This window comes from Cyprinodon tularosa, unplaced genomic scaffold (assembly GCF_016077235.1).
Source record: "Cyprinodon tularosa strain WSP-4 unplaced genomic scaffold, ASM1607723v1 ctg222, whole genome shotgun sequence".
Taxonomy (NCBI): domain Eukaryota; kingdom Metazoa; phylum Chordata; class Actinopteri; order Cyprinodontiformes; family Cyprinodontidae; genus Cyprinodon; species Cyprinodon tularosa.
The window spans coordinates 1256566-1307218 of NW_024038830.1; the positions used below are offsets into that span (position 1 = coordinate 1256566).

The 50653-nt window shown below is 38.2% G+C and overlaps 2 protein-coding genes, 1 long non-coding RNA gene, 2 other non-coding genes and 1 pseudogene across 5 annotated transcripts; 5 read left to right on the forward strand and 1 right to left on the reverse strand.

Moving 5' to 3' along the window:
* The first annotated feature begins 710 nt into the window (after nucleotides 1-710).
* Nucleotides 711-963, forward strand: LOC119784242. Its single transcript, XR_005280911.1, has 2 exons — nucleotides 711-748; nucleotides 836-963. It is a non-coding gene; the product is annotated as an uncharacterized LOC119784242 (long non-coding RNA).
* Nucleotides 964-3120: 2157 nt separating this feature from the next.
* On the forward strand, nucleotides 3121-3234 carry LOC119784295 (annotated as a pseudogene).
* A 944-nt stretch (nucleotides 3235-4178) lies between these two features.
* LOC119784266 lies at nucleotides 4179-6451 on the reverse strand. Its single transcript, XM_038286236.1, has 5 exons — nucleotides 6180-6451; nucleotides 5450-5593; nucleotides 5201-5365; nucleotides 4821-5109; nucleotides 4179-4714 (listed from the first exon to the last, which is right to left on the reverse strand). The coding sequence occupies exons 2-5, from the start codon at nucleotides 5453-5455 to the stop codon at nucleotides 4179-4181; spliced, it is 996 nt and encodes a 331-aa protein (XP_038142164.1). The 5' UTR covers nucleotides 5456-5593; nucleotides 6180-6451.
* A 4367-nt stretch (nucleotides 6452-10818) lies between these two features.
* Nucleotides 10819-10937, forward strand: LOC119784293. The gene has a single exon (XR_005280913.1). It is a non-coding gene; the product is annotated as a 5S ribosomal RNA (ribosomal RNA).
* A 3380-nt stretch (nucleotides 10938-14317) lies between these two features.
* Nucleotides 14318-14436, forward strand: LOC119784294. The gene has a single exon (XR_005280914.1). It is a non-coding gene; the product is annotated as a 5S ribosomal RNA (ribosomal RNA).
* Nucleotides 14437-22273: 7837 nt separating this feature from the next.
* Nucleotides 22274-40938, forward strand: LOC119784291 (sodium-dependent lysophosphatidylcholine symporter 1-B-like). The gene is made up of 14 exons (XM_038286268.1): nucleotides 22274-22512; nucleotides 24582-24713; nucleotides 24918-25042; nucleotides 28277-28400; nucleotides 28481-28559; nucleotides 28662-28810; nucleotides 32270-32360; nucleotides 32597-32718; nucleotides 32833-32916; nucleotides 35162-35245; nucleotides 35323-35435; nucleotides 35515-35658; nucleotides 39290-39466; nucleotides 39592-40938. The coding sequence occupies exons 1-14, from the start codon at nucleotides 22423-22425 to the stop codon at nucleotides 39632-39634; spliced, it is 1557 nt and encodes a 518-aa protein (XP_038142196.1). The 5' UTR covers nucleotides 22274-22422; the 3' UTR covers nucleotides 39635-40938.
* Nucleotides 40939-50653: the final 9715 nt, after the last annotated feature.

The window sequence follows — 50653 nt, forward strand, 5'->3', positions numbered from 1 at the left end:
TTTTAATTGTATTTTTCATTTAGCAGTTCAAGATAATGATAATTCCATAGATATAATAGCGACCTTTAAGCTATACCATCTCAGTGACGGAGATGAAAACACAAGGAGAAACAAGCAAGCACGAAAATTATTGCACTTTTTTTAATTAATCAAGTGATTAGAATTTTTTGTGCGGTTGATTGATTATTGCAACAGGCCTTCTCAAGACTTGAGACTTGACTTGGACTTGAGCTCTCAAGACTTGAGACTTGACTTGGACTTGCAAAAAATGACTTGTGAACATGTCTGGCTGCTTTACTCGCCAACAAAGCATGCACATCAACGTCCCCCTACAAGCCAGAGTTCATAACTCAAAACACATTACCTGAGAGCTGGTCTCCAATCCGGATTCAAACTGATAAGCCCCCATTTGTCACGCCCCACTCATAGGAACTGACAAAAATGGGATACAGACTAGTGATGGGTCGGGCAACACCGATGGGTCGGCGCATGTGTCTGTCTCATAGAGCGAAACCTGTGTCGACGTGTGTATCGCTACGGAAAAGTCACGTGACCGAAACAGTTCCTGTATCGGTCACGTGACCGATGTTTCGAACTGATTGACAAGCCTTTATAAGGATGCGCATCTGCCAAAACAATCTTGCGTGTTTTGCGAATATAAAATTCATCAAAAATGATGGAGCTTCCTCAAGCAAAAAGAAAGGTTTCTCCCGTGTGGGACCACTTTGATGTCATTTCGGAAAATAAGGTATTTGTTTTAATGTCCTTGTTTCATCCTGTTCCTCTCAGAGTTTCCACTTGATTCATGTACTAAAATACTATTTTTTTTTTTAAGATGACCTTTGGGAACATTTTGATCTCGAAGTGGGGAGGCAGACCAAAAGTGCCACAGCTGATGCCATCCTTGAGGTGCAGAGATACATGGCAGAGGGCAATATTGCGAGGTCCCAGGATCCTCTTGTATATTGGAAAAACTAAAGGACGGTTTATCCAAACCTCTTCCGCCTGGCCTTAAAATTGTTGTGCACTCCAGCTTCATCTGTGCCGTGTGAGCGGGTGTTTTCCACAGCTGGAGAACTAATATCAAAAAAGCGCAACAGACTGAATTTCAAAACTTATTTTTTTTTTTAATAAAAATTTGTAAAAAAAAAAAAAAAAAAAATACCAGTGAACAAGCATCTTCATTTACTACATGTTTACTTAGACCTAGACTTAGACTTGACTTTATTAATCCCTTGGGATTACTCCCTTCGGGAAATTGTATTTCCAGTAGCAGGAAAAATTGCACATACAAGAAAATAGAGGATGTTTAGACACAGTATATACAATAGAAAAATAAAATCAATTAAATAAGGTGTAGGAAGATGTATTGGGGGATGAGGATAGACAAATACAGATTAGAGATTATTAAATTATGATGCAGGTTCTCATTATTCATTGACTGTGTCTAAAATATCAAATATGTTTTAATAATAATACAATGCATCATACAATGAATTGCATCATATTAGTGAATATAATAGGTCATCAAATCAGTGTCAGTTAACTCTGTCAACTAGGTTGCCTGTAGGGATTTTTAATGTCCAGCAGGTGTCAGTATTCAGTGACACAGTATCGACACAGTATCAATACAGTTTGGTAATGTGTCGAAACGTTTCATGACGCCTCATCAACCCATCACTAATACAGACGAGCGGATTCCAATAAACAGTAATTGATATTCTCCCAATTATGTAATTGAAGAGCTGCTCAGCCAGTCAAAGAGAAATGTGGATCAAAGCTGCCTGATCTGGTCTGGTCTGGAGGCCAAATCAAGCAGGGACAGTGGCTAACTGGATATCAGCATTTAACAGCCATCAGGTGCTTTCAATTAGCAGCCCCTCTACCTGCTTCCTGAAAAGAACAAAACCAAACAGTGAGATGGCAACACCTACTGGACAGCAGGGGATCGTCACAATACAAGCACCAACATCCCACAAGAAATGGCTGCAAATGTTTTCAAACAAAATAGTTGAACAGATCTGGTCAAACCTACCTGACAAGTTCAATTCAAAACAAGCAAACAATACGGATTTTCTATTAAGACACAGGAGGGTTTTTACGGGCGTCATCCTGCACCAAATCAACAAAGAAAAGTTCGGCAGAGATTGCACCGTTTGTCTCTCAGACCCCGAGATGCTTGAACACCTGTTCCTCCGCTGCCCTGGCTGCAGCATCTTTTGGGAGAAGGTTGGTGAATTCATGGAAAGTTTGGAACCAGGCATCAGCAAAGGAAACAAAGAGTGAGAATGGATAAGACTATTTGGAACAGGGGATGGAAGACAACATTCTTTTCATCTGCACATCTTAAGCAATATGATCCTTTCCCTTGCAAGACACTCAATATACATTTGCAGAAACTATAAACTTTTTGAAAATATCTCTGGACTGCTGGAAACTGTGTTTAGGACTTTTTCAAAACCACAGCAAAACTCTCAAAAGCTTTGATAATGTACTTTCTCAGGACATATTTGGACTGCTCAGAAAATGCAAAGATTTTCAAGACTGGACAACTTGATGGATTGGAGTGCATAAACATACATTTTTTCTCTGTAAATAATTGAGAGGGAAAGTATCTTTGTTGAAATGGTTTTGTAATACGTTTTTGTGGTTTTTGTCTGGCTTTCCTGTAAATGAATGACAATGTTTTATTGTCCTTTTTGCTCACTGTATACATTTGCACCTATTCTTTTAAATTGATTTTTTTCTAATAAAAAAAAAACAAAAAAAACAAAACAAAAAACAAATTAAGGAGTCTATTTTTAGAATGCAAGGATTAGAAAGTAAAGATAATAAATAAAAACATTTCAAGAGTAGAAGCAAAAAGTGGTCCTGTAATAGCCCAACTTTCTACATAAGAAAGGTAAAAAAAAGTATTTGTACTTCGATACTTGACACCTGTGCAAGCGTGCAGGGATGAGTGCAAATGCAGCAAGAAAATGTCAAGCACTCAGTTTAGGCAAGAACGGCTCAGGCTTTGTCCCACAGCACAAGTCCATCTCCAGAATCAAGAGATGTGTTCCAAAGCAGCAGGTGAAAACAACCAGCTGTACAAGTAGGCTGGCTGACTGAACCCAAGCAGCTTACGGCCATACCACCCTGAACACGCCCGATCTCGTCTGATCTCGGAAGCTAAGCAGGGTCGGGCCTGGTTAGTACTTGGATGGGAGATCGCCTGGGAATGGCTCATGACCCCCCCAAGTACTTATTCTTGATCCTGGAGTTGAGCAAAAACCTGGGTCTGATCATTTCACACCTCTGCCACCTGCTGGCCAGGTCGAGGAACAGTGCTTTTTCATTTGAAAGAATTTTGCTCCTTTTTTCTTAGGTCAACACTGTTTTCTGATTACTTCTTTATGTATTTCACTAAGAGGAGACACTTTAAAACATAAAGATTTGTATTATTAATTGCAAATATCAATGTGAAAAGGTTACATACATCTGTTACAATATTTATTTACTATAAATATTCATATAGAATTTAATATATATAAAACTTAGATAATCTGAAGACTAAAAAAAAACTGTTTGCTTGGAAAATATTATACAACTTGCATAAAAAATACAAATACAAAACATTGAAACATTGAACAAATATTTATTAATATACGGATAGAACAATATACATAAATTATTTACACATAGCAAATTATTTAAATACAAACATACGAAACATCTAATAAATATCTAATAATATGTAGACTAAAACATTACAATGAGATATTACATATGCAAAATATTATAAATACAAAGCTATAAATATAATAAATAAAAATATTGAGGGAAAAAACTTTAGACAAATATGACAAATGTGTTCATCTAAATGACAAACAATTTACATCTAGCAAATATAAATACTAAGTTATTAGACATCTAAAAAACTTAAATAATAAAGAGGAAAACAAATGAAAAATAATTTACATGTAGTTAAATATTATAAATAAGAAGCTATAAAACATTTGTAGAAAAAATGGATAGGATACTTATATGACAAATTATAAATACATAGCTAAAAACATCTAAGAAATATTAAATATAGAGTAAAATAAATAAAAAATTATTTACATATTGCAATTATAATGAAAACAAAGCTGTAAAACAACAAAGAGTCAATATTTTAGTCTATCAGATGGAGCATCTTAACGAGCAGGTAGAGCAGACGGCTGTCCTGTCACCTGTGCAGCCTGCGGGTGCCTCATCCAGCCAAACTTTGTCTTTTGAGCGGCGGAGTTCTCGGGGGTCTCCGGCCCCAGGCATCGGCCAAAGAGGGTGTAGCCCCACCTGGACTCGTACTTCTTCACAAAGTTGGTGGCAGTCTTGTCATGCTCGTGGAGAGAGCCAGCGGTGACAATCTTCTGCCGGAGGGCGACCGGCATGAGGTGGTGGTGGTCGCTGTCATCCGTCAGCTCCAGCAGCAGCACGGCCAGGGCCTCCACCTCCACGATGCCAGGAAGGTGCAGATGCCGCTGGCTCATGAGCACGTCCTGCAGAGCTGGGCTGTCCTCCTCCTTCACCTCCACTGCCTGGGTGAGGACGGCGTGCTGCTTGCAGACGCCGTCTATGGGGTCCTCCTCCTCCATGGCCACACCCTCATCCAGCAGCTCCTCCTCCTCCATCCTCTCATTAGCTGCTGCAGAGTCCTCTTCCTCCTCCTGATGGGACTGCTCGTCTTCCGCTGCAAACATAGCATTACTGTGATGATGAGTCCCACGTGCCGAAGCAGTTAGGAGAGGTGAGATTGCTTCCTTGTGTGTGTGTGTGTGTGATTAAATATGCCTTACCTTTCTGGGCGTAGTACTGCCTTGCAGTGAAGGCAGTGGACTGGCACAGGGCGTACTCCACCCCAAGCAGCTCCTCCTCCTCTGGGTCCTGGTACTGCTCAGGGTATGGAAGGAGAGCAGCAAAGTTGGGCTCCGGCACGTGCTCCTTGCCAAAGAGAACCTCAGCCTGCTGGTTCATGCGCTGGATCTGCCGGGGGTCCATGCACGTCGTCTGCCGTCCCTGACTACCAGCAACCCGGAGGGCCTCCATGCGGGTGTTCCACTGCACGGTAAATGCAATGAGGTACACCTGAAACACAAACATGTTTGATGAGTTGCTGCATGTGATAAATGGTTTTAAAAAACACTGAACATTTGCTTGTTTCCTTTTTTAAACTCACTTGGAATGGCATGATCCCGCATCTCTTGGAGGGGATGGCGTTGTACAGGTGTGCATGCAGCCCCTCCAGACAGTTGCTGCCACGCCGGCACCTGTACTTGTTCAGCTGCACGCCATTCAGCACCACCGTCTTCACAGCCACACACAGCTGGATGCCAGGGGGATCCTGGAAAACACATAGCATGGCTCTTAGCCTGGCGTGGTCAGCATGTTGGTCTGGACACATGATGAATGTTAGACACCAACCCACCTGCATGCATCCAAGATGTTTGCTCGCTGTCGCAGAGTGCGAATCCACGGCCTCTGCAGACTTGAAGAGGGGGATGCTGTCTATGTCTAGACCTGCTGGCCCCTTGAAGTCAGCGAGGATGGACTCGATGACAGAGGCGGTCTCCTGGAAGACACAGTGGAGAGCACGGTCACTTCTCCTGATTCTGCACAGATTTCTGAGCTAAATTTATACAATATGGAAAAACTCAGACATGTATGATTACAAATAAAATTGCAATAGATTAGATTAGATAAGTGGAATATTCACATGCTCTGTCAGTGCTGATAGTAAAAAAGAAGCAAAAATGATGAGCTGATGTAATAAAAAGTGCTTTAAATAAAACATTTAGAAATTAACAGGGGCGGATCTAGAAAAATATTTATGGGATGGTGAGAGGGAGGCAGGAATTTCTGAGGTGTGGCAACATATGACATTTGTTTACACTGAATTTAATCACAGTTATCACAGTTTGGTGAGAATAGTAAGTATAGTAAGTGTTTCATGTGAAACAGTTCATATTAGAAATACATCGTACAATGAGATTTCACTTAATAGGAGATAGAAGAATGATAACACTACTTCTAGAGGGGCATTATCACAGGAAAGGTATTAAGACACAGGTGCTGAGTCGCAGATGTGTGAGATTGATTGTCAGAGAGGCAGCTTTGCAGCATTTGCACAAGAAGAAACTATAGAAAGAAAAACGTACCCATCAGAGATCCAGCAGGATGCCGGCAGAGGCAGAGGGAAGCTGTTGGGACGCCGCCGCCGGCTGGCTGCTGGATGGAGCCAGCTCTCCCACGGTGGTGAGCTGGGTGGAGACCGACACCTCCGACTCATCCAGGAGACTTTCTGCAAAACACAAGACACAGACAGAAAAGGCATGACATTAAGTAGATTGCTTGAAATGTGATGTGATAATAAATTCAGCATATCACAAAGATACAACACAGCATGTCTCATGTTCACATCAGCATGAAATATTACCGGCAGCAGCCAACAGCTCTGCATCACTGGCGTAGTAAGGGTCATGCTGGAGCTGGGAGGTGGAGGCAGATGGAGCTGCTATGTTTTTATGGGGAAAATACTTAGAGTAAGATGGTGCACGATGCTCACACACAACTTAGCTATGAACGACACCTGTGTGGACTAAAAACATGAGCATACCTTCATCTTCCTGTCCAGGTGGCAGGTGACAGAAGGGAAGTCTTGCACATACTCCAGCATGCGCTCCTTTTGCCACTTCAGCTGCTCGCTCCTCTCACCCTTCTGGCGATACTCGGCCAGCAGCCACACAACCCAGCCAACATCGTTCTCCAGCAGCCATCGGAAAGATTGTCCGGCGTATTAACCGAAGCTGATGACCAGCTGGCCTCTCCACAGCTCCCCGCTGGTCTTCTTTGCAGCTGCCTCTGCCTGTTGGGGATCCAGCCAGGTCCGGTCCACCACCTTGCTTGATGCCTGTGCCACAGCCGTGGCTGCATCGCTGCACTGCAGCCGTGCCTGGCCCTGCTTGTACAGAGGGATGCTGAGGTACTGGTGGGTCTTCATGTGGCTGCACAACAGGGGCTTGGTGCTGAAGACCTTCCCACACACGCTGCAGTTGTGCTCCTTCGGACCGTGAAGCTTCATGTGCCGCGTCAGGTTCGACTTCTCAGTGAACCTTTTGTGGCACACATCGCATTCATGGATTTTCCTGTCCATCGCTGTCGTCGTAACCTAGAACAAAACATGGAAAATATAGATTAGGATTTAAGACTGGCAGCCATTTACTACACAACACACACACACACAGATCTCTACGGGTGAGCGGTGCAGTCAGGTGATTCAACTTCATAGTTTTAATATTGTCATATGGATATCTTTGCAGAATAACCACTGTCACATGTGTTTAGATGTGCAGCGATCCATTATAAGAAACTAGACAGGCTTCAGGACAGGAAACATACATGTTGTACAGATATCACAGCAGTCTGAAGACCAATAGTCGCTCATCTTTTACCTTAAACTGTCCTCTGTTAGTTACAGTTGGTTTATGACATTTATGCACTATTTTTGCACACCACGTAACCCTTTATTTGGATTTATCACTTTAGTTGGATATTCACTTTATTCGGATTTAGTTTTTACATATGCATAGATATACATACATATTTGATCTCTTTCTATTCTTATTTTTTATCTTTATTTTATTGTGTAGTTGGATGCGTGTATATATATATATAAAACTGTAACTGATGCGTGTAACAAAAGTAATTTCCCTCTGGGATTATTAAAGTATTTCTGATTCTGATTTTCAGTTTGTAAATAATCCATCATGAGAGGATTTGGGGCAGGAACATCTCACACACAGCTGGTAGCCGTCTAGTTTCAGGAAGAACACTCCTATTCAACCGGTGAACAGGTTGTGCATGTGGAGTCGATTTGAGATGTTATGAACTAATACTTGGTAACTTTTTACTTTATTAGTTCATTTACAAGTACTCTAAATATTAAAATATTATGTAATACACACAAATCATAGTTAATACATAAATGTACAATAATAATGAATATGAAATGATGAATTTAAAAATAGTTGGTTTTGAAAAGGATTAAAATGAATGTACTTATTGCTAATATCATAAATACAAAGCCATAATACATGTAACAAATATTTGCATTTGTCATATTTGCACCATGTAATTTATTTTAAAAGTATATTTTCCCTAGTTGTATATTTTCAAAGATATATTTCATAATATATAGGCAGTACATAAAGCCACGGAACAAATGAAGAGACCACTGCTGTCATGAAGAATGATGGTTATATATTGTAATGGCAGATATCAGTCTTTAAATTAAAAACTTATGAGCTATTACTGTTGTTATCATGATATTTGTACAGAAAAATGAACTTTTAATTCTACCAGGCATTAAAACAACCAATCCAGGGCTGCTCTCTTCATTTTTCCCATACTGTATATTAATAGTTCAGTCGGGCAGCTGTTCTCCATCACTGGAGAGGGGGAGTGTCGCCACATTGCAAGATCACAACGTATTACCCTTGTTTAGAAATATCCCGTCATGTTATGAACTAATACTTCATGACAGCTTCGGGACAAATGTCAGAAAATGATGGAAAGTTTGTTTGACTTCATCGAGACGGCAGAAAGAAAAAAAAAAAAGAAGGAAAAAGGCTTCATATTAACTGAAGCCTTGTTTGTCAAAATCGGGAAATATTTGTGAAACTTAAAAGCTCGGTTTAGAAAAAGAATGAATTATAAATTAATTACTTTAGATCTGTAAGGGTATATCGCTAGATTAAACGGAAGAAAGAAGAAGAGAAAAGCATCTTACCTCCATAGTAGTTTATCTCTGGCATGAATGAACGGCCCGGCGAAGGAGGCTGCTGATTGGTCCGTTGAGCAGGATCCTCGCTCAGTGATTGGTCTGTTGAGCGCTGAACGCTGCTCAACCATTGGTCTGTTGAGCAGCGGATAGCTACTTGGGAGAACAGTCGCCTGGGAATACCAGGTGCTGTAAGCTTTTTGGCCAGCAGGAGCTGCTCTCGTTGCAGCACCCTGTCGCCTTTCAGCAAGCGTCTACTTTTGCCTTTCAGTCCTCTTTAAGGCCACAACAAAGCCAACGTTTCGCTGGAAACCAGCAGGCAAAGAGGCACACACAAAACTTGACATTTTATTAAGTCCATTTTACAGTTTTTCTTCTTTTTCCCCCTTGGTCGACTCTGTCTCCACTGAAATATTCCACAAAACAAGCAAACAGCAAGCAGCAAAACAGTCTTGTTGGAATGGATAGGCAGGATCTGAGTAGTTCACTGGGAGAGCATCAGGTCAGAGTAGCTGAATGTACTTGACATTCATTTGAGTTTCTTCCTTGTCTTTTTGGCTGTTATAATTTTACTCCCATCACTAGCATGCAGAGGTGTGAAAAGTGCCAATGTTTATTACTGTCGAGTTAAAAAAATATGAGCGCTGAGAGTTGATATATAGGAAGAAAAGGTTTTATTTTACTCTGCAGAGGAGAACCCACGACCAGCCTAAATGCAGTTCAGTGATGTTCTGAGGCTGCAACATTTTCACCCCTACATGAAAAGGGGACTACACACACACATTTAGCTCTTCAAAGGACAGAGATAACATTTGTTTCCCATTAACACCAGGACGAGAGAATCCTGACTTCCTTTCAAACCTCCTTCCACTTACAAACAGGCCAAACAAAATACCATTCCACATTACTCAAGCAGAAATACAAATCCTACTGTTTAAAAATACTCTTCTAGGAGTAGGGATGGGAATCGAAAACCGGTTCCTGGTCAGAACCGGTTCCGTGTGTTCCAATTCCATGGCACCGTTGGGCAGCTCACTTAACGGTTCTTTGAACGGTTCCAGGCAGCACCAGTCTAGCGCTGGGCAGCATGACCTATGTCACCTTTTCTACGTAAGTTAAGTCAGGGTTTTTAAGCAACTTACGCACACGGCATTCAGTAAGCAAGTACGTAGGCGTTATTCTAGAAAAGCAAAACAAAAAAAATACCGTCCCATCGGGTAAAGCGATCAAAAGATTGGTTGTAAAGTGGCATACATTTTAACGAAGGCCGTGTTTTTGATGCTTCCGGACAGAAGCTAAAGTTACGACCAGCATGGAAGGCAACTCTGGTGCTAAGTAGCTAGTTTTATATCACTGGCTGTGCTTAATGTGGTTCCTGGTTAATCATATGCCATTTCTGGAAATAAACCAATTTCCTACCTCTCTTTGGGGTTATTAAACATGCTACGAAGTTGCTTCGCAGTTCAGGGAGCGAGAGAAAGGTGACGCTCATTTATTTAAATCAGGGAAAGAAGTGTTTATTTCCCAAAATTGTACAGTGATGTTTTTTCATTAAACGGATGCCTTCTCCATTAGATTTAGTTGACTGTGATGAGAAGGGTATCCTGGCTGGCTCAGAGGCTGGCAGCTCCCGTTCACTGCCTTCCGTTTTCGCTGAGGCAGGGAGAATTAGAATGTGGAGATGCAGGCCCCAGGGGAACCAGATCTCCAGAACCATCAAGGATAGGTCAGAACCTTTTAGAACCAAACTGCTGCAAAACAGACTTTTTGCAACACATTTCTCTTGAGTTTCAGAACTTACAGGGCCAGACTGGAGAAAAGGCCTACCCTGTCTTGATGAATGACTGAGACAAAGAGGACCCATGCTGTGTGCCACTGAGACAAAGAACCCCTGCTGTGCCCTGACTGTAGAGCTTGTCCCACAGCACAAGTCCATCTCCAGAATCAAGAGATGTGCTCCAAAGCAGCAGGTGAAAACAACCAGCTGTACAATTAGGCTGGCTGACTGATCTCAAGCGGCTTACGGCCATACCACCCTGAACACGCCCGATCTCGTCTGATCTCGGAAGCTAAGCAGGGTCGGGCCTGGTTAGTACTTGGATGGGAGACCGCCTGGGAATACCAGGTGCTGTAAGCTTTTTGGCCAGCAGGAGCTGCTCTTGCTGCAGCACCCTGTCACCTTTCAGCAAGCGTTTACTTTTGCCTTTCAATCCTCTTTAAGGCCACAACAAAGCCAATGTTTGGCTGGAAACCAGCAGGCAAAGAGGCACACACAAAAGTTGCAATTTTATTAGGTCCATTTTACAGTTTTTCTTCTTTTTCCCCCTTGGTCGACTCTGTCTCCACTGAAATATTCCACAAAACAAGCAAACAGCAAGCAGCAAAACAGTCTTGTTGGAATGGATAGGCAGGATCTGAGTAGTTCACTGGGAGAGCATCAGGTCAGAGTAGCTGAATGTACTTGACATTCATTTGAGTTTCTTCCTTGTCTTTTTGGCTGTTATAATTTTACTCCCATCACTAGCATGCAGAGTAGTGAAAAGTGCCAATGTTTATTACTGTCGAGTTAAAAAAATATGAGCGCTGAGAGTTGATATATAGGAAGAAAAGGTTTTATTTTACTCTGCAGAGGAGAACCCACGACCAGCCTAAATGCAGTTCAGTGATGTACTGAGGCTTCAACATTTTCACCCCTACATGAAAAGGGGACTACACACACACATTTAGCTCTTCAAAGGACAGAGATCACAATTCTTTCCCGTTCACACCAGGACGAGAGAATCCTGACTTCCTTTCAAACCTCCTTCCACTTACAAACAGGCAAAACAAAATATCATTCCACATTACTCAAGCAGAAATACAAATCCTACTGTTTAAAAATACTCTTGTAGGAGTAGGGATGGGAATCGAAAACCTGTTCCTGGTCAGAACCGGTTCCGTGTGTTCCAATTCCATGGCACCGTTGGGCAGCTCACTTAACGGTTCTTTGAACGGTTCCAGGCAGCACCAGTCTAGCGCTGGGCAGCATGACCTATGTCACCTTTTCTACGTAAGTTAAGTCAGGGTTTTTAAGCAACTTACGCACACGGCATTCAGTAAGCAAGTACGTAGGCGTTATTCTAGAAAAGCAAAACAAAAAAAATGCCGCCCCATCGGGTAAAGCGATCAAAAGATTGGTTGTAAAGTGGCATACATTTTAACGAAGGCCGTGTTTTTGATGCTTCCGGACAGAAGCTAAAGTTACGACCAGCATGGAAGGCAACTCTGGTGCTAAGTAGCTAGTTTTATATCACTGGCTGTGCTTAATGTGGTTCCTGGTTAATCATATGCCATTTCTGGAAATAAACCAATTTCCTACCTCTCTTTGGGGTTATTAAACATGCTACGAAGTTGCTTCGCAGTTCAGGGAGCGAGAGAAAGGTGACGCTCATTTATTTAAATCAGGGAAAGAAGTGTTTATTTCCCAAAATTGTACAGTGATGTTTTTTCATTAAACGGATGCCTTCTCCATTAGATTTAGTTGACTGTGATGAGAAGGGTATCCTGGCTGGCTCAGAGGCTGGCAGCTCCCGTTCACTGCCTTCCGTTTTCGCTGAGGCAGGGAGAATTAGAATGTCCCAGGCGAAGGTAGACGAATGTCACCGTGCACTTACCAAGTTCATTGTTTCACAGAATCGATAAGAGAATCGATCAGGAATCGTATCGTTGCACAGAATCGATAGGGGAATCGGAATCGTGAAAAGCTTATCAATTCCCAACCCTATGCAGGAGTGTTGCACCATATGCCATGATGATACTTTTTGGACATTGGGAACCAGTGTCCATATTTAATCATGAAACGATGATGTGGAATCAGCTGTGGAATCTCTGCAACACCCCTGTTTCAGCCAAGGCCTCCACAGGCAAGTCACATGGCAAGTCACGGAGGTGTGACCAACCACAGACCCCCCTCCCTCTGTGTGAGGACAGACAAAACAGCAGAGCACACGGGATTCTTTCTCTTTTTGCTCTTGATCTCTTCTGCTCCTGCGCTCAAAGCTAGGGTCCGAACCTTTTAGAACCAAACTGCTGCAAAACTTTTTGCAACACATTTCTCTTGAGTTTCAGAACTTAAAGAGCCAGACTTGAGAAAAGGCCTACCCTGTCTTGATGAATGACTGAGACAAAAGAGGACCCATGCTGTGTGCCACTGAGACAAAGAATCCCTGCTGTGCCCTGACTGTAGAGCTGCAAATGGATGATACTCAAGCTTTCCAAATGGACAGGGAAAAAGGTTTGCAGGTCTTGCATGATTAGGGACAGAACAAACAATATGTCTTTTGATGATGCTAATCATATAAAGACAACGCTAATTGATGCTAAAGAATGGACTGCATGCTACGCTATGCTACAGGAATATGTGTTGAGCGGTTGCGTAAGCTTGGACAAGCTTTATTCATTTAGGGTTAAACACTGATATAACATCAGTGTTCATGTGTTCCTCATCTGCTCATTACATTTCCATTGGCAAGTATGACCAAGAGTCATTTAGCGGAATCCTCATGTCTATTCGCTGCTAGCTATTTCAAAGAGGGTAAAGAATCATTTAACTAAAGGTTTTTGGTTCTTGATCAAGCAAATCATTCAATTAAACATTAATTGGCCAAATAATGTTTTATTCACCTCATGGATTTGCATTGTGAATTGGCCTGAAAACATTCCAATTTCTTTAAAATTAGTGAAAAGCTAATTTGATCACATCCAAAATTCTTCCAGATAAACTTTGGTTTCAAACACAAGATCCATCTTAAACTGTAATATGGTTTTCAACCATGCTTCCCCTTCCTCTTTATACATACTAGTTTAGTTTAGTTTAGTTGAGTTTTACTAGTCTCAGTTAAGAGTGTTAAACTGGAATATGTGTGACTTGGAGATGAATGATTTTTGTTAATAAACTCTTATAAATTGAACAGAAGTTATACTGAATTTATTCCATGTATGTGCAGAATTAACTGTTTGACCATGATTTGTGCTCAAATCACTCTTTCATCTATTGTTCTAACACAGCTAGTAGGGCTGTGTGTCATAAACAGTATAACAGCCGAAACAATAACTGATTAAATAAGACATTTTACCCCCCCTACCGGGTAGGGCAATAAGCATCTTAAAGTATCAGAAATATAAATTCCCAGCTGGCTGGTGTTAAGGATAGATGCTTTAAACCTTATACTGAGTATTACCCTATTAAAGGAAATTTTTTTTTCCTACAATATTGCATGAAAGCTTCCTTATACTTAAAAGTTTCTTAGTTTAACAACTAATGGTAACAGTTAGCCTGATAAACCAGACTAAATGTGAGATTAAATGTGTAATTTAGTCCAGCCCCTATGAATGAGACATCGGAAGATTGTTGTGGAGAACAACCCATTGTCTTTAAAACCATTTCTGTGCCTACTGGCCAGAATCAAGAGATGTGCTCCAAAGCAGCAGGTGAAAACAGCCAGCTGTACAAGTAGGCTGGCTGACTGAACTCAAGCGGCTTACGGCCATACCACCCTGAACACGCCCGATCTCGTCTGATCTCGGAAGCTAAGCAGGGTCGGGCCTGGTTAGTACTTGGATGGGAGACCGCCTGGGAATACCAGGTGCTGTAAGCTTTTTGGCTGGCAGGAGCTGCTCTCGCTGCAGCACCCTGTCGCCTTTCAGCACACAACAAAGCCAACGTTTTGCTGGTAACCAGCAGGCAAAGAGGCACACACAATATTCCAGTGGAGACAGTCTTGTTGGAATGGATAGGCAGGATCTGAGTAGTTCACTTGGAGAGCATCAGGTCAGAGTAGCTGAATGTAATTGACATTCATTTGAGTTTCTTTCTTAACTTTTTGTCTGTTATAATTTTCCTCCCATCACTAGCATGCAGAGGTGTGAAAAGTGTCAATGTGTATTACTCAAGCAGAAATACAAATCCTACTGTTTAAAAATATTCTTGTAGTCCCGGTCGTTTTCGTCTCTGATGAGGCCCAACACCTTGGCGTTGTCTGTGAACTTCACAATGTCATTGGTGGTGAACTTGGAGACGCAGTCGTGTGTCATCAGGTTGAACTGCAGGGGGCTCAGGACGCAGCCCTGAGGGGAGCCTGTGCTAAGACTGATGACAATCAGAGGTGTTCTGTCCAACCTGGACTGATTGAGGTCTGTTTGTGAAAAAAGTCTTACAGCCAATTGCAGAGGGGTGTATTGAAGCTGAACTGTTCCAGTTTTCCTATCAGATCCTGTGGGATGATGGTGCTGAAAGCTGAACTTAAGTCCAGGAACAGCATCCGCACAGGGGTGTTCTTCTCCTCCAGGTGTGCCAGGCTCAGGTGAAGAGCAGAGGAGATAGCGTCTTCAATGGAGAGGTTTCTAAATTACCTTATCCTTCCAACCAATTCATATGCTCCAAATTTAATTTGATATTATTGCCCAGAATGAATAAAGAGAATTTATATTAATAATTAAATTATCATGGTCAAAATTTTCATACACAAGTTTCATCTTACACAATCTCTACATACAATCATAGCATTTAGAAATAAACTAAATATACTTACTTTGTCTACCACCAATGCTATAAGACTGTGCTATTCTGTCCAAATATCATTCTTAATTAACCCTTATATCCTATATTCTTTATCTTTTTCAGTTTAGTGATTGTTCTTCAACTCTTCTTCAGTTCTTCAATGTTTATACCCTTATTTAGTTATCTAATTTGCTATTGAATAGGTATTTTTGTTTTTTTTATTATTTTAAAAAAACATCAATTTCTTTTTTTTTTTTTTTGATAATTTGCTTAACTAAGTATTTTTTGTTGTTGAATATAAGATATGTTGCAGATATATTTTTTATACATTGTTCTGGGATTAAAGAATAAAACTATTCACTCCAGTTGAATAAATGGAGATTGATGGATTTTACTCAGTCTGCATTTGATTTCATCTTTGCAAAGAGAGAACAAGACATCTTACAGTCCTTATTGCATGGTAATCAGCCCATTTCTGATCTGGTTAGAGTTTGTTCCCCTTACTTACAATAATGGAAAGCAGTAAAAAAAAAAAAATACAGACACTTTGATTAAACAGTAATATGTTAGGAGGTTAAAAAAAGGTAATGAAATAGGTGGATGTTAATCTTCAATCAGGACAGTGAACCTAAACATACAGCCAAAGCCTCAATGGAAAGGATTAGGTCTGGAGATTCTCATGTCTTGGAATGGCTGAAATAAATTTCAGACTGATATTCAACTGAAATCTGCTTCAACACTTAAAAGAGTTCAGCTTTGCAGATGTTCTCCATCCAAGAATAATGAGTTTGAGCTATTTTAAAAGGTAAAAAGTGTCAAAGCTTCAGTCTTTGACAACAGTGGTAAAAGTGGTTCAATGATGTATAGGCAGCATGCTGTAATTTTTTTTCATGAACCATTTATTAACCATTTGAAGCCCATTGTTGGAAATATGCAACAAACCCTGCATAATAGACACAGTCAGGATACCATCTGCAATGACCCAGAATCAGTTATTACAAATTCGAACCGAGGAACCTTTGGAAAGCTCTTGTTTGCATTACAACTGGTCCTTAACGGTGTTTGTTATTACGACTGTTTAAAAAAAAAAAGAAAAGAAAAAAAAAAAAATATATATATATATGTATATACACATATATATATATATATATATATATATATATATATATATATATATATATATATATATATATATATATATATATATATATATATATATATATATATATATATATATGTATATATATATATATATATATATATTATTTTTTTTTTTTTACATATGAGACCATTGGACAGACTTGGAAAGGTATAATCACTATGCAAGACACAATGACATTAGATTAAATATTTAGATTAAATACTTAAATAAAAATAATAATATTTAGGAATTAATTACCGGTAAAATATTTTTTTTGTATTGCACTATAAGGTTTTATGAGATACTGATGGCTGTCTATGTACACCCAGATGATGGCGTCAGCATTTTATTTGCATATTACAGGGGAATTACTCTACAGTGTGATGTATTCTATAATATGTTTCTGTATTTGTTCTTCACTTTTGTTCTGTCTAAAGATTTTAATTTATTATACTTTGAATGATATTGTTATCTCTTTCTTTTATTTTACAGTTATGTTTAACAGTATTCATCTATATTTCTTGCTTGATACATTGACATAGTAAACAAAGCATGCTACAAATTACCTTGGTTAAATGTAACCTCAACTTAATCAACATTGTTTTTACCCCCCTGCTTTTCAAATATTTCTCTATCCATTTCTCATGTTCCTTCAACTACCTTAGCGAGTGTGAATGGCCTTATTTATTTCCTATCTTTACCTAATAAGTAAAAAAATATGTATATATAAGAAAAGGGTTTCCCCTCAGTGGAGGAATTTAATTGCAGCAATGGCAAAAACGGGTAGACAAAAGACCTTCCACAGAAGACTAAGTAACATGAAAAGAACAAAACTCTTTTAGTTGCACTATAGAGAACAAAAAGTCAACTTTATGAAAGTAAAAAAAAACATTGAAAAATACCATGAGGTTATTAATAAGAAAATGTTTATTCATGTATAAAAAAGGGAAAATATATATAAAGTAACTGCCAGTTCAACCTGTTTTATTGTAACAATATTGTAAGACTTTTGCGCTCAGGCCTTTATGTGGTTCATTAACACTAAAATTTAGTTGGGATTATATGTATAAGATGCTGAATGAGAACAGGGATGCTAGCTGGAACAAGGTACAGCTTCGTATGAACCTCCATGATGAGCAAGCATAGAGCGACAGTAGAGACAAAAACTCCCCTTGGGAAGAAATCTCTGGCAGAGCCAAACTCAACATGGTGGTCATCTGCCAGGTCGGCTGGGTATGCCTTGTGAAAGCAGACCGACTCCAATGAATTACTTCAATAGGGGCAAGATGGATTGCGAAGATGGTGAAGAAGGGGATGGAGAAGGGTTGAATCAGGATCATCAGAATCAAAGTCTGACATGTGATCCAAATCAGATGTTTGTTGGGTAGCAGGTTGAGCTGTTGATCTGAAGGTATTTTCAGCTTGACTCTAGATGTTGATGGAATTATGAGGAGGTGCGGTTGAACGCTAATTGGCTGCTTATCAGAAGAATGAGCCTCCGATTGCATGAGGGTAAATGATCCAGTTTATTCATTTGAACTTCCACCTAGGCTTCATTTAACTATGGTTACCAAACATCCGCATTTCCCAGGACATATCCGTATTTCACGTCCTGTCCCGAGCGTCCCGGGTTTTTTTTAGAAAGTGAGGAAATGTCCTGATTTTTTAAATTACCTTAAGGACCATTATATTTACAGGCTCTAGGGCACTGCGCACGACGCTGCGTGAGCCGCGTCAGTGCGGGCAGCCCTGTTCTTAATCAGAATATAGATAGCGTGGTTGTCAGTACGCCAACAACATGCAAAAGCGCAAATGTATGTTTACCGATGATTTACAAAAGAGTTTCCCCGCTTTCAGACTGGGTCGAGACACATTGGATGCCTTGTGCACAGTGTGCAAAGCAGGCACATATGTCTCGGTGTCCAATGGAGGTGCAAGGAGTCTGAAAAGCCACCTGGATACCGAAAGTAAAGATAGTCTATTGATATGTTTGTTCGTTTTTGGTACATTTTGAGTTATTTTTGCTACACAAGAGGTATTTTTTGTTAATTAGCTCATTTGTTAATTAATTTTTTCCAATAGCCTACAGAACAGACATTATTTCGTTCATTGCTGAGGCTGAGTATCATCTGTTATTGGGAGTTGAGAGTTATTGTTAACTTTTTTTGTTAAGTGAGGGATGTTTAGATGAGACATTATTTCTTTCATTGTGCTATTCATTCATTACAGGAAATGTTAAGCATTTTTAATAAATACATTTTGAATAAAATTATCGTTTGTTATTGGAGTTATTGCTGTTGACTTTTACTGAAAAGCATTTTTAATAAATCAACTGTAGATATAGACATCTCTCCCAAACCCCCACCCCCCGCTCCAAGGTGTCCTGGTTTTCCGAAAGGAAAATATGGTCACCCTACATTTAACAGAATGATGTCAAAACCTGTGCAACAGACATGATTTTAAAAAGTAACATTTCAAAAGCAGGTAAAAAAAACTATGCAAATAGTCATAATATAAGTGTTCCTTACCATCTATAAGACACATATTAAGTAAATTTGAACAGAGCAAATAAAAAGCTTATTAGATCAAAAGCCTGTGAAACCGTTCTTGGGCCTGTCAGGATCATACATAGAAAACGTATGCTCCTTATTGAAATATGACATCCTTTAATATCAGCTCTACTGCAAGCAAATCTGTAGGGGAAAATGTTTGAGGTTATCGTTTATCACGTAGGCAGCTTATTTTACTCAGCTAACCACGTTTGCTTAGTTTTGCTTTAGATCACCGGTCTGCGAAAGAAAACTAGAACATGATAAAAGAAAAACCACAACAGTTTCTGGACTCATCCTAACCTGCATCTCTTTCTGAGTTATTTTAAATTTCTTTCTGTCTAATTTTGATGTCCACAAATGCGACACTGACTCTTTCACTAAAAGAAAAGGACATGATTTCAAAGAATTGTTTGTTTCTATTTCAAAAATAAAGTAAAAAGAGCAAAAATAACCAGTGAGTATTTGAGTCTATGCAATTGTACATCTAATGATGGGAAGTACAAAAAAGTAAAAGGAACTAGATATCTGTAATTTCTTTGAAAGTGGTTTTCACAGTGGCAGTCTTAAAATCATTTACCTAACTTCATAAAATTAAAGCAAGAACATATAAAAAATATACGTTAGCATTTATGTGGCTCTGAAAGCATCTTGAGATACGATCAACGTAAATGTAAAGATATGTGCTTTTGATATTCATGAAGGACTTAGAATTTTAATGGCTCTCAAATCGTGACTCTAAAAATATATAAATAAAAAAATTCTGCAAAGTATGGCAAGCTAGTTTATTCAAAAATATCAAGAACAATTTAAAAATCTATTCAACGTCTTGAAAATCCAAACAAAGCATTTTAAACTTCTAGAGTGTCCTTGTCTCATCAAAAATAACAATAATAACAAATCAAACATCCTGAATGTTTTTCTTTCACTGACAAAAGAAAACCTCACTTTATTTCTAATAATGTGTAATTTGCTTTCAGCCCCAGATGAGTACATGTTCTCCATTTACAGTTGACATGATAGCTAATGGAAGAATAATTGTTTTAGGAGAATTTGCCATTTTAAATGTAAACATTTAGCCATGAAATGTTAAAAATAATCCAAAAACATTTTACGATTTAGAGGTGTCTACAATGCCTCAACAACCCAAGATACTATAGGCAGTGTACTGAAATCTGGCAACTTCTAAAACAAACCCTTTGCAGTTTTTAAGATACACCCCTGGATCATCTTTCATGTTTGTACATCCAGTCAGCCCTCAGCTTCCTTTCCCAGGATTTTATTACTCAAATAAATGCACCCGTCCCTCTATAAACTGCAGGTTTTCTGCCTCAGAAGAAGTGATGTAGTCCCAGAGCATCACAAAACCACAAATACTTTGAACCAAGTGAAGTTTTTTTTTTTTTTTTCAAGACTTCACTTCGGTCTGTTACTCCCTTCTATACTTCAGTATCTAATACCACCAAAACGTTCCGTGGGTCAGTCAGTTGAGCATTTGCAAGTAATTTGAATGCATTGCATTAGTTATCGGATCAACAGAACAAAACAATTAATATTTGTTTCTGTTTTACTAAAGCTAATTAAACTGCTCTACGTTTGTTGCAAACATGTGAGCAATTATCTTAGTGTTTAAACAAAGAAGAATGTGACAGAGAGAGGGACAAATTGCTTCTATCTGGACACTATAGTTGGACTAGAAAAGGGGTATTGGAGAACTGAACTGAGATTTTTTTACCCCAAAAAGTGGGTTAATTTTCCACAGTTTGGAGCAGATAGCGATAGCAAAAAGGTGCTATAGTGAGTAATAAAGATGCTTTTCATGAAGGGGTTGACTTATCCTAGGTGCAGCTGTCCAACCCCAATACATCTCTGATACATTTAAGTTTACCTTTGGTCATGTGCTAAATTAAATTCCAAGTTATATTCATTATCCATGTGTTATTATGTAAGGTTGTAATTTAGAGCTGAGATGATTGATCGGATTAATGAGGATTAATCAATAGGTTAAAAGTTAGGGGGGGCGCAATGCCATTGCAGGGGAGGCGCGGGAAGCGGTATGGATGAATGAAGAAAAAAAAACTACAAAAAAAAAAAAAAAAAAACAGTGCTTGCTTGACTGAGCATAATGGACAGTTGTGACACTGCAACGCAGATTTGAGAAGATCTGCAGCAACAAGCAGGCTCACTACAGCCACTGAAAAGTTGGGAGGATTAAAGTACAAAGAAAAAACTCTCAGGGAGCTGTTAAATGTTTTCACTCCATTTTGCACAGATTCTTTTTTAATGTATTGATGATAGCAAAGTTAAATATTGTTACAAATTAAAAAAAAAATAAATATGTTTAAAATAACACAGACAACAAAAAATCCTCTTCTAATCTACAGTATAGAACTATGAAAAAATACAGTTACACAAAAGTGTTCCACTGTAAAGATGGTGTGTAGTAGAAGTGTGAAATAAACTTCAGTGGAGTTTAAAAAAAAATATGTGTATAGGTTTATTATATCTGGTTGAACGATGTGTGTGCCCAGTTTATTTTTTGTTTTTTGGGTTGGGGCGTGGAAATTTTATTGTAATCCAAAGGGGGGCCCAGAAGAAAATCTTTGGGAACCACTGCTCTAAAGCATGCTATTTGTTGGGGGACAACCAAAACAAGGCAATAATTAAGTCAGAAATAAACAAACAGATACATAAGTATATATATATATATATATATATATATATATATATATATATATATATATATATATATATATATATATATATATATATATATATATATATATATATATATATATATACATACATGTTTTGTGTTTAACATAACCTTCTTTGTAAATGTGTTCTATCCAGAACTCATGTAGTGTCATAGATTTAGATATTTAGATTTGCCTTGTTTGAATTCTTTAAAAAATCTCCTATGATACACCATTTTCTATCTGATATTTAAATAATACATACATAAATTATAATAAAAAATAAATATATCAACAAATGTAGGATTCTTTGTTTGTATATTTCTCAATAATGGGGAAAAAAGTCAGAATTCTGACTTTTTTCTTAGAATTCTGACTTTAATCTCAGAATTCTGACTTTTTTTCTCTGAATTCTGACTTTAATCTCAGAATTCTGACCATCCCTATTTGTAAGGGGGATGCAAGTGATCAGAAATGGTAACTTGATTTTGCGGTAAAGCGTCTTGCCATACCTTCAAACATTCGATATGCGTGACTTCGTGACGTCGCCGCAAAGAATGAATGAGGTGGACATCTAACCGTAGAGTGGAGTCAAACAGCCACCAGGATGCAGCTGTGAGGAAGAGCTTTTAAATAAAAAATAAAATCTAAATCATTTAATCAGATTGGACTTATATTAATCATTTTATCGGACAAAGATGGCACGTGGAGAAGGCGCCGAGCAGTACAACGCAACTTTACTAACGTCGACAATCAAACCTATGAAGACAGAAATCAAAGCGATCAAGGTAGGCTTTTCACACTACATGTATATATAGATATACATATATTCTGTCTAAGGTGAATTTGGACAGCATGTCAACATATGTTTCATCTAAATGCGTAAAAAAGGCGCCGTGGTTGTTAATGTCATGCGGTGTCCTTCTCTGCCCTCGGGATTTGAATTTCACCCTGATCCCCCCACCTGTTCTACTGCTGGACCTATTTGCAGCAAATGTGTTTAAAGAAACATCTACTTTTATTTAAAAAAAAAAAGGCTTCAAGCAGTTCCCATGGTCGGTGAGGCGCAGAACATAGTCCTCTCTGTTAAAAGCAGGTCGATTTGAATAAAATGGTAAAAAAAAAAACACGCTTTCGAAAGTGCTACTAATATATATATATATATATATATATATATATATATATATATATATATATATATATATATATATATATATATATATATATAAAGATCTTTAATGCATTCTTATTTAGTACGCAGGTGAGTTAAGGTAAGGATTTCATTTGCAGGACTTGCAAAGGCTTTTTTTAATGCTTTGTTCAAATTTGGCCAAATGACCAGAGGCGTAGCTAGAAAATGTTTCTAAGGGAGGCCAGGCAATAACCCAATGCACACTGAAGGGTGGCCGAAAGCAGATCGGCACCAGAATCTTAGAGTCAATCTATACTGATCCACCAGGAAAATGAAAAACCACAACATCCATATTTTCTTAATAAAGACAAACTATACTTTCCTACAACCTTTGCTAAGAAATAGTCACATATATTTAAACACCCATCTAGATAAAAGGTATAGTTGATAAAACTCTTTCAGGTTTGAGTTCTGGGCTGAACATATTTTCCATTGTCATTACTTACCTAAATTTAACAATAATCATCCTGCATAAAATTGATATTTACAAGTACTAATATCTACAAAAATAGTTTATTACAAAGTTTTTATTAGAATAGTTATTTATCTATGATTAAACTGAAGACTGACTTGCATTTTCCGTACTTATCATCTTTAATGTTAATATATTTCTGTGCATAATTAACCACAGTGTTTTTGTTATTGAATAATTGTTATTCTGTGAAAAATGAAAATGATTTGAATATTGATAGTATTACTGCTGCCATTTTAGGGGTGGCCAATGATTGGGTAAGGGTGGCCATGGTCAACCCTGGCCCCCCATCTAGCTTTGCCCCTGCTAATGACACAACAGTAGGAAACAAAGTCGATTTCATGCTGGGTTTCTTTGCTTCATTTAACTGCAGCCTAATAAAATATCTCTGAACAAAGAATTTAGTTAAAAAGCACACAAAAAAGGCTGCATAAAAAGTCTTTTTATTCTCCGAATGCATATAAATGCTACGGAGACCCAATCTTTTATGAGTTTTAAGCTTTACCACATTTTTGCTGCACCCAATTTTTTTGTGCTCTATCCCAGATCTAATCGGACACGTAAGACTTGACTTCAAAGAGAAAAATTGTTCTGAGTGACTTAAATGAATTATTTAAACAATACGTGAAACAACCAGACATTTAGATCATTAAGAGTTGAATGGATGGGGCTGTTCTTTAGACTCAGTGTAAAAAAGCTTGGTTATTTATAATTAAATGTTTTGCCTTATAAGACTGTTAACCAATCGCTTCCTGAGATTTTCCACTCTTTTTCTTTAGAACTTGACATGGTTTCTGGCGCATGTATTTTAATTTTACACATTTAAAGTATCAGTAGTTTTCCTCTCTTTAGATTCCTTAAGATGGTTAGTCTCAGATAATTAGAATGCAGCACTCAGGCTAGTCTGTAGAAAAATGTCACATAACCTGCAACATCCTATTTCAGGAGCCAATGGCTGAGCTCGGCTGATGCATGATGTAGGCCGAGTATGAACTAGAGTAACCTCAGCTCTGACTCATTCATTTCTGCATTAGTGAAAGAGAGAGTAGTGACTGAGTGTGCGTGAAGCAGAGTGTGAGGATTTTAAAAAAAGAGATCCCTTCATGAATCCTTAGGGAGTTTTTACAAATCAGAAGCAAAAATCGTTCCAAGGTCACGTCGGCTCTGTTATACATCTGATGTTTCTCTTCCAGCCAAAGGAACAGCGGAAGAGCGGGCTGACGGTGTGGAACAAACTGTGCTATGCTTTCGGGGGAGCCCCTTACCAGATAACAGGCAGCGCTCTGGGCTTCTTCCTCCAGATCTACCTGCTTGATGTGGCTCAGGTGATTAGCATGTGCCTCCTTAAAAAAAGGAGAAGTTGTACAAAATCACATCATAAAACAATTAGAAGATTATAAAATATTGCTCCTGTTTTTGCAACCAGTTATCTCAGCCAGATTATCAGTGTTTTTATTTTCAGTAGCAGCACACACTGACCTTGGTGGATGTGTTTTACTCACTCTTCCTTGGCACCAATATCATTGCAGCTGGATCCTTTCTATGCCTCCATCATTTTGTTTGTGGGTCGGGCTTGGGATGCTGTCACAGACCCCACTGTGGGGTTCCTGGTGAGCCGAAGCAGATGGACTGGCATCGGCCGCATGATGCCCTGGTAGGTTAAACCAGTCATTTGTTCATCCATTAATTTGGCCTTTTCTATATTTATCTAAAGATCCATCCCCTCTATCCATTTAGCTTTGCATACATCCAGCTGTCAGTACATCCTAACATGTTTCTTTCCTTGCATCCATCCATATGGAAAGGATTAGGGCCACTTAAAATTTTTTTTAAAAAGTTAACAGATTTTTAGATTTTATTTCAGTATAATATGAGAAACTTTTTTTTTCTCAGAATTCTGACTTTAATCTCAGAATTCCGAATTTGATCTTAAAATTCTGACTTTGGTCTCAGAATTCTGACTTTAATCTCAGAATTCTGATTTTTCTCAGAATTCTGACTTTAATCTCAGAATTTCGGTTTTGATCTCAGAATTCTGACTTTGATCTGAGAATACTGACTTCTTTTTTTCTCAGAATTCTGACTTTAATCTCAGAATTCCGACTTTGATCTGAGAATACTGACTTCTTTTTTTCCCTCAGAATTGTGACTTTAATCTCAGAATTGTGACTTTGATCTCAGAATTGTGACTTTAATCTCAGAATTGTGACTTTGATCTCAGAATTGTGACTTTGATCTCAGAATTGTGACTGTGATCTCAGAATTGTGACTTTGATCTCAGAATTCTGACTTTAATCTCAGAATTCTGACTTTGATCTCAGAATTGTGACTTTGATCTCAGAATTGTGACTTTGATCTCAGAATTCTGACTTTGATCTCAGAATTGTGACTTTGATCTCAGAATTGTGACTTTGATCTCAGAATTCTGACTTTGATCTCAGAATTGTGACTTTGATCTCAGAATTGTGACTTTGATCTCAGAATTTTGACTTTAATCTCAGAATTGTGACTTTGATCTCAGAATTGTGACTTTGATCTCAGAATTGTGACTTTGATCTCAGAATTCCGACTTTGATCTCAGAATTCCGACTTTGATCTCAGAATTGTGACTTTTCTCAGAACTCTGATTTTTTTCTCAGAATTCTGACTTTTTTCCCATATTAAACTGAAAAAAAAAAAAAAAATTTGTTAACTTATTTTTTAATTTTTTCAGTGGCCGTCTTCTGTACATCCACTTTGTCCATCCTCCATAAATTTTTGGTGTTGTACGAAAGCCGAGTTAAACGTCAGCTTTTGTACAACACCAAAACTTCCCCTGGAAACATTTAGATCTCTAGAAATTAAGTCTGGAAAAATTTTAAATCTGGTCATGAAGAATGAGAAGCTGAGCTGCAAAGGTTTCTGAGTGGATGGAGAAAGAGGGGTGGCAGAAAAAGCCCATTTTCTTCAGTAACCATGGCAGCAAGGCTGAAGGCGCTAAAAGGAAAGAAGGGGCTGATCGTTGGAAAGATGCAGTCTGATATTATTTTTAAACTCTAGCTGCTTTATTAATAAACACCACAGAAATGTGGGGTGACTTAAAACGTCCTAATAGCTCGATGAGGAATAATGAGGACCGGATCTAGAAGCGTCTTCTGCTGAAAGTCTGATCTTTATTACACCCTGCATATAAACCTTTAAAAAGACTGAGACTGAGGTAACAGAAGTTCAAGCTGTAAAATTTACATGTATGCTCCTCTTTATAGCATGTAATCATCACAGCGGCTTTATTTAAATGTCTGAGCTTCATCAGGGAGTTGGTTTGTTCACCACAGCTACAACAATATTTGAGTCAGTAACGATATTTAAAGCGGAGCCTGAATATGCAGCAGAAGCTGATGCAATGACTGATTTCTCATACACGGCAGCCAGCAGGTCTTTAAAAAGCAAGGACTGCAGAAGTAGGTGGGAAAGAGGAAGTTCCCCGGCGTCTGCTGTGATTGGTCCCACCCACAACACACCATCTGATCCAGCCAATTAGAGAAGGCTAAACCATGAGCGCCACATGTGGGTTTCCTGATAATGAAGGGGAGTTTAGAGAAGCACCGTTTTTAAAGCCATGTGGGGTCAAACAATTTTTAAAAAAACGTTTATTTTAAAAACTTTTTTTAAATGCAACACATTTATAATTTATTCATGCTTATTTTGTTTTGATAAAAAAAAAAACTATCAGAGTTTTAGAAGGATCTTAAGCAGTTTGAGGTTATTTCCTGTATCACTTGCCTCCTGATAGCTTTAGGGCAGATGTGTCATTTAGTGACACTAGAATGGCTTAAATATTATTACACGAGGCAGAGTTGCAGTTTTACCAGCTGCAGGCCTCTTATCCAACAAAGAAACATTCTTCTGTGTTTATAGATACGTCAAAGAGGGAAGAAAATGTTTAATTTACAGTACATGAAAGCTTGAAGACAAAGAATAACTGCAACTAATATTTGTGAGAGCCAGGTTCTCTTGTTTGTTAGTTAAGTATATTATTTACCTCCAAACAGTTCAGCTGTCAACCTTTCATGAATCTCAGACACATAAAAGCTAAAAAAAAAAAACAACACTTTCAATGCCTTGCTGAACTTTATTTAACCTTTAATTTATTAAGCTTTTTCTGCAAAGGGGAAGTTGAAGATTTTCACAGCCCCATTTATCATGATGCTATAAATACAATAAGTGACAAGACAGTAAATGAGTTTGTTTTACACTCTCCAATTTTGACATCCTATGAAGAAGTGGACTGTGGAAACATAGAGTTAAAGAAAGCTGTTAACTGTTTCCCAGAAGTCAGGTCAGAGAACTTGAAACCATAGCTGACTCGGCCTAGCAGGAGACTTCTTTGTATGGGAGAAAATAACACTCAACCTGAACACACCCTGCTCACAAAGAAGCACCAGCATTATGTTGCAGAGTGAGAAGATGGCGGTCAATAGAGGGTGATCCTGAAAAATAAAAAAAATCACACAAAAGACCTCAAACATGGGCAGAAGGTGAACTTCTAGGACCTGTGAAGCATGAGGTGGCCGTTACAAGGCAGTGGGGTCAGAGTCCCCTCATCACCTCATGCTGCCCTGCCTCAACCCTTCCTCCAGGGACCGGCGCTGACCAGGAAGGATTAGAGGGATTATTCACAAAGCACAAAGAGAAGAAAAGCAGTGACTGTAAATCTGACTGGGATAAAAAAACAAGTGGATAATTAATTAAACACAGTCGTAATGGATGGATACTGTATTTTTGATTTTCCTTGGTGTATTTAAAAAAAGTAAATGTGCAATTTTCTTCATAATCCCTCATGTATTTACAAATTGAAACTTTTTAAAAAGTATCAAGTCCTTGATGTGTTTCACTCATTTCTGTGCAGGATCCTTTGCTCGACTCCCTTTGCTGTACTCACCTACATCCTGATCTGGTATGTGCCTTCGTTTGAGGAAGGAAAGGTCATCTGGTACCTGGTGTTTTACTGCCTCTTTCAGTCAATGCAGACGGTTAGTTGGTACCTCATCAGTTACTTCTTCTTCCTCTCTCCGTCACACTTCTTTAGCTAATGGCTTTTTTCTGACTGCAGTGCTTCCATGTGCCATATTCAGCCCTCACCATGTTTATCAGCAACGACCAGAAAGAGCGAGACTCGGCCACCGCCTACCGTATGTTACACACTCCACTTGATTCATTTATGTATATATGTATATTTTTTATTAATTTTTTTTGTCAAATGTGCTGATTTTGCAAACTTTGGGGACCTTTAGGTATGACGGTTGAGGTGCTGGGCACAGTGCTGGGAACGGCAATCCAGGGACAGATAGTAGGCGGAGTCTCCACTTGTCCCACTGAGCCTGAAGACCACAACAGCACCAACACCACCTTAAACACCACCATAGTTTCACTGGAAGATTCAGTAAGTGTCTCAGACTTTTGATCCATTTTTTTTCCTTCAGTTTCATAAGAATTATTGATATGTTGTGTTGGACCAAAACGAGGTAACAGAAATGTAGAAAAAAAAAAAATAATTTCTCAACTAATAGAAATCTGAAACTTTTTTTTGCATTTGTTTTCAGCCCCCTGTAGTCTAGGAAAAAAAATGTGATTCTATAACACACTGTTACTGCACGGTGTTGGCAGCATGAAGCTATGGAAATTCTTTAGAGCTGCCGTGGGACTGAAGATGCAGAGGTGTCATAAAAATTAGAATATCATGAAAAAGGTTATTTTTCAACAGTGTTTCCATTCAAAAAGTGAAACTTGTAAGATTTATTCATTAACAAGGACTAATATATAAGTGTTTATTTAAATTTTGACAATTATATTAGAATATTGTTTAATATAATTTGTCAAAAGTCAACCCTAACCATCACTAGCTGTGTTTGCATTATAAACATTCTGCTCATTTCAAAAATACATATTTTTGCTATTGCTATATTTCCATAAAAACATAACAAAAAAACGTTAAAATTGCAGGTGAATATATTTGTTCAGGTCATAACTCCAGAAAACAACATGGCAGTGGTGGATGTAAAGAGATCTATCCATATTTCAGCCATGCTCTAGGGCTCTTCTGCCTCATTGTCATAAACTAAAAGTTAAAAAAATATTCAGTCTCCTTATGAATCCTTCAGCTACTTCCACTCTTCCTCTTTGTCTTTTAACAAGGCATTAAGTTCTTGTTTGATCATTTGAAATATGATGTTAAAAAAAAGTGTTTCCATTGCATTTTTTGGAAATATAATAATTTCGATGGAACCCGAAAAACAAATCCCATAGAAGCATAAAAATTTTATCTAAAACTGTGAGCTTTTTTTCTTTTTAAAAATGCAGTATTTCAATTTAGAAAATTAAAGGAATAGTAGACCCAAAACATGATTAGCCTTCATTTTCTACTCACCCCCATGTTGAACAACACTCTGGAGTACTTTTTTGATATCTCAAATGCATCTGGAGATCTGGGAGGCTTCTTGCTGTCTGCTGACATTCAAATAGTGGAGGTCTATGGCGCCCGAGGCAGAAAGGTCCATAAAAGTCCACAAAAAACGTGTCAATATTCCTCCATACTGCTCGTCCAATGTATTCCAAGTGTCCTGAGTGGGTAGCATCCAGAATTTACTCGAAACGAAGTCATTTAGAATGTTTTTAGAGCATAAACAGTAGTGTATAGGATTTCCTAAAAGCGCGTTCACGAGTCTACGGAAACCGCGGCAGACCAAACCAGATGAAAGTGCGCATTCAGCGTCTGCTCTGCCGATAATGCAAGCATAGAAGAAGAAATGTGCTGTTTACCTGTGCAAAGAAAGATACAACGGAAGAAAAATGTCTGAGGACTTCAGTGTTGAGGAAGAGCATGAGTTCTTTGCCGAGCCGAATGCGCACTTTCATCTGGTTTGGTCTGCCGCGGTTTCCGTAGCGTCGTGAACTCGCAGGCGCGCGCTTTTAGGAAATCCTATACACTACTGTTTATGCTCAAAAAACATTCTAAATGACTTCGTTTCGAGTAAATTATGGACGCTACCCACTCAGGACACTTGGAATACATTGGACGAGCAGTATGGAGGAATATTGACACGTTTTTTGTGGACTTTTATGGACCTTTCTGCCTCGGGCACCATAGACCTCCATTATTTGAATGTCAGCAGACAGCAAGAAGCCTCCCAGATCTCCAGATGCATTTGAGATATCAAAAAAGTACTCCAGAGTGTTGTTCAGCATGGGGGTAGGTAGAAAATGAAGGCTAATCATGTTTTGGGTGTACTATTCCTTTAATTTATGTAATTGCAACTTAATTTTTTTGCGTAATTTTATGGTTAATGGAAAGTTAATGCTAACCTGACTCCGCCAGATGGATTTGCTCCGCATATCCATCTGGAAACCTTCCGTAGAAGTAATTTTGGGAAGAGGCGAAAATACTGGTTAGCTGATTGGCCTAGGTTGGTGATAGACGGGCCAAATGAACCGATCAGATCAACGAAGCATATGACGTGCTAACAGCCAGGCTACTCTTGCCAAAACCAGTCGGGAGAAGAGCAAAAACATCTTTTCCTCTGAGAAAAGCCTCCAGAGCAGTGTTTTGCTCTTCTTTCAGTGAAGACATACTCTGTAATTCCGATAAAACTTGCTCGATAGCCACGCTAACGCTAGTTTCATCGGCTGAAGCCGCCATGTTCTTTAGACTGAACTGTCGCGCTTCTCGTTGCGTCACACCTCAATCCGCCTCAAAGCCAACGCTGATCGGACGTTCGTTTGGTGAACGGCTCCTAATTTTCTTTAACGGAGAGTCTCCAGACTAATTAGCGAGTGAAACCTTGAAAGCTTGCGAGATCAGGATGGTCTCACGAGGATAAATTAATGCAGCTACTGACTACTTTGCATAGGATGTCAAGCAACATGGAGTCTTTACCTCTCCTCCCTTCTTCCAGATGATATTGGGCCTTTGATTTCCTAAAAAAAGCTAAAATATACTTTAATCAGAGAACATAACTTTGGACCACTCAGCAGCAGTCCAATCCTTTTAGTCTTTAGCCAAAGTGAGATGCTTCTGTCTCTTGCTCAAATGGCCTAACACAATGAATGCAACCCCTGAAACTCATGTCCTGCATACATCTGTGCACGATGATCACTTGAACGGTGCCTGGGCCATCTTTGTCATCGCCACAACAAATGGCATGATGCAAGGCTAGCTCTTGCAAAGCAATCTGGAATATATCTGCTCATCTAGTGACCATGGATGATCACTACTTTTCAAGGTGCATTTGTGAACTTTGGAGTCCACTAATTTTTCATCCACTGGCCCAATATAGTGAATAGGGCGGATATTCAGACACAGCCTTCACTGGAAAAAATTGAAATCGAAAGTAATTTTTTCTTAAAATACGTGCATTTTGCCAATGGAACAAGACAATTTACACCTAAAATAAGAAAACACAATTGCATTGTCTTATTTCAAGTGCATATTCTCTAATTATCTTAAGAGTAAAAATACTCATTCCATTGGCAAACTATCTCATTTACCTACTTAGAATAAGGATAAATACACTTAATTTAAGAAGTTTTTACTTATTTCTATATCGTTTTTGCAGACTGTGTGTAACAAATTAATATACAAGTTTGACTTTTTGAATAGAAATACAGAAGTAAATCAACTTTCTCATGATATACTACATGTGTAGCTCCTGTATGTTTGGAGATGATGTCCTTCCATTACCACTAAGCTCTAGCGGTTTTAAAAAGAGTGGTTAGAATGACTTTCTTTTTCTTCTCCAGCAGTGGTTAAAGGAATTGAGAAATGGGCCGACTGAAGTCACATCATAAATGTTTGCGAGTGTTAAGACGATCAGCCTGAGTCCTCTCCTTGTTTCCCTTCCTTTAGAAACGAGCGTACTTGCTAGCTTCAGGAGTCATCTGCATCATCTACGTCTTTTGTGCAGCAGTCCTATTTTTTGGTGTGAAGGAGCAAAAAGGTAAACAACCGTTCAATTGTTTGTGTTTTGACAACCTTTTTTGTTTTAAGCCTTTAGTTTTCAGACAGTCAGTATTTGAGATCCTTTCTCTGAACTGTGCTGTAAAGCATGGGTAACCTTTAGCTCTGAATGTGAAACACAGACACTGTTTAACTTTAAGGATCATCCTCTTCAGTTAACAATCTTTGGGACTGTTGATTAGTTTTCCTTGTTCTTATATTCCTGTTGTCTTCTAGGGAGCGGTCGGAAAACATCAGCTCCGCCGCTCACCTTCCGCCAAGGCCTTTGGGTGATTGTAAGTCATGGACCCTACGTCAAACTGGTCATTGGCTTCCTCTTCACATCTCTGGCCTTCATGGTAAAAATTATCTGTAAAATCTGCTCAGTTACAATGCCTGCTAAAGAAATCTGATGCTAGTTTTATAATCAACCCTGCTGACTTTTTCCTTATGATGTCTTTTAACTTGAAAAGCTGCTGGAAGGAAACTTTGCCCTTTTCATCACTCACGCTCTGGGCCACAGGGAGGACTTCCAGAATATCTTGCTGGTCATCATGGTGAGGGTTTCTTATTTTCCACTCAAGGCTCCTTCCTGTAAAGGCCTTTAGAGAACACCATTACTGTCTGAAATATGATCCTGGCCTCAGACCATTTTCACAATTACTACTGTGGGCTGAACGACTACAGTTTGCGTTATCAGCCTTAGCTAGAAATAAATGCAGAGATGGCATTAAGAGGAGCCTCTGTTGCTAAGCAACCCTTCTCACTATTAGCTTATTAAGTTTCTGCAGGGCTACTTTTCTGGTAGAGGAGGAAAAGGAAATCTTTTCCTTCAAAGTTTGCATTGCCATCCAATTTGTTGGGATATATATATATATATATATATATATATATATATATATATATATATATATATATATATATATATATATATATATATATATTAGGGGTGGAACGGTTCACAAAATCCACGGTTCAGTTCGATTCACGGTTTCGTGGTCACGGTTTTCGGTTCGATTCGGTATATGTTGATTGTTACACCGAAATCCCATAAAAATTTATGAAATTAATGAAAAAATCCCCCCAAAAATAATGGATTGTAATTATGTTTAATGATCCGCGGAAACCCTGGATCATTTCCGTATGTTTTGCTGCTTTGAATTTAATCATCTCGCGCATGCTCTCTACCATCTCCAAGGGAGCGGAGGGGAGCCACAGTGGGGGCTGTAGGCTTTGCTTTGAGCAGCCGGTCTTGAGCGCAGGGGGGCGGAGCGGGGGTTGCTGACGGAGTATGAGGGATTTCGGGGTTAGCATGACATGTTGTTGTTAGCATAAACAAAACATGTTGCACAATGCTTGCACACTGTTGCACTTTTATCCACAACTTTCTTTCCACCGTCATCGTTGGTCACTCAAAATGCAAAGCGCTCCCATACAGCAGCCCTATAAAGTGCTGCTGGCGCGTCTTCCAACTCCTGTTCTTTCCCACTTGCCATTCCGACACAATTCTCCACAACAACTGATTTTTTTCCCTGCTACACCCGGCTAAGCTTCTTCTTCTTCTTGTTTACTACTGGTGGTTGGCTTTGGTCGCAGTACCGCCACCTTCTGCTCTGGAGTGTAAACGCTTCCCCTATGAGAAAAGGAGCAGCGCATGTACCGAACGAAACAGAATCGAACCGAGACAGTCGAACCGAACGGTTCGGACGGTTTTCATAAATCGTCCCATCCCTAATATATATAAACCATCTATGTGGTGGCTGTTTTTTATACATGACACTCAGTAGTAGTGCTTCCCTGGGGTAAAACAGTTTGTCCAGAATGTGTGGGGTCTGCAGAGATGTCAGCTGCCCTTTTGTGTTTCTCCATAAAATAAAAAGTAGACATATTCTTAAGCCTGTTTATTTCTTAACCTAAGTGGATTGTTTAAAAAATAAATCTGGGCACAGTTTTAGATTAGAAAGGAAAACCGAGGAGGCTAAAATGAAGATCACATTGAGGTGTCTAAAGTGTCTAATGACCGGATGTTCTGAATATTTCATGTTACCATTAGAAATGCAGTGTGATTATTTTATTTAACTTCAGTAGTTGGAGACAATTGGCACTATAAAAGCTCATTTTTAACCTGAAAACATTTTGCATCCATTGATTTATTCAATTTTTCCTATTGTTCACCAGATTCTAAAAAAATTTTTGTTTTTACAAGTTGACTAAGGAGTCTATTAGGTTTATCTTTTCTACTCAACTTTAACTTTAAACTTTTTTCACAATTTACATCCAAACCTTCATATAACTTTTTGAACTTGTCTAAGCTTTCTAATGATAACCACCTTTTCTCTTATCACAGTCCAATTACTAAAAGTCTACAGATTTGAAGTGATCTTTAAAATCTTTTGTCAGAAGTGTATGTTCTTAATTCTCTCCTCTATTTGATTTTTTATTATTAGTTTTTAATTTTATTATTATTTTTTAATTTATTAAATAAATATATAAAAAAATAAGATTATTACTATATATAAAAATTAAATAGATAAAAAAATAATAAAATAAACACATTTAAAAACTAAAAATAATTACAAAATTTTTAAAAAAGGCTCTCTATAATTGTTTCCTTTATCTACGCAGTGGCTGTAATTTTATATTTTATTAATCTAATTAATGTATCATAGTATGTTTAAAAAAAATTGAACTTGGTGCTTCTGCATCTCTGGGATTGGATTCTTACAAATCTATCTTTGCCGTTATTGCAGTTGTTTGATGATGGCACATACTGAGCATTATGTGTTTACCATATTTCTTTAGCTGTCAGGAACTTTAACAATCCCGTGGTGGCAGTGGTTCCTGACTCGGTTTGGGAAGAAGACGGCGACTTACTGCGGCATCTTGGTCTGTATTTTATTTTTTCATCTGTGAAATAAAATCCCCTCCTCAGGATAATAACTTATTTCTATCTGTTCCTCCAGTGGGCGGTACCCTTCATGATCCTGATAGTCTCCGTCCAGAGCCATCTGATCATTTCCTATCTGGTCTCGGTGGCGGCGGGTGTGAGCGTGGCGGCGGCATTCCTCCTACCTTGGTGAGAAGCCAGAATATCCGCTGCAACTTTTCCTTGTTTTTTCTGTTTTATCAGGAGTTAACTGTTGTTTGTCTTTCAGGTCAATGCTTCCAGATGTTGTGGATGACTTCAAAGTTCAAAATCCAGACATCCACGGTCATGAAGCGCTCTTCTATTCTTTCTATGTGTTCTTCATCAAGTTTGCCTCTGGCTTGTCTTTGGGCATTTCAACTCTCAGTTTAAAGTAAGTTTATTTATTCGTTATATTATTGTGTCTCCTGTATTATCATTAAATAAATTACTGTTTTCAGAGACTGTAACAACTTGCATAGACATTCATACCACATATGTTTTTAATTGAGCACACATCATCACAGTATTGAAACTAATAGATTTTTGTAGATTAACATATTACAGATTAACATAGAGTGGAGCTTAGTTCTAAAGTTGGATGAAAATAAGACATTTGCGTAGTTAAAGGAGACGGACACAAGTTTTACTCCTCCAGGCCAGCAGGTGGCGCACACACCTACTGTCCACCAATGCAAATGCTAACATTTTGTTCGCAATTTCAAGCAAAGTTGAATGGGTTAAACTTTAAAGGCCGCAACCTTGAAGGATCCAATCTATCTGGTGTGGGTCCTTGAAAGTCTGGAAAATTAAGGAGGCCGAAAGAGTTTGGCTATGGATTCAAACAGGTCCAGCCTTCTCCGCTCCTGCTCTGTCGTCTAATAACCATTACAGTTGACACACAAAATAGGCAAAGAATGAATGCAGAACTTCTCATTTCTGTTCTTGGTGCTACTTCATTGTTGAGGAATATCAGATTTATAGTCCCAACACTGCAGATATATCAGAATCTCTGCTTAAATGACAGCCAAACCCAATTTGAACAGGGGACCGATAAAAACCTTTCAATAAACCAAACATTACCTGCCACATATGTGTCTCAGTAATCATTTAAATCAACAATTTTACAAGGAACTATACACATACTTGTATTAAACTGCACATAGAATATTCATCACTGTTCGGCGACGTTTACCTTTTTCCTCTGAGCACGGAGCAGCCAGCGTGCTTGGACTCGCAATGAATCACGGGATACCCTAGGCTACATAGGATACACTGAACCTGTCCTTCAAAATGGGCAAAACGGAAGGTGCATTTGTTGGCTGCATAAAGAGGAGTCTTCCAATCCGAAAAGACCTCGGCGCCGTGCTATGATGTAACCGGCCGACGATTCTGGCCTTTGGAGGACGCAGCCGCTGAATTCAAACTCGGCAAAAGCTCACCTGTGGTTGGGATCGGTGGACATTAAACCCTAACCCGACCACATAGGAATTCCTGTGGATGTATTGATAAAAGAAAAAGAAATTTATGTACGGCTTTGATAAAAAAAAAAAAAAAGAAAAAAAAAAAGGCTGTAGCTATTACCTTTAAACTGGATAAATCTAGAAAAGTGACTTGTTTGTTTTAAGGCAATTTGAGTTGTAAATTTAATTATTACCTATTGCTGAAAGTACAGCTGCAAGTCTTTTGGGGTATCCAAGTTTGAGTGTTAAAGTCTGGGCCATTCTATTCCATATGTATGCTTAAATATAAAATATGATATATAAAATATGTTTTTCAGCGGTTGCTGTATGTGTAAGATTGTCCTCTTCTTAGGCCCCGTCCACACGAAGTCAAAACGAACACGAAACGCTGATATTTTCCAAAACGTTTGCCGTAAAGACGGAGACGTAAAATAAATGTGAGCGTCCACACGAATGCATGAAAACGCTGCAAAATGTATGCCAGGCCTGTAAGTGGCGCTGTGGTGCCAAAGCAAAAATAGGCGACGAAATGTTGGGCATGTGCACTAATATTTATACATGGTTGCCCTGCGGGTCCATTTTCGTGGTTAAGTCAAATTCAGGTGCTGAACTATGTCGTCGATATTGCTCTGTTCTTCCTGGAGATATTCCAGAAGAAGAAGATTCTGTTGTAAGCCCGACAGCAGGGTGAGTAGCATTAGCAGCAACGGCGCCATTGTTGTTGTGATGTGTCGCGCATGCGTGTTTAGAGGCGACGCTATGACGCATGCGTGTAAAAAAAAATATGCGGTTAGAGCGTAAAGATGGAAACGCGAAAACAGCGTTTCAGAATCTTCCCACTCTGAAGGCTGAATAAAAAAAAGATCGTTTACAGACCCCCGAAACGCCGGCTTCGTGTGGATGAGAGGCTGGTTTGGTGAAAAATTTGTGCGTTTAGGCCAGGGTTCGTCTTCGTGTGGACGGGGCCTTAAAGGGGTGAAATTACACCTTAATGTCATTATCCCCCAGGGTTGCCCTGCATTTTGCTCAGTTCACTTTCCTATAGACTCTGCCCAGCTTCCCAGTTTCTGTTTCAAAATTGCATTGCCAAAGCATGATGCTCCAACCTCCATGTTTCAGAGCAGCATTGATGTTTTCAGAGTGATTTTTTTTGGCCTAAAAAAACCTAATTTAGGTCTCATCTGACTGGAGGGCTAACCCTAACCCTACCCCATCTTTTTCCAATTATCTCCAACAAAACATGAGGAAAGAAATTAAACCGAGTCTCTTGCGGTTTACTGTTTACCACTTTTCCATAAAGGCCTTTTTTTTTTTTTTTTTTTTTTTTTTTTTTTTAAGGTTGTGACTGATCACTGCTATATTAACTAACCCTACTTCAAACTCCTCCATAACTTTCTCCTCTGACCTATTTTCTGTGTTTCCTGTTCAGGTGGATATATACATGAATTTACGAGCCTCGATTTACAAACCAAATGACTCCCGAAGGCTGTTTGCTTTAGATTTTATTTCAAAGCAGCAGCTTAAAAATAAACAAATATGCTTTTGAATAGCATGCTTTAGTTTTCTTTCACTTCACAGTTGTGCACTACTCTGGGTTGGTTTGTCACATAAATCCCTTCAAACATGCTGAGTTTGTTAGCTGTAACAAATGCTAAAATGTGAAAAGGTACGAATACTTCTGCAGGACTCTACAACTCGACTCCTATGGAAGCAAATCGTTACCATATTTAAAATGAAAAAGCATTTTCAGGAATCCTTTTTCATTTTAAGAATGTGGCTGCATTGTTTGGCTCATAAATGAAATTAGTAATCAATCATCCTGTTTGCATTTTCATTTTCTTCTTTAACACCGCTCATTTTACTTAATTAAAATGAAAAAGAAAAAGACAGTTGAGATTTATTTTTCAAAATGTACCCCAGCAAATACATACCAAAATTCAATTTAAATTGTAAAAATTTGAAAGCATTTCTGGAAATGCCTTTTCATTTTAAGAATGTGGCAGCATTGTTTGGCTCATAAATGAAATTGGTAATCAATCATCATATTTGCATTTTTATTTTATTTGTCAACACTGCTCATCCTTTTACTTAATTAAGAAGCAATGTCCGCTGTATTTTCTCTTTGATTATGGCATAAATTGTGCAGTCTTAAAGAAGAAAATAAAAATGCTAATAGGATGATTGATTACTAATTTCATTTATGAGCCAAACAATGCAGCCACATTAAAATGAAAAAGCATTTCCAGAAATGCCTTTTCATTTTCAAATTTTACATTTCAAATTGAATTTTGGTATGTATTTGCTGTGGTACATTTTGAAAAATAAATCTCAAATGTCTTTTTAATTTTAAGTAAAAGGATGAGCGGTGTTGAAGAAGAAAATGCAAACAGGATGATTGATTACTAATTTCATTTATGAGTCAAACAATGCAGCCACATTTAAATATGGTAACGATTTGCTTCCATATACTCCAGCCGTCATGCGCTCATATAATCCTTGATGAAGTTGAAGTGAACTCACAATAGCTCAACTTTTTCACCTTTTTGCTGCATATTTTTGTAGATTTGCTGGGTATGTAACCGGCGGCTGTGTCCAGCCTGAGGCAGTCAGTTTAACCCTGAAGGTCCTGGTCTCTCCTGTGCCCATCGTCCTCATTATCATCGGACTTTTAGTGATCTGGACCTACCCCATCGACGAGGAAAGGAGGCAAGGCAACCGCAAACTCCTGGAGGATTTGTTGTAAGTGAGGAATAATGTCATGTAACACCATAAAAATGTATTTTAGCAGTTTTTTTTTTTTTTTTTTTTACCTTTTTCTGCATATTTTGTGTCTGACTTCTGCTTAATTTTCTGCCTCCTAACAGGGACTCGGAATCAGAATCGTCAGAATTGGGAAGCAGCGTGTAGCAACTGCTTTGGACGCCTGTCAGGACTGATAAACACCAGACCAACACAGCTGCCTTTTCACCAGCATTAACCTGCTTTGCACCACAACTTAAGTAGGTTTGGGGTGCCCTCTAGTGGCCACAGTATTTAGTTTTACATTTTCCAGAGTTCAACTACAGTGAAACGTTTGTATAAGAACCCAAAAGAACATTGTTTCATCACCATGGAGCCAAACTGTCAGAAAAGCCTTTATTTTTTCTCATTCATTGTTAAATGAAGAAATGTTTTTCCAAACATATGTTGTTTACTAAGATGTTCCACTAGTTTCTTTTTTTGTTGTTCCAATTGAAACCAAAATCCACCTTGTTTCCCGTTCTCACTCCTGCTTCCTGTTCTCACTCCTATTTCCCATTCTCACTCCACTTCCTTCTTCGTCTCCTTTACCTCCCTAAATCTTTGGCTGACAGATCTTATCTGTTTATTTGTTGTTGTTTTTTATTATTGTTATTTAACTTTGACTTCATGGAGACAGCAATGTGATGTTACTTTTGAAGTTAGCTGTTTCTTTGGATTTATCTGTTGTTCACAGGGTTTGTAAACACTCCATTTGTGATTTTTCAAGATCACCTCCTGTTTTTTTATAATTCAATGTTCTGAAGAAGACATGTTTTTCTACCAAATGAAGTACAATCTGTAGTTAGGCTCAGTCACTTGCAGTTGTCGTGAGATTTTATCTTAATTGAAGGTTTTTTTTGTATCTGATGATGCAAAAAGTGACATTTTGAATTCTTTGCAATGAAGTTTTGATCGTTTTTAGTTCGATGTGTCAACAAGGTCAGCACCAGTATAAGAGGTCAAGTTCTCATAAACTAAGAAGGCGAGAGGCATTATTTAAATATTTATTTAAATGTATTGTCTAAGAGATTATCCTTTGCTCCTAAAAATGTATTTTTTTTGTTATTTATCAACAACGGAGTGGACAGCGGCAATACTGTCAGCCAATGATCTTTAATTCTAATGAGCAACTCATTTCTGCGAAGGTTTAAGTCATGAGTTACAAGCTGCTTTTTCAAGAATGTGATCAACCTAAATGCTACTGGTAGGATTCTTAGAATTTTGAAAGGTACATTACATGTTCTACTGAGTTTGTTGGTGTTTTTGTACAAGCACATTATGAAGGATCACATGATCTAATCAGTTGTGTATGCATACGTGTGGCTGTGTGTATATATTGTAAATATAAGAAATGTGAGCAATACTGAAATTGTTGAAAGGAAATCTGAATGTAAAGTTTGAAATCACTGAATAAAATTTGTTCAAACTGATCAAGTTCCACGTTCTTCAAAGCCACAAAGACATGATTCATCCACCTAAACTGATAGCTTGGCAAAGGAGAACCTCAATCAGAGATGCACAGTCAAGGTGGGAGAATCTTTTGACAAGATCAGTTTTGCCTCTGTGAAGAAGTAGTGCAAAAATGTAAGATTCTGCCACAAGCAAGGTATTTCTGCCATCAGAAAAAAACCTACTGGAGGCTACAAAATACTTAGAATTTGGGCAAAGGCTCCTCAGCAGGGCAAGAGCATCCAGGCCTAAATAAAGCGAGTCATATTCGTGCTTTAGAGTGGTTGTTTAAAACCAGACAGTGGTGTCAAAAGTACACACATTTGTTACTTAAGTAGAAGTATAGATGCTGCAGTTTAAAAAACACTCTGATAAAAGTTGAAGTATGAACTTGACCTCTTTATTCAAGTAAAAGTGAAAAAGTATGTGCTCCAAAAACTACTTAAAGTATGAAAGTATAAAGTAAAAAAAAAAAAAGCCAGATGCCACTATATGAATGGAAAGCTCAATTTTTCGACTATTTAGAAAAATTCTTCCAAGTATGAGGGAGGTCTTGTTTGTCTCCGTGTCCATCTCCCGATACGACATTTCAACATCTTTTTCTGAATCCAACATGGTAGCATGGCGTAGACAATTCATGTTTGCAGTTTGAAGAACACCTGCTTGTTTCTGATGATTTCCTTTAGCTAACCAATGAGTGTTTGCGTTATATGACTCATCTAATTACACTAGTTTTCTCTAGATGTGGATGGAGCCAATGATCTGCATTGGATGGCGCACATGACGTGAAATAAATATTTATAAACATTAAACCGAAACCAAGAGTAACGAGTAACGTTTGTTTTAAAAAATCTAAGGAATAGAAAGTACAGATACTTGTGTGAAAATGTAATGAGTAGAAGTCAGAAGTAGGAACAAAAATAGGTAATGGAGTAAAGTATAGATACCTAAAAAGTGTACTTAAGTACAGTAACAAAGTATTTGACACCTCTGAAACCAGATCTAAATTTATTCCAACTTAGAATCTGTGACAAGAGTTGAACATTGTTATTGTATAAAACCTGAATGAGTATGAGCTATTCTGTAAAAAATATGCAAGAATATCAACTTCATGTGTAAACTTGGTAAAGGTATACCTGAAAAGAGCAATTTATTCATATAATATAATCAAAGGATATTAGTAAAGATGGAAAGCACACATTGTATGATTTTTATCTGTCAAACTTCTTTTAAAAGGACATATAAGGTAAGAGATAAGTTGGACTTTATTGATCTCAGTGGAGAAAAAATTATTTGTCACATCAGTAATATTCAAAGAGAGGGAAATGGGAGTTTCTTTCCAATTCACAATTATGCTCAAGTTCTTTGTTGGTTCAATGTATTGAAAAAAAAAAAAAAAGATGTACTAGGTATATGTGTCCTTTGCAAGACACCGTAAGTGCATGTTATATTATATTGTATTTGTTTATTTCAAGGACCAAATATCATTTCCAGTGATATATTTTATTATTATTATTAATTTTTTTTTTATGAAAAGTTGTGTAGGATTAATTTTAAAACTACATGCACCAAAAAATATTCTGATTTCAAAAAAGGTGCACACCCCATGGAGCTAAACTGTAACCATAACTTTGTTATTTAAAAAAAATACTGAAAAACTAATAAAATAGTTCTCCAACTTCAAAAATAAAAAGATATGAAACTGAAAAAGAAAAGAATTGATATGTCTGTGAACTGGGGTTTGAAAATGAAAAATATAAATCTGCAACCACAAAAAAAAAAAAAAAAAAAACTTAAGTATGAAATGTAAGTTTTAACTTTTTTTTAGTTTCACATCTGTTTTTGTAGGGGATTTAACCACATTTTTTGGGGTATTATTTTTTTTGAACAAGCTTAATAGCACCAGTTTAGCCCCACAGTAAGAGGTAAAAAGCAAGTTTCCTGGAAAGGGGACAGAGTGTGACACCCTCTGCTGGCCAAAAAGCAGCACCTGGTATTCCCAGACAAAGGGTGCGTTCGAATTCATGGGCTGCGTCTTCCAAGGATGCGGTGTACCTGGACTATATAGGTCCTTCGAAGTTCGTGAAAATAAGGAGACCAGAACTGATTGGCTGTGAATAGGGCTCGGGATCCACGTTGCATTGTGGGACGTCGCGGTCATATTGACGGCTACGCAAACGTAAACATAGCTCTGATACAACGTTGTTGTTGAAAGAAGAGACAGAAGTAGAGAGAAAAAAGATGTTAAAATCCCGAAAAGGATCTGGAATTTACCGGGACACATTAAATAGAGAAGCCAGGGACCGGTATGGTGACAAAATCAGCATTATTAATCATTTGGATGCATATAAAGTTCCAAACAATGAGTGGAGCACCGATGAGCGAGCGCCTATACTTCAAAACAGTTCCGAAGCTACAAGTCCTTGGAGTCGCATGTGCAGTTCATGAATGGATGGGTTCAGGAGCTGCACATCATAAAGCCAGCAAACAGTGGGAACAGAGTAATTCGTACGAAGGTAAGCTGTGATCAGACGGGCTCTGGAACCTGCTAGTTTAGCAACTGCTAACCGCTAGTGCTAACAACCACTCACGCATGTAATGTACTTTTAACTAGCTGCTATGTGTTTCAAAGATGTAGTTAGTAACGTTAACTGCCAACCCTCCGGGTTTCTCACGTATTTGAGCCTTTTCCCGCTGCCGTTTTTAAATATTTTCCCGTAAAAGATCCCAACTTTGAAGGAAAGAAACAAAGTAGGCTATAAAATAAAACCATGCATCTTTAACTTACCAGAATGAAAATGCAGTGAACACACTCTCAATGACATTGGAATACTGTGGAAAGTTATGTTCGGTCGTCTTACAGCCGCGATCCAAGCTAGCCGACGACTCTTTATCTCTGACGCTTGGTCTCCATGGTTACGCGTCCATTCAGGAAAGCGGTGGAAAGTTAACCCATTTTCTATGTTTTTCCCATGGCGATCATGCGTTGAGCTGTTACAGCCCACAATACAGCAACGGTTTACCATGGTTGAAATCAAGTTAAGGTGAAATTAATCAAATTAAAACACGGCTGAGAGGGAGTACAGTACCCGGTAGTCATAGGCAGTAGTCTGAGCCGCGGTAAAAGACGCATTCAACATGGCGGCGACGCGAAGTGCCTACGTCACGACGACCAAGCCCTATTCAAACAGGTCCAGCCTTCTGCAGCTTTCTCCACCATCCGATCTGTCGCTTAGCAACTGTGACCCTTGACACACTGGGGAGGTGACAACCTGAATACTGAATACAAACCTTTTCCTTATTATTTTTTATTTATTTATTATTTTAAAGTTAGGAAGGACTAAACTTGTGAGAATACAGAGTGGAATAAAGATGAAACCACCGGAAGCATGAACAGATAAAATCCGGGTGCACAGTATTTATGTTGTCAGAACACTTTACAGTAAAATATTTTTAATTTATCTTTTAACTCTTCACTATTATGTTATTCTTATACATTTTTCTAAGGTCCACATTTGTGTCACCAAAGTTTCCCCCATTGTGGGACAATAAAGGGATTTTCTATTCAATTCTATTCTATAAAAGGGGTAGAAAGATATAACTAAATCTAAACAATGTATGCATAAAAATATATCTGTAAAATCTCTAATATTCAACAATGAAGAATACTTAATTAAGCAAATTGTGCAAAATAGCAATTAAAAAATAAAAAGCATGAGGCTTATATTCCTAACACTGCAGATATATTAGAATCTGTCCTTAAGTTACAGCCAAACCCATTCACACAGCAACAGATAAAAAAATGCAATATGTCTTTTGGGAGAGGAGCCCCGGTGATCCTCTCTGCTGTTCTCACCACTCTTTTATCTTATTTATCTTTACTTTACTTTACCTACGGGTGCACTGGTGACATCATCAATGCTGTGATGTCACCAGACATGCAGCTGAGTGGGGCAGAGGCATCACAGACTGCCAGCAAGAGGTTAGACTTGTCTTGTTTTGCCAGTTGGGAAGAAACCAAATGCCAATTTTTAGCAAGTTGACCCATGTAAAAAAAAAAAAACGTTTAACGTTTTATTTTCAGTGAAAAAGAGGCTTTAATGATGTAATTCAGTGTTTTAAAACTAATAAATTATTCAATCTTTAATTTAATAGTTTATTTTATTTATACTGATTACATGAATAACCACATTTGAAAAAAATACTAAAATCCATCTTGCAAGGTGCATTAAAATACATGAAAGGAAATGCTTTTATAGCAAAAGAGTCAGACAGGAGAGGCTGAGGGAAGGGAGGCCAACTAACAGAGTTAGACAACACCAGAGTTTTATAGCCAAAGTAAACACCATCAGGTTGCATTTTCCATGTAGCATCAAGCTATCTGTTTAATCATTGGCGTAAAAAGTGGGTATGCAGTGTATGCAATGCATAGGGGCGCTGCACTAGACGGGCTTCAAAACCCTCTCTAGAAAAAATATTTTTCTGGTTGGCATCTTCTATATTTAACAGCATAAAATGATCAATAACAGAGTGACAGCACTGATTATGCACCCCTCTAATCCTTCACCTCCCCTCCTATCGCATCAAAAATATGTAGTTGCGCCCCTGTGTTCAGCACCCTTGAAAAAAAATTTTTTAGTGCATGCATCACACATGCACTAAGACTTCGTACCTGGGGCTAAGCCCCCCCCAACATCTAGGATGTCCCTGGTTTCACCTCTTACTGTCACCCAGTACATATGTTTTTCCTACAGTCTGCTTATTAACAGACTATAGTGTTGTAAACTTTGACAAATCCTTGCTAATATATTGTTTTTTTTCCCCTAACCAGGTCTCCATGAATAAAAGTCAGTTTCTTTGCCCCCTAACGTCTGTCAATGCACAGTTTAGACTTTTTAAATGTTGTTGAACAGCATAATCTGTTTTTGTGCATCTCTGACAGCCTAATGGGGTTATATGAAAATAAATTGAATAGAGCGCCCATTTGAAAAAAACCACAGTAATCTGCAAAATAAAAGGGTTCCCAACTTTTAAACAAGGAACAGTAAAGGAATAAATAATAAAGAGTAAATATCAGATGAAAAGCCTTTTATTCTTTTGAAAGACGTGATTGAATTAATGCAATAATCACGTCTAAGATGTATAATTAGTGAGGGCGGATAAAACTGGAAAAAGCTAAGAAGGTTCGGCTTTGGTCTGAGTTTGCAGAGGAAACAGAAATACTTTGTCAGTGTAAATTATCCAAATGCTCACTTAGGATGAATCTAAACTTCTGATGCATGTTCATCTTATGATTGTATTAACATTTTAGAGGAAACAAATCCTTCCCTTTATGCTGCCTCCTATGTTTTTTACTTTCTCTTTCTTTAAGTCCCACTCTCTCTTCGTCGTGCTCTCTGAGCGTGCTGTGCCTCCTCCATCCATAAACGCCACGATCAAAGTCTCCACTTTATTGCTGTTAGACTTGACCTCTCACCCCTCTCTGCCAAATGCCAGCACCTCCCCTCCCACTGCTCCAGCTGTTGTGAATAAAGAGTGGGGTCCCACTTCATGCACATCCCTTGGATCCAGACTGCCTTGTAAACAACCTCTCAGACATGACCCTACCGAGAAGAGAGGGTCACCGTGACAAAGAGGGCGCTTTGCAAATTGCTTCAGTGTAGGATTGTGAATAAACTCAGGACAATTAGAAGCAAGGATTTCTGTCAAATGTGTCGGATTTGAATAAAAGAGTTTATGACCTTTACCATGTAAAATGGAACATGTTTTCTATGTTTTCATTCCTGGTGTATATTACTTAATCTCCAAGGCCCTGAAGTCAGTCGGATTCAATGGGAAAGTCTAAAAAGCTTTTTCTTCTTTCATTGTAAATGTCCAGCAGAGGGCAGAAAGTGACTGTTTCATTCATCTACTTTTCCTCACCTTTCACCCTTCTCCTGTTTATAACACTTTAACAATAAAGCTACCTTCAGAAAAACCTACGTGTTTTACTTCCTCTCTGTCATGTTGTTTATTCCTCTGTCGGCCACTTTAGGGAGTCCTCTTGGCCTTTGTCACCCTGTCCTGATTTACTGCCACCTCTGATCCCCAAGTTTTGAAACCATCAAACTTCAGCAGCACTAGACTGGAGTTTGGAAAGAAACGATCAAATGTAAATATTAAATGTAAAATGTATTCACATCCCGCTCCGGCTTTGTACATTAAGAAACGGAAAGTTTTGGACATTCTTTTGACAAAACAGCTCAAACTCTGCCTTGTTGGATAGAGTGTCTGCGACCATCATCTATCAGACCAATTTCTTATTTGGATTTATGTCTGGACTTTGACTGGGACATTTTAACACATGCAAGTGCTCTGAACTAAACCAAGCATCATAACTCTGGTTATTTTATTTTGGGTTTGTTGGCCTGCTGGAAGACGAGCCTTTGCTCTAGTCTCAAGTGTTCTGCAGCCTTTAACAGGTTTTTCCCTTGGATTGTCCTGTTTTTAAACCCAAGAATCGACTCTGAACAGTTTCCATGCATCCTGAAAACAAAAGCATCCTCAAAGCCCAACATTGTGTTTAGTTATGGGGGTTGTTTAAGGAAGAGTGTAAAGTTAGATTTCTGCACCACCTGAGAGTAACCGTAGGCCTCTAGGACACCTCTCTTGATAACGGCCACCTTTCAGTTTAGATGGAAAGTCGTATTGTAGTACTTTACGTTTGGCTTTGCTGGAGGTTTCTTCCTGTTAAAAGGGAGTTTTTCCTCTCCACTGTCACTACAAGCATGCTTAGTGTGAGGGATTGTATTTGAGTCAGTGCAATCAACTGGTTTTCCTGAGATAGAAAACTTTGAATCACTGTATGATTGTATGATCTGGTTGGATTGTAAAGCGCCTTGAGATAAAATGTGTTGTGAATTGGTGCTATTTAAATAAACTGAATTGAATTGAGATTTCATTTAGGGGTACCTGAGTAAATTGGATCACATTTGAGGATTTTTTTCTGTTTAAAATATTTTAAAAACCGATTTAGAGTAATGATATCCTTCGTTTCTTTCAATTACATGGAATCTTATTTACATATACTGAAGTCTTTGGATGTAATTTGAAAAAAGTTGAAAAGGTCAAGGGTTGTGAATATTCCCACAATATGAAGGCAACCTGAGAGATGAAACAGGGAATACGACAACATTTATTGTAATGTTATATTTAATATAAAAATAACATCAAATGATTTCAAACAAAACAAAATAAAGCAGATTTATTTTGTCTTAACATCTACAAATGTTTGCTCAGGTGTTTTTCTAATTTTGTTTTTGCAAATGCTGTTCTGTAAATCTCTACTTGGCATATATACCATATTACTACAGTAAAATGTTGATTTCTGGATCAAGCATTAATTAATCATGTAGTTTGCTTTATTTTTTTCTGTATTCTATTGAAAGTTACTTTTATCTAATATCTTCTGCTTTCGATATTTTTTTAGTTTTACACAATGCTGTTTTTTTAACTGCTGGGTCTGATTTATTTTTTCAAGTACTGCATATAATAAGCTTGATTGCTAGTTTCTAATGTTTTTGTGTCTTCTTGGTATTTTTAAAAGAGATTGCATGCTTTGAACACTTGAATGTAAAAACCATAAATCTATGACATAAAGATTTAATGTCAACCCAACATGCTAAAACAAGCTGCCCACAGTTTTGGTCCTCTTACTCTCTTTATACAGCTTAATCTCCTCCACCTGTTTGTTTTTGGGCCAGTTTATGTCAGTGTAACCCAGTACAGCTCACAACTCTGGCTGCTAGCCCAGTTGCACCCTTTAACTGCATCTAATGAAACATAGCAAAGCGAGGAAGAGGATCATAACCCAGACACGGCGAAGCCCATTCACATATCCTTTGACCTCGGTGAGAGAAATCCTGCGTGGCCAGTATGCACCCCCACCTCTCCCTCCTGCACCGTCCAAAATTCAATTACACCCATCAGTCATTGAGGCTGAGCTCCGGGGTTTCCCCCACTAACCCAGTCAGGCCAAAGACCCCAACCTCCCCTCAGGTAAGGCTGTGTGGAGACCCACAAACTGAGCACACACAAAGGTCTGTGGAGCTCAAACGTGTGTGGAAATGGAGCCACTCTATAAATCACAGCAGAGCTTGAATGGGTTTTATACACTAAAGGTGTTTAGTGCCATTTCTGAACCGCAGGAAAACTGGAGTGAAGGTGGGAAAGTGTTTTTCAGAAACCGTTCCAAACTGAAATCCTGAAACTGTCCGGCTGCTGTCGTTTCCCCTGCTGCTTCATCACAGTTGATCTTAACATAGTGATTAGAAGACTGGGATATTTTGGGGCTAGCCCATAACTAATTTACTTGGCAACAGTAGTGGATCTACGGTAGACTTTTTTTTTTTTTGTAGGTGTTGGTGAACAGGAGGGTGCACAGCTATTCAACTACATGTTAAAGATTTGTGTGTGTGCAATTTGCTGGCATATTTTAGCATGTAGATGTGTTTGTGAATGGGGGATTGAATATCTTGAAATAGAGAAGCAAAGAAAAACAAAAAAACGTGCCAAACAACTACAGGCAGTTAACCATTTTACCATATAAAGCATTGATGGTGCAAATAAGATTTGAATTTCTCCCTTTCTCCTTCTATTAATCTATTATTTTCCTTATTAAATGGATCAGGAGATTTTTTTCTGCTAACAAAAAGTAATTGCCTTTTTGTTAATATTACATCATTTAGCTGCAGTATTTCTTACATATTGTTGATTATTGATAGCTGAGGAGATGCCTAAATTACGAATGACTGGATCCTGAAGAACAGGGTAAAGGAATATTTGTTAGACATGAATATGCTTTGATATAAACCATCCTATTACAGCTCTGGCTGTATGTTTAGAGCTATTCTACTGGAAGCAACTGTGGAAAGATGTGACATGTCATTAAAGTTATTCTGTTACTTTCATTTATTTTCAGTTTGTCCAAGCGGTGAGTTTACACTGATCTGAGTTGTCAACCTGCTACCATGGTCAGAATGAGGGGTTTTCTTGATCAAAGCAGTAAATGCTGCCTGCTATTATCATTTAATAGCTTAAACATCTTTAATGGTATCTTTACTTCCCACTTTAGAAAATCAGTTGGACCAAAAAAGGTGTTGCTATTGGGTCTTGACCATTACCAGAAAATTAAATCAGGCTACACCTGCCCTTAAATCACTGTATTAGGGGCTCTCCCTGCCGCCCTCTGGGAAGAGGCTTCGCAGCATTCAATGCGGGTCCAACAGATTCTGAAACAGCCTCTTCCCCACCGCAATCAGCAGCCGAATGTTGAAAAAACTCTAAATCATTTCACAGACTCTGCATCAAATGTGTTTTTTTTGCACCATGTTTTTTTTTTCTCCCACAATGTTTACATTTGATCATTGCTGCAGTTTAAAAAAACTTAAATGTCATGAGAGCTGTACAAACCGACATTTCCTTTTGTATACTCTGTGTACAAAATGACAATAAATGTTGTCTAAGCCTACGTCTAATTCTGTCTTATTGCAATCTTGTAATTGTTCCATAAATTCCAATCCAGCTTCAGTCCTAAATTAATCTTTAAGTTTCTCTCTGAAAACATTAAAATCTATATTATCAGTTAAATTTTAATGTCTGTCTTTATGTAATGCTTAAGCTTTATGATCATTCTTGTAATGCTTATTTTTGCTGTTT

Excerpts from the sequence above, each read along its gene's own strand:
- LOC119784266 (XM_038286236.1), bottom strand. Across the intron at positions 5,110-5,200 it reads GCGGGATCATGCCATTCCAA|GTGTACCTCATTGCATTTAC; the intron begins GTGAGTTTAAAA and ends TTTGTGTTTCAG. Across the intron at positions 4,715-4,820 it reads GCAGTACTACGCCCAGAAAG|CGGAAGACGAGCAGTCCCAT; the intron begins GTAAGGCATATT and ends CTATGTTTGCAG.
- LOC119784291 (XM_038286268.1), top strand. The coding sequence starts at position 22,423 with ATGGCACGTGGAGAAGGCGCCGAGCAGTACAACGCAACTTTACTAACG. Across the intron at positions 32,719-32,832 it reads TCACATCTCTGGCCTTCATG|CTGCTGGAAGGAAACTTTGC; the intron begins GTAAAAATTATC and ends TAACTTGAAAAG. Across the intron at positions 35,659-39,289 it reads ATTTCAACTCTCAGTTTAAA|ATTTGCTGGGTATGTAACCG; the intron begins GTAAGTTTATTT and ends ATATTTTTGTAG.